At 39.1% G+C, this 72,089-nt stretch overlaps 1 protein-coding gene and 1 pseudogene across 1 annotated transcript; both read right to left on the minus strand.

The window, feature by feature from the left end:
• Positions 1-7,391: 7,391 nt before the first annotated feature.
• LOC148015153 (succinate dehydrogenase [ubiquinone] flavoprotein subunit, mitochondrial-like) lies at positions 7,392-33,484 on the minus strand (annotated as a pseudogene).
• Positions 33,485-54,341: 20,857 nt separating this feature from the next.
• On the minus strand, positions 54,342-58,200 carry LOC148015154 (outer envelope pore protein 24A, chloroplastic-like). Its single transcript, XM_087665770.1, has 3 exons — positions 57,888-58,200; positions 55,566-55,925; positions 54,342-54,818 (listed from the first exon to the last, which is right to left on the minus strand). The coding sequence occupies exons 1-3, from the start codon at positions 58,086-58,088 to the stop codon at positions 54,741-54,743; spliced, it is 639 nt and encodes a 212-aa protein (XP_087521896.1). The 5' UTR covers positions 58,089-58,200; the 3' UTR covers positions 54,342-54,740.
• Positions 58,201-72,089: the final 13,889 nt, after the last annotated feature.

A 72,089-nucleotide genomic window follows, 5' to 3' on the forward strand; every position in this document is an offset into this window, starting at 1 on the left:
TTGGACAGCATGTCCAATCCATACTGCCTCTGCAAGAGCTGTATCCCACTTGGTGATCTAATCACCTCAATGCCCAAGAAATAACGCAGCTCTCCCAAATCCTTCATCTCAAACTTCTGCTTCAATAGCATTTTCACATGAAGGATATCTTCATCACTGTCACCTGTCATAATCAAATCATCAACATAAATGACAAGCAACATAATACCTTTCTCTGTTTTTCTCACATAAAGTGAGAAATCTGCCTTGGAAATCTGAAAGCCAATAGTGACAAGATACTGTCCTATCTTGTCAGACCATGCTCTAGGTGCTTGCTTCAAGCCATACAAGGCTTTCTTCAACCTGCAAACAAACTCAGGATGAACAGCATGCACATAACCTGGTGGCTGCTCCATGTAGACCTCTTCTTGCAAATCACCATGCAAGAAGGCATTCTTTACATCCATCTGATGTAAAGACCATCCCTTTGATGCAGCCATAGCAATGACTGCTCTTACGGTTGCCATCCTTGCAACCGGACTAAATGTTTCTTCATAGTCAATGCCATATGTTTGTGCATACCCCTTGACTACTAATCTTGCCTTGTATCTGTTCACAGAACCATCAGCATTGTGCTTCACCTTATAAACCCACTTACAGCCAATTGCATTCTTACCTTTAGGCAAAGGTACTAACTCCCATGTAGCATTTGCTTCCAAGGCATCCATTTCTTCATCCATGGCTTTCTCCCATTTTTCTTTTCCCATGGCTTGCTCAAAAGATGTGGGTTCTAGTTCCTGTATCACTTTGACCATATATGCATAGTGAATGGCTGTAAATCCATCATATTTCAGCCTATCCACAGGATACCTAGCTCTTGTAGACCTGCGCAAAGTAGGTTCACTCCCAGGTGCTCTCAAAACATCCCTGGTCTTCCTTACTCCAGGTGTAACAATAGAAGGAATACCCAACTCATCATCAATGCTCTGTTCTGAGCCACTGGATTCACCATCCACATAAGAGTGACCTGCATTCACATCAAACATGGGCTGATCAACCTTCTCTTTTCCTTTTCGTGATACCTGCATACCACTATCTGCATTACTTTGAGAAGAATCTCCTGATCTCAACCTGCCTGTCCATGGCGAAGAATGTGAACCAGTGCTAGAGGATGTTCCAGGTCCACTAATGTTTTGTGACTGCTGCTGTGAATTCTGTGCAGCATTACCATTTTGTGCATCTACATCATCAATCACATTTACTGGTTTATACCAGCTACTCATCTCATCAAAAACAACATCTCTGCTCACTGTAAACTTACGAGTAGAAGGGTTATAGCATCTATACCCTTTTTGCTGCAGAGAGTAACCAATAAAGATGCACTTCTCAGCTTTTGGATCCAACTTGGATCTCAACTCATCTGGCACATGTACATAGGCAATGCAACCAAAAATTTTCAAATGAGAAATATCTGGTTTCCTACCAGTATACCTCTCCTCTGGAGTCATTCCATGTATTGCTGCAGTGGGAGTCCTGTTCATTATGTAGACTGCTGTAGCAACTGCTTCAGCCCAATAAAAATCTGGCAAGTCTTTTTCATTGAGCATGGCACGAGATACCTCTCCAATATGCCTGTTTTTCCTTTCTGCAATTCCATTTTGTTGTGGGGTATAACTGCATGAATATTGCTGCTTTATGCCATGCTCCTGCAAGAACTTTGCAAACTCATTTGAGAGGTACTCTCCCCCTCCATCTGACCTTAGGCATTTTATCTGCAAGCCTGTTTCTTTTTCAACCATAGCTTTAAGAGTTTTGAAACGCCCAAAAACTTCACTTTTCTTTTTCATAAAATACACCCAAACTTTTCTGCTATAGTCATCAATAAAACTGACAAAATAATGACAGCCTCCAAGAGATGCAGCTTTAGTTGTCCACACATCAGAGTGAATTAATTCCAATGGCTTCTCACTCTCTTGAACATGTCTAAGAAATGGTTTCCTTGCCTGTTTTCCAAACTGACAGGCTTCACATACCTTATGCATTTCTGCAACCTTGAATTTGGGCAATCCTGCAACAATATTTTGGGCCTGCATTGATTTAAGTCGCTGTACATTAACATGACCAATGCGTTTATGCCAGATATCAATATCTGCAACTACACCGGTCCCATGTGCAAACATTGCTGCACTCAATTCAGACATGTCTGCATCCAATGTAAACATTCTGCCCTTCTTCTTTCCTTTTGCTATCAAGCGACCTTTATTTTTCATATCCTCAACAAAGCATCCATGAGGATTAAATCTGACCTGCAAGCCCTGTTCAACCATTTGACCAACTGAAACCAGATTCTTGGTGATATTCGGGACATGAAATACATCGGACAGGTATTTCTTTTTCCCACCCTGCATAAACAAGGGAATTTTTCCAATCTGCACAATAGGATGTGCAGTATCATCACCAGTCTCCACAAATCCTGGTTTTTCCATTTTCCTTGCATCCTCCATCCATTCTGCATGACCTGTCATGTGGTTTGATGCACCTGAGTCAACATACCATACATCATTGCTTTCTTCTGCACTTGTCATAGAATTGTTCATGTGCTGCACCATGAACAAATGCTCATTTCTGTCATCACCCTGTCTACTAGAAGATGCATAATTCCCTTGTTGCAGTTTTCCATTCATGATGTCATTCTACTTTTTATAGCAGTCTTTAGCCATATGACCCATTTTACCACAGTAGTAGCATTCAACATTACTGTTTGCATTTTGGCCTCTTTGCCATCCACCACGACCTCTTTGGCTCCCCCTGCCTCTAGAGTTACCACGTCCTCCTCCATAGGACTGGTTTTCTTGAGTTTGCTGCATATTCTGATTTCTGCCACGGCCTCCAAATCGGCCTCCTCTACCTCTGCCTCTACCTCTTCCAGCATTTGAGTAGAAGACAGCTTCTTTTGAAGTTCCTCCTGAAGAAGATGCACCACCATTTCTCTGTTCCTCAGAAATTAGAAAAGCAATCAACTCCTCAAAATCAGGAAATCTTTCACGAACTGAAATGGATGTCCGAAACTGTGCATAATCCTTTCCTAGACCATTCAAGGTCACGGAAACTAAATCATCATCTTCCACTGGCGACCCAATGGAAGCAAGTGCATCTGCAATCTTCTTCACCTTCATGTGGTAGTCGTTGATGCTCATACTTTCTCTTTGCACATTATGCAACTCTTGCTTGAGCTGCATTTTCTTGGCTTGCGTATTTGTGCTATACATTTTTGACAAAGTATCCCATGCCTCTTTTGGCGTACTTGCATCCTGAATATGCACAATCATAGAGTCTGAAATACTGATAGACAGCCAATACATAACTTTCCTGGCTCTCTCATGCCATGTTTTAAATGCCTGCATTTGTTGTTGATTGGGAACATCAGGAAGAACTCGTTCTTCTTCATTTCCTGCAACAAATTCCCAATATCCTTTTCCCATAAGGAAATTCGTCATTCTAAACTTCCATGCCTGGAAGTTGTTCTTGTCAAGCTTTTCAGTGACAATCTGTGAAAGAGAATCAGACGCCATTACAGAATACTGCAAGAAATTCTGTCACTGCAAAAAACACAGCTTCACCCTCACAAGGGCAAATCTGCAAAACTGGCGAAAGTGGTATTTGACCACACAGTCACTTCCTAGTGACGATTTTGCATAAACAGGAACCAAGAATGATTCTGAAACTCCCAATGTCTCTGCGCACAAGCATACGATGCAATTTCTACAGTAACTTTTCACCGACCTGTAGAACAGTGGTCACACAGCATAGAACTGAGCCTTTTCTTGAGTGCGTGCAGAAAACTTCCGTCTGCAAAACAGGCCCCGAAATGGCCTCAAATCAAAAAAACAAGGTCGCCAAGGGCTAAAGCCCTGTCCCGCAGCATATACTGCCCTCTTGCTTCACCGCAAAGGGCGTCTCAACCTGAGACAATGCACTCCTGCAATTTTCGGCTGTGCTACCTGCAGAGATCTGCTCCCAAAACAGGAAATGAAAGCAACACTGCTCCTCTTACCAGACCACCGCGAGCTTGGCTTGCTTTCTTGAGCTCCTTACCACGAACAAGGCTCTGATACCATGTCAAGATTGTGGGAGAGAAGGAAGGAGTCTCGCTTGAAGCTTTCTTGCTTGCACAATGGGGGAAGACACACAAGGGTGGAGGCTGAAAACAGTTTTCCTCTTCTTAGTTGTGTAAGCCAAAAAGAACTCTAGTACAAAGAAATAGAAGAACCCTATATATGGGTCTCAAACCAAACTCAACTAACTAAGGTGGCATACTAACTGAGCCACGAACTAGAGTAGATAAGGATAGCTATCATGTAGCTATTATTCATGGGCGGTGTACCAACCGCGTCTGCAACTGACAAGTCGGTGACATAAATATACAACGGTCACCCTGGCGTATCACGAGTGGAGCTCGATATCTCAACACTATTGAGGCCATAAAATAAACTAAAGAAAATAATCATCAATTAAAGAGAAATACAATAGGGAACATTCATACTCATTCCTCAAATGTTACATATATATCATAATATGCATTAATCATGCATGCATGTGTGTGTGTGTGTGTGTGTGTGTGTGTGTGTGCACATGCACGCGTGCATGTGCGTGTGCGTGTGCGTGTGCGTGTGTGAAGTAATATCATGAAGTAGCGATATGTGTCAGCGTACACCCTAGTTATGGGATATCAAGATGTCAAGTAAATTCTATATGCTTATGTACACTTACCCATATATTCAAATATTCTTTCTAGCATAACATCAACATTGATGGTATAGAAAATTTATGAGTATCATTGAGGATCTCTTAGTCTAATAATAAACCAATCTCAACAAAAAGCATCTTAGTAATGTGGTTTTTTTGTCCTAGGTCCATGTATAAAAATTAATGCCATCTATGAAATTTATCAACTTTTATTGTAATGATTGGAAGACATCAAATGCAACAATGTAATACAAGGTTACCATGTTAAAGACAATGTCAAATAGTAAAAATGTTTGTGCCTGTGTGGGTGTGTGTGTGTGTACTATAGTTATAAAATTTGTTCCAATCAATTATACTCATAGTCATAACCTTTGAAGAAAATATCCTATGCTCAATTTAAGGGATTCTTCTTCTATGGCAACACTTTTGGGTTCATTTTGATGAAGTACCATAATGACCATTAGCTAGGGGATCATTTTCTTTTAGTCCTTCCGTTGACTAGTTGGCATGATTACTAATTTGTTATGCCTATAAAGTTAATACAAAAACAAGGAATTACGCATATCACAATTAAATCCCCTACTTGGACATTATGAAGGATATGACCAATTTTAAGCCATCTTAAAGAGTCACCAATGTACGTGGCCCATAATAAAGCACATTGCATACCATTATCAATAAGTCCATTATCGTGCATCTTAAATCTCCTAATTAGACTTTATAAAGTGTATGACCAATTTTTAGCCCTCTTAAGGAGTCGTTGATGTAATGGTACCCATAAAAAAAGCAAAGTGCATACCATTACCATAATCATGGATATGTTATCGTTCCAATATATACACACACAGGTGGACTACATCTTGAGTAGACAAAAGCTATCCATTTGAGTAGACATACATATCCATAAAGCTATCCATTTGAGTATACATCTCTTTCTCTCCCTCTCCCTCTCTCCCTCTCTCATTTCCTCCCCCTCTCTCTCCCTCTCCCTCTCTTTCTCTCTTATTTCCTCTCCCTCTCACAATATATCCTAACACTCTACAAAAGCAAAAGGGAGAGGGAGAGAGAGAATGCACTCTCCCTCCCTCTCCCTCTCCCTCTCCCTCTCCCTCTCCCTCTCTTTCTCTTTCTCTCCCTCTCTCATTTCCTCCCCCTCCCCCTCCCCCTCCCTCTCTTTCTCTTTCTCTCTTTCTCTTTCTTTCCCTCCCTCTCCCTCTCCCTCTCTTTCTCTCTCATTTCCTCTCCTAAACAAGCAAAAGAGAAAGTGATTAAAACCTTAAACAAGCAAAAGAAGGAGAGAGGGAGACTCACCGATGAGATATGGCAACAGTGGGGCGGCTCCTCTTCGCAATGAAGGCTCCTCTTCTCCTTCGTGAACAACGGTGGCGGCGGCGGCAAGCCTTCTTCCTCTCCCTCTCTCATGACAGTTGCTCTCTCTCTCGCTCTCGCTCTCAAAATACAAAATGCAAAAACGCGAAATAAATCGGTTTCGGCCTGTTTTTTTCCTTGTGGAGCGTCGCTATTTGCGTCACTTTTGTAACGCAAATAGCGACATCGGTACCCCATCGCTACCCGTTGTCGATATAGGCTTAAATCCTTGTAGTGCATGTGGATCAATCCTTGCTAAGTAATGGCTAAGTGCAACATCTTTTAGTGAACTAATACCAACTCTTGTCCCTTTACCTTGTCCCAAGAAGTTATCGAAATCTTCAATCTCCAATTGTAAAAAAAGATAAATGTAAAATGAATGTAGAAATAAAACATATTAATGTATATGTTACATAATTTGAGATAATAGTACCAATTGATTTTCATCATTCTCTAGGTTAGTTGAATTCCATATGTTAATTGATGTTTGTGTCTCATTGGTATCTTCCAATTCTTTAACATATTGTAACTCTTCTCTTTCAAAATGGAAAATTTCAAGTTGGTCTTGAAGGCCGTGGAACTCCTCTTCAGTAATCCCATATTATTTCTCAGCATTCTTTATAATTCTTCTTTTGATTCATCTTCAACGTCAATAATGTCATTTCCAACATCAGAAGCCTCTGCAATGATGGCTAAACAATAGTCCTCCCTAAGATTGAAGAGCCTTTGGATGTCTACTAGCAGTATGTGTTCCTTGTCCTTGATAGGAAAAGTTGAAAGTGAAGCAACAGTATAAAAAGAAGAGTCACATATAAGATCTGCATTTGCATGGTTTTCTTAAATAATGGTCTCAGGTTTGAATTGGGCTCAGGTTTGAATTGAGCAACATCTAGTTTGCTAGCAATATATGCTTCTTGCTCAGGTTCCAAACATTCCTCCGCATGCTTGTCATTTTCTACCTCGTCCAAAAGGCAGAAAATGGAACATTTTGGACCCTCTCATACATCAAATTTAACAGGATATTTAACAAGAGTATATGCAATGAATGCAGTTGTTTTAGACATTAGCTTGCATTTCCTAGAATGAGCAGAACAAAACAAATCTGAGGTACAAAACTGGTCAAGAGAATGAGATGTACACTTTCTTGAAATCAAAGCCTCCTCTAAAGGTGAGCTCCCAATTGGTATGTGAACATATTCCTTTGCATCCTTTTCAACTACCAGAAATGCAAGGCTTTCAAACTCAGCAAACTCCTCCATGAAAAACTTCTTGCATTAGTTCAATACATGATCAATATCCTAGCCAAGGTTGAAAATATCCTTTGCAGTTTCGTAATACGATAAATCAATGCCATTCTGAAGAAGAAAGTCTAGAAGCCTTTCTGATGGAGAAACCTCTATGATATGAGACAATCCAGAAACCCTCAATGGTGACTTGCATTTGACTGGAGACTTCTTAGGCATTCCCACACTTGCTGTCTGCTGAACAAGGAGAGGAAGCTGTGGTAATTTCAAGGGAGAAGGTAGCACAACCAGAAGCCCTTATTGACCCTGAAGACAATCTTCTACTTTTCTTAGTAGGGGTTACCTGCTCTTGGGAGCCTGCAACATCCTTAGGTTTCAGACATGAGTTTTCACATGATACAGTGCGAAAGTGTGCACCCGACCTCACAAACAATGCCTCCTCGCTTCATATTTGTGGATCTACGATACGGCGCAAAAGTGGGCAAGCGACCTCAAGAACAATACCTCCTCATTTCGTATCAAGAGGTACACGAAATGGCGCAAATTGACATATGAAACATTGAAAGTGGACCTCAACTCTAGCTAGACTTGATAATTTGTAAAAAAAATCATAAATGTCTAATTACTTATTTATATAGACCGAAAAATATTTGCCATGTGGAAAGCCACATAGACAGTCAGTGGATGGCCCACGCAAATCATAAGCAATAAAACACTACCACGTGTCGTCTGTCCCACATGTATAAAAGATTGATGCAAGCTTACTTGACTCACTTTTCAAATCTACGAGTGCAAATACACAGCAATGTCAAGATCAATGATTTCGCATCGCCTTGTACCAGTCATTGGAAAATACAGTATGAGTAGGTGATTTTTAAACCTGCACTTCACTGCATTCACACCGTTTCGGTCATGTGCAAATATGGCTTAAGTATCTTCATTTCCAACCTCGCTTTACTCCTATTGTGCTGTATCGGTCATCCGTATATCATGCGTAAATACGGCACAAGGAGCTTCATTTTCAACCCGTGCTTTTCTCCTATCACGTTGTATCAGTCATCCATATGTCATCAGCAAATATGGCGCGAGTACCTCATCTCCAACCCACTCTTTTCTTCTATCACACCATATCGGTCAAACCCGTGCTTTTCTCCTATCATGTCGTATTGGTCATCCTTATGTCATCAGCGAATACGGCGCGAGTACCTCATTTCCAACCCATGCTTTACTCCTATCGCGTCGTTATCGGTCGTCCATATGTCATTAGCAAATACTGTGCGAGTACCTCATTTCCAACCCATGCTTTATTCATATCGCACTGTATCGATCATCTATATGTCATCCGCAATTACAGTGTGAGGAGCTTCACTTCAAACTCGCACTTCACTCCTTTCGCACTGTATTTGTTGTTTCTGTTTGGGGTTTAAGGTTTCTTACTTATGATTTTAAAATATTCTAACTTATCTCATTTTCCAGCAGGTTCATGGCTTGGACAAAACAAACAGCAAGGAAGGTGTATATAGACAACAAAGAGAGTGAGGAAGAGACAAGGCCATTAGCTCCTCTCTTTCCCTCTTGAGATCCCACCTACCCCTGGTGCCCTCAGTCTCCTACCATGGAGTCTAAGCAATATAGTGCAGAGACAATGTCTTCTCGTGCCCATAGTAAGCTTCATCATGTACAGTCCTCCCTTACAACTGCCAAGTTTTCAACCTCCCTTAGAGCCCCTATTCAATAGACAGAGCAACCTGGATCCTCTTATGCCCATGGAGAAGAAGACCCTTCCAAGTCCAAGAGAAAGAGAAAGTCTAGATTTTATTATGTTCAAAAAAAATTTAATGAGATAAAGAAGGCATAAAGAGCTACACAGCATGTGATTCCAAAGACAACATTTATCAGAGTTTTCAAAGATATTTCTTATAGATTATCAAGGGTGTCCCCCACTGAAGTTGACATGCAAAAAAAAGTCAGCTTGCAACCATTCTTTGCCTTTAGGAGGCTACTGAAGACTTCGTTATTGATTTTATGAATGATGCTTACATTGCTGCTACCCATGCTCATAGAGTGACTTTGATGAGCAAACACTTTAGTATGGTCAACAAAATCTGACAAGCTATTGAGGCCCTTGCCCACCACTGATAAAAAATCATTTGAGATCCTTAACGTTCCTCCAAAATTGTCTAAGAGAGAGAAACGGCAAGTAATTGAGGAGGTGACACATTTATACCCTAAAAAGACTACCCCCGAACAACATCAAGAATGGCCACAAGAGATTATAGATTCAGAGGATGAAGTTTGCAAGAGGAAAATCATTGTCCTTGGTCCTGTTAATCTAAAGAGAATGGGGGTTACAGGTATACGGGCAAATAGTTGTGAATGTCTCTTGCACTTCTTCATAAGAATACTATCTTAGTATTTCCTCTAAGAACAAATTTATGTTTGTTAAGAAAAATATTCAATTGTCAAATTCAGTAGTCTTTTGTTGCATAAGGTAAGGCTTTTTTACTCAATTTTTTTAAAATGGAATGATAGTGTTGTTCATTGCAACTAACATTCCTTTGTTTTTGCTATCGGTTTTAGGCCGTTGATTGCTTCTCTCATCCAAGAAATCTCTAAAACTATATTTATCATTGATCCACTGTTATCAGTGGAATTGTTTTCAAGATTGCGTTCAAACATAGAATTATTTTTTAGAACATTCAATCCAATTACAAACTACCATATTTTTTTCCTTATATCGAAAGGTATGCAATTTTGCAAAGGGCTTAATGTATACTTCTTTATAGTATGCATTTCTTACTAATATTTTATATTGCAGAGGACATTGGAGCTTAATATATATTGATATTCTCACTAGAGAAATTATCCTTATGAACTCTCTTGGTGGTATCCGTGGTCAAGCAAAAATGTACATTGAATACAAATCCTCACTTTTTGGTTTATTATTTATTTTATGTAATTGTATTTTTTAATAACATGTTTCCATTTATAGTGCTGGTAGGTTGGTGGTTACCTTTTTGGACACCACATATGAGGATCTTGTTGATCCTCAAAAACCATATAGCTTTATCTTACAGGAAGTGCCCTTGCAAAATGATTCGTATTCTTGTGGATGGAGAGTGATTTCAAATGTTTGTAGGACAATAGATTCAAAGATTCTCAAGATAGATGGGGTTAATGTAAGTATCTTTCACATTCTTTTTTGAGCAACATGTCTTTTAGTTTTCACAACTGCTCCATTATCATCAAATTTTATAATCATTCCATTTCTTTGTTTTTACTCCCTACAAGTACAAACTATCACTGCCCTAACAATTTATTACAACTTTCCTTGTAGTGCCAAGATTACCCCGATGCATACACATGGTGGATAAGAGAGAGATGTATTGAGTTAATTTTGGACATGCCAATCACGCTAGTCGACCCTGACTCTCCTCCAGTTAAATCCTTAACTAAGAGTAAGAGTAAGGCAAAAGGCAAGTCATCTGGAAAGACAAGTAAGATCAGCTCCAAAAAGACAAAAATGCCAACACTTTCTTATCCATCTCCTCATTAGCCCCCTGAAGAGAAGAGGCCCCCTTTCCAAGTCAAATTCTTCAACCAACCAAAGAAAAAAGCCACTGCAAGGAGATTAGATGTCGTTTCAGAAAGTGATGAAGAAGTTACAAAGCTGAAAGAAGACGAAGCAAGATCCTTGTATATCTACACTTTAATTCTGTAACTCTTCATTCAATGAAAAGCTTTTTGTCAAATGTAAATCTAATCAATGTTTCCATATTTATGGCTCGAAGCTTACAATTGTGGGAGGCAAGCAACTCATACAAGAGAAAGATTCAGCTCTTTTCCCAACTATTTTACTGTTTACTTTGAACTTATATTCTAGGGATGTACAATCTAGCATCTCCAAGGTATCCCTTACATCTTTAAGATTCCAATTGGATGTGATATTTACCTCCTTTTCTATAACTTGCACCTTAAGATTGAAGGACGTGTAATTTGTATATGAATCCAAGGCAATCCAGATGCCTAGTTTAAGTTTGTATCTCCTATAATCAAAACCCAAAGCAAGAGTTTATCGTGCTATATTATAACACAGAGACAAGGATTGGGGGCATACAATACACCTCATGGTGTTGCCCTTATGGTCAACCTCTCTAGATTTCCAAAGCTTTCCTATAATGTTATCTAGTTCTGCTTCTACAAAATTTTACTTAGCCAAGATACTTTTGTTCTCTGTAAGTTTGCTATTTTGAAGCAACCCACAAAGATACATAAGGGGATAAACCATGACATGCATATTCTTTTGGAGATCCTTCCAGTTGTCATGGACTTTTGAATATCTTGACATATTTTGAATTTAAAACTATGCATGGTTGCCTTATCAGGAACCTCCCAAACAAGAGATGAGAGACTTGGTAGTGAAAATTATAGTCTGGTTGTCTATATGATGGTCTTGCTAGCTCTTGGTAAGGACAAGTTGTAAGGTGTTTTTCATGCTTCAACAAGACTAAGTCACCTAAGTTTGCTCCATGGGACATTATAAATCATTCATTATTTTAGAAGAAACATTCAACTTGGTTAATTGGAAATATGTGATGACTTCTAGTTTGAAACCTTTCCTCTCTAAGAGTACATTCACTACTTGAGAAAAGTTTTTGTAAGTCATGCTGCATATGTCATGGTATATGTGATCATGGACAATCATATGGCTTGGTTGAGGCCCTAACAACGCGTGTCAGTGCCTTTGTCTGCCCTGTTATTGGCTACCTATTTCAGCCCCCAAGAATGTACCTAGAGCAATCAAGTTTTTCTCTTGAAACCCCTTCCACAATGCTCATGCAATGTCAACTTGCATCAAGCATATCAATGCCAAGTAAGACCAATGATTGATCATGAATCTTCAAGAAGAGAAGGATATGTGTTTCTGCCCATACTTTGTTTGGGCTACTCCTCTCTTCAAGCTTCTACAATGGTAGCTTGTAGTTAACTTCCAAGAGCAAGAATAAGCGCCCCCCCCACAATGGGCTACTGCCCTCCTCTTTATACATTTTTACCCTGTTTCACACAGCTAAGAGTGGCCTTCCATTTTCATCATTGCATGGGAAGAGAGGTACTTACATGTCAAGTAGAGTCCTCTTCAGTTGCTTGTGGTTGCATGGCTTGAGCTCCTTTGTGTGGTAGTCTATGAACTTCATTCTCCCCCATCTAGGATGTGCCCTATTCTCAGCCTGAAGAAGCCCGAAAAATGCAGCGTTGTCATGTTGTCCTCTTATTGTTTACTTGACTATTTCATAGGTATCATTAGTCACACAAGTAAGATGCAAAACTATACAATGTCCTATGCTCAAAGACAATAAACTTCATGAACTTTAGTGGTTCTTCTTTATAATGAACCTGTGAGTCGTGTTTTTGGAGTAACTACCAGGATTTCCTTCTTCTCTCCTACTTCTACATGCTTATTGCAAGCTACCTATTGCTTGTTACATGCTTTTGAATATAGGGGTTGTTTTTGCACCTGATCAAAAAATCTTCTTGGAAGGTTGAAGCCATGTATATGGGCTGAAATAGGCAGCCACCAACACAGTGATTTTTGTGGACAACAGGTCCTTTTTCTTCTCTATTTCTTCATACGATGTGATAGACACTTGCATTTGGCTTATCTACGCACTCTGTGATAGGGGAAGCTTATGTTATCTTCAGAGGTGAATCCTGGAAGATATTTGGGCTGATTTGGGGCTGATATCTTCAGCCATAATTAGAGAATTAGCTACATTAGTGCTCTTTTAATTCATTTCTTGCTCTACAGAAGATACCTTGTCAAGATATGCAAGTCTTATGTGCCCCTATGGCAAGGCAATGTTTGTAAATCATTCATAGATGCTTTAAGTTGGATTAAGAGGAGTTTTTTCTCTTTATTTCTTGGTTGTAGTAACCTATCCTTATCAGGAACTCTATTTGAAGCTTTCTTGAAGCAAGTCTCTTTTTCTCTACAAGCTTGGAATTGACTCATAATCTTTTGTCCCTAACAGTCTACATTGAATGTAGTCATGCAAAGTTGATTCATGCTTTGGTATCATGTATGATTGATGGGATGCAGAGTTTTTTATGATACATGACAGCTTATTGTACTTGAATACATATCTTGTGATTGCTCTTACAGTCAATAAAACAAGCTTGAGTTAGATCTTATGAGGTAATACTCTTGCAATCTTTGCTAAGAACATGTAGTTGGAAGCTCTATTAACATATTTGAGAACTTGGCTTGAAACCTTCAACCCTTCTCTTATCTCTACCATCTCCAGAGTCAAAGCTCTTGAACCCGCATATCTTCTTCTCTCTCAAACCCCTGTGATTGACCGTGAAGTTCCTCTTGAACCTTTAAACATTCACTGGAATCTACTTACTTCTTGAAGACACATCTCCATCTATCTTGTCCAATTTTCTTGCCAAATCCCTGTGGTGACCTTCAACCCTACGTGCTCTGACAACAGAACCACATATTGTGCGTAATATATAAAAATTATTCTCCCACTAAAAGAACTGATGGTCTCATCAACATATATAATGTTTGCAAACGCCTTATGAATCGCATTGAAAGTTCCACTCAAACTCTCCACACATTGCCATTCAGTTCTTGTTTTATATTTACAACCAAGAATTCGATATTAATACTTGCTTAAATGAAAAAAAATATCATATATGTTGTCAAATTAAGACTTATAATGTGTCTACTAGCAAACACATTCATTAGGAGACAAATGCATATCCTTGGCCATGTAAACATGTTGCACTTTGACTAACCACCCTTCATCCGTAATTTTGAAAGAAATGATACACCCTTTCTAGTGATGTTTTGAATCCTCTCTTTTTCTTCTTTTGACCTTGTGAGAGCCTTTGCAAGAGGGCAACATGGTCACCCAATCATTTATGCAAAAGGTTTTGGGCTCCCAATTTCCGTCTACTCCTTGGCTATAGACAGTGCAGGAGTTTATTAAACGAGATGGGTGCCTTTTGAATGCCATACTTAGATTGAATTCGCAGAGAAAAGCACTCACTGAGAAAGGAAAATGAGAAAAGAAAGAAGCTCACCGAGAAAGACGAATGAACAAAGAAGAAATACTGAAAAGACTAATGAAAATATATTGGGGGTGCCAAAAGCTCCCCACTTTCAAAAAAGTCATTAATACCAAAACATGTCAAAGTTTGGAGATTTTGGCTAAAAGAGAGGAGAGAATCATGAAGTGGACTCTACTATCTCCAAAAAGGAGGAGACAAGAATACCATATTCTTGTACACATGGAAAACTCTCTCTGGCCCTTTCCTTAATCCCATGATTAACAAAAGTTCATTTTTTGAAGCGTTTTTTGCCCTAATGCTTGTCACATTGACTCTTGCAAAGATTGCTGCTATCTCAGAAATACCTGGAAGTCGCTCTTTCAATACCTCTGGTGGAAGATGGCTAAGATGCAAGTATATGTGATCTTTCAAAGGGCCTACACCTCGTCCTTCATGAATCTCCATAGTCATTTAACGAGAAATGACATCTCGAGATGCAAGATCTTTGGCAATAGGTGCATATCTTTCCATGAAACACTCATCTTCATTGTTGCATAAAATGCCACCTTCACCACAAGACCCTTCTATAATCAAGCATCCGACACCATAAATACCAGTCGGATGGAACTGTATGAACTCCAGATCCTCAAGCAATAGGCCAGCACGTGCAACCATGGCATTGCCATCTCTTGTGCATGTATGGGCTGATGTTGCAGAAAAGTAATCCCTACCATACACTCCAGTAGCCAATATTGTTGATTGAGCCCGAAATCGGTGCAATGTTCCATCCTCCATGTTTAAAGTGATAACCCCTTGACATTCGCCTTCATCATTCATCAGTAGATCAAGGACAAAGTACTCAAAAAAAAAATTGTGTGTTGTGTTTCATAGCTTGCCTATACAAGGTGTGCAAGAAAGCATGACCAATTCGATCGGCAGCACAAGCACACATGTATGCTTGGCCACCTTTACCAAAATTCAAACTATGTCCCCCAAACGCTCGTTGATAAATCTTCCTCTCTTCAGTGCGAGAGAATGGAAGGCCATAGTTCTCAAGCTCAATAATAGCCTTTGGGGCTTCTTTGCACATATACTGGATAGCATCCTGATCACCTAACCAATCACTTTCTTTAACAGTGTCATACATATGCCATCTCCAATCATCTTGTGTCATATTTCCCAAAGCTGCATTTATGCCACCCTAAGCAGCAACTATGTGGGATCGTGTGGGAAACAACTTCGTGATGCAAGAAATATTCAAACCATGCTCAAAGGGACTAATTGCTGCACAAAGTCCAGCTCCACCTACCCCAACCACAATTGCATCATACATATGGTCAACTAGAGGATATGATGTTGTCAATGTCATGTATCGTGGCACCTCTCTTAGATTTGAATAGAAGCTCTGGGGTAAACACCCTACTTGTGATAATTGCCCACCAATTCTTTCACATTTATTAGTCGTTGAAGGGGACAAGCTGTGAGAAGAACAACTCCTCAGGATCCCGCTCAGACATTGCCTTCCCAACTGTGCAATCTCTCTCTCTCTCTCTCTCTCTCTCTCTCTCTCTCTCTATGCTTCCACACAAAAATTTATGAATGCATTGAAAAAATTGTGCCTAGCCTAACTACATGTGCTCATGCAAATGCAAATGCAAACACAAAAGATACACACATGGAAAATAAATTCCTAATGATGCTGACTAATGTGTTCAAATCCTTGGCAAAAAACTATGCCCTCATATTTGCAGTGGTGGACGCGCAGCATCATGACAACGCACGCACGTAGAGAGAGAGAGATATATATAGAGAGAGAAGCTTATTAGTGAGTATTTTACATGTAGTATCTAATGGAGATGATCGGCAAAAGACATTGGCCACAGAGACGTAAGGCATATTTCAAACACTTCCACTAGTATCTCTCTCGTAACTTCTCTTTCCTACAACACAATCTATCTAGGTTGATACAAAGTTTTGCCTCTCCTCTTGGTGCGCAGATCGGTCATTGTATGCTCACGTAGTGAATCCCGGAAGGTCCCCAAGAACAATGAACTCTACCTTTTTGCACTAATTACAATGTAAAAAGCATGAATGACAAGAGCAAGAGACCAATTGGGTTCAATCTCCCTCCATGCCTTGTGTGAGCGCTTCACAAAGCATGTATTTTATGTATATTTCCATCTTCATGCTCAATAATAACCCAATTTACAAAAATATGACAAGCTTTTAGCTTTTGAGTTTGCTTTTACAAAAATAGGAATAAAGCTAATGGACGGTGCCCAAAGAGTCTGGCACGCCCAACACAATGTCCAAATAGAAATAACATATCCGTGCGCATAGGCGCATACAAAATAATAATAAATAATCAATGCCTCAATAGACATGACAAAATATAGGCGTGGTGCCTATCAAAATATAATCCATAGGTCGAATACTCGCTAGACTCCAATGCTTTCCTCCGCCACTGCTGCTATCTCTACACATCAACTGAAGCATTCACAATAGTTAGTAAAATAATACAATTAAACTGGCAAAAGTGAATACCTAGCAGTCTTCAGCTACATAAATAAATCAACTGGTTAGAAATAAATCCTAACCTTAATTTATTACGAGTGCGCACTCTAAACTTATAAACGTTTATTAATTTAATATGTATTTTGCGGAATCACCCGCTATGGAATCACCCATGTACACACTAAATTAATGAAACGCCCGAAAAGGACAGGCGTCCCCATCAACTTCTCGCACAAAGAATCCACTTTGTGTATGAGCCCCGGTCATCAAAGTTTATGGAATCCACTGTAAAACCTCACGGAATCCACCGTGAAATATACCTCCTGGCATCATACCCCCGGGGTGGGATAGCAATTGACCTCAATTGCTATTAGCTCAATGTGGAGCTAACAGAGTGGGGAAAGCATTTAAGTCTCTAGCGTGCATCCATTGTGCTTCCTCTATAGGATGGTTCTTAAATTTTACTAGATATCTAGAATACCTTCGGCCAGTTCTAGTGGTCATAAAATCAGTGTCTATTATAGCTTCTGGTTCAAGTATTTCAGTCTCTTCCTCTAATAATGGTGGGTTTTCATAAACAGGGTGGACAGGTAATTGGCCTCTAAATGGTCTCAATAAACTAATGTGAAATGTATTGTGAATTTTCCAATGAGATGGTAATTCTAACTTGAATGCATTATGATTAATTTTATGAATGATTCTAAATGGTCCATAGAACCTAGGAGCTAGTTTGACAACTGGATGTCTATCTACACTTTGCAGTCTACGTTTTTCTATTCTCAGCCAAACATAATCATCAACTTTGAAATTCATGGCTTGTCTTTTCTTGTTGGCTTGTTTGGTATATGAAATTGCTGGGCTTCAGCAATCATATCTTTGACCTCATCAAATATACTATTATGCATACTAGCAATATCATCATCACTCTGAATTCTATTAGACAAAGATGCAACAGGTGTAGATAATCTATATCCATAAATGACTTCAAACGGTGCTTTCTTTGTAGATGTGTGCGGTGTATTGTTATATGCAAACTGTAATAAATGCAAATGAGTGTCCCATGTCTGAGGTTTAGAGATAGTATATGCACGTAAAAGATCTAGAATGGTGTTGTTTGTGGCTTCTGTTTGTCCATTAGTTTCTGGATGAAATGCAGATGAGAAATCAATCTTTGTGCCTAGATTAGCAAATAGAGTAATCCAAAAATTGTTACAAAATCTAGAATCACGATCTGAAATGATAACTTTTGGCAATCCATGGTTAGTAAAAACAGTTTTCAAAAATAACTGTGCTGCTTGTGATGCTGTTAAAGTTTTCTTACATGGAATGAAATATGCTTGTTTACTAAATCTATCTACAACTGTCCAAATCATATCATGGTTAGATTTAGTATTAGGTAATCCAGTAATGAAATCCATAGAGATTTGTTCCCAAGGTTTAGATGGAATAAACAAAGGCATAAGTAATCCATCCTATTTACCATGATGCCTCTTAACTTTTTGACAAATCAAACATTCAGAAACGAAGTTAGATACATCTGCATCCATATGCGGCCAATAAAAATCTTCAGTTAACATACGTAATGTAGATATGATACCTCTATGACCTTGATATGGGGGACAATGAATTTCATTCAAAACAAAAGATCGGAATGGAATTGTAACACACAATCTCTTTTCATAAAACATAAATCCATCATTATAGGACAATGAATCAACAGGAATGAAATTATTTTGAACTAATTTATTCCAATCAGAATGAAAAGTAATATTCTGGTGATATGTATCTTTCATAGCAATCAAAGAATCAAAAGATATGACAGAAATATTATGAATGGCAGGTCTTCTACTCAATGCATCAGCCACTACATTTTCTTTTCCAGGTTGGTATTGAATGATAGGATGAAAACTTTGAATAAAGGAAGCCCATTTGATATGTCGGTCAGAGATTTGGGGTTGGCTAAGTAAATGTCTAATACTTTGCTGATCGGTCTTTATCATAAATTCTGAACCCATTAAGTAGTGTTTCCACTATCTTAATGCTTGTACAACTACTAATAGTTCTTTGTCATATATGGAGTATTTCAGCTCAGAGGGTTTCAGTTTACAACTAGAATATGCTATAGGATGATTGTCTTGCATAAGTACGGCTCCTATTCCTGATCCACTAGCATCGGTCACTACTAGAAAGAATGGTCTATTAAAGTCAGGCAATTGTAGAACAGGGGCATTGGTTAATGCATGTTTCAGTAAGTCAAAGGATTTCTGTTGATTTTCAGTCCATTGATAAACAATTCCTTTCTTGAGAAGTTTGGTTAATGGTAAAGCAAGTAATGAAAAATTACGTACAAACTTCCTATAGAAACTAGCAAGACCAAGGAATGAGCGTAACTCATGCACGTTTTTAGGAACAGGCCAATTCAATATTGCATCAATTTTCTTAGGATCAACTTTAATTCCATCAGATGATACAATATGACCTAAACACTCAATTTCTGTCTTAAAGAATTCACTCTTTTCAGGATTTGCATACAGTTGATTTTCTTTCAATAATTGAAAAACTAATGACAAATGTTCATAATGTTCTTTCTCATTTTGACTAAACACCAAGATATCATCAAAGAAAACAATTACACAATATTGATATTTCAAAAAGATACGGTTCATCATTCTACTAAAGGTAGCAGGTGCATTGGTCAATCCGAATGGCATGACTAAAAATTCGTAATGACCAAACTGTGTTCTGAATGCAGTCTTGAATATGTCAGATTTATCTAGCCTCACCTGATGATAACCAGACTTAAGGTCAATTTTACTAAATATAGAAGATCCTTGCAATTTGTCCATAAGGTCATCAACTCTAGGAATAGGATACCTATTCTTTACAGTGATCTTATTTAAAGCTCGGTAGTCAATGCACATACGATAGCTATTATTCTTTTTCTTAACTAACAATACAGTTGCACCGAATGGACAACTGCTAGGTCGAATCAAACCTCTATTTAGTAATTCCTCAACTTGACTTTGGATTTCTTTTTGCTCTATCTGGTTGTGCCTATATGGTGCTTTGCAAGGTGGTTGTGTGCCAAGGATCAAATCTATCTTATGGTCTTCTGGATGTGAAGGAGGTAAACCTGGTGGTAGGTCTTCTGCAAAACAGTCCTTAAAATATGCAAGAAATTCCTTGTGCCTAGGGTGCATATGATTTTCCTTTACTTGCAATTCATTCACCCAAATGAGATAGGATTTACTACTCTTGCGTAATGCACGTTTAGCTTGAGTATGCGAAAGCAGTGGAAAAACATTAGATGCATGCATACCATATAATGTAATAGATTTTCCTTGAAAATTAATATTCATTGTGTGTGTAGAATAATCTATATCTGGATTATGCTGGTGTCGCCAAGGCATACCTAGAATAATGTCACTCGACTGTAATGGAACAACTAAGAAATTTCTTCTTTTAGTGTATGAACCAATTTGAATCTCTAAGTCTTGCACTTCTTGTGTACCATTATACCTAGTGCCTAAAAATGCAGCTTTTATGCGATAATGCGTAGGTACAGTCTGTAATTTCAATTCCTTTACCAATTTTGCTGAAATAAAATCATGAGTACTACCGTCATCATGCAAAATAGCCTTTTCCTTTCCATGCACCAAACATTTCATAGTCAATAAAGAATGTGGAGTAGGCATATCTGGTAAAGTATCAGAAGTAGTAGTAGTGTCGTCCTCATCTTCAGTGAAATCAGGCATATCCTCATGTTCGTCTTTGTCCATGGCTCCAAGATAGTTGATATGAGCTGGTGGCTTCTTTGAATGACAATTTGCTATGAGATGTCCAGGCTGGTGACATTTATAGCATACTATTGGCTTGGCTTTGGTTACATTATTTGCAATGGCGGGAAGTCTAGGTACATTTGGATTTGGCTGTGAAATAGGCTTAGGATTTGGATTGACATTGGATGGTAATGCAGGTGGTTTAGCCCAATTCTTGCAGAAAGATGATGAAGAGAAACGACTTGGATTAAATCTTCTAAAATTGGAATTGAATTGTTTAGATCCATAATTAGCATTGGCTTGGAATTGTTGTGGTCGTCTGTCTCTACCGCGTAGCTTATCTTCAGTGTCGTGAGCTAGTGAAATGGCGTCTTCAAGGGTAGCAGGCTTGAACATGTTCACTTCAGCGTAGTAATGCCCAATAAGTCCAGACATATACTTCCGCTTATATGTCGTCTCTGGTACGTCTTCAAGCATGCATAGCTGGAGGAGTGCATTCCAAAAACGCTCTATATACTGAGGAATAGGCTCACGATCCCGTTGTTGGAGTAGATCCCATTGCTTGATAGCCTTCTCATGAAATTATGGTGGAAGGAAATTTTGCATGAACTTCTTGAAATCTTCCCAAGTAGCAGGACATTCTATGCTCTTGCGTACTACAATCCACCAAAGTGATGCTCTATCTACCAAATGATTAGTAACACACTTGATTTTATCTTTTTCTGGATAAGTTTCCTCATGGAAATAGTCATCAAACTGACTAATGAATGCTAGAACGGTCTTTCCTTCTCATATGCCATTGAAAGTACGAAATTTGAAACTTCGTTTACTTATCTTTGATTCCTTGCGAATGGTTTGAGCTTCAAGAGTGGCGTCGATGGTACGTCAAATCAAATCTTGAGCTTGAGGTTCTTCTTTGTCGGTAGACGCTCTTTGTAATTTTGCCAATTGCGCTTGCAATGCTTGCCTAGCCCTTCGTTCATCTTCCAATTGCATCATGATTAAGTCCAGCTTTTGCTCCATCATAGGCTCAGGTAGGTCGTCTTCAGCCATAAGATCATCCATATGTGGTTCCGTCATTCCTGTAAAACTCAAAAGACCTTTCTCACTCAAAATCAGGTTAGCGGGATGAGCGTAGCTCAAATTCGGGGTTAAAAGGCTTATGTGTTTTTGGGTATTTCTTTCTCAATCTTCAGAAAATCTGCGATTTTTCCTTCTTCGTATGCTGAAAATGCTTCAGCAAACCTGCGTATGGGTAGAATACCTTCCCACGAACAACTTTGCAATTCGGAGTTTCTGCGCAAGAACAGCCCTTCTAGGAGTTTTGAGCACAAGTCAGTTCTGACTCCAGTTGACTAGTCTGACTTGCAAAGTTGCAGACTTATGTGACTTGCAGAGTTGCAAACTTGCAGAACTTAGCCAACTTAGTGAACTTGCAGAACTTGATCTCTGAGGTACGGGACCTGGAGTTTGATGACTTGCAGGAGATGACTTGTGTTGCTTGATTGATTTAGCTTAATGGATTAATCTTAAAAAGCTTAATCGACGGATTTCTGGGGGGGGGGGGCCGTTTTTTCCAGGCAGCGAAAAATTCGGCAGCCCCTCTGATACCTTGTTGAAAAAATTGAAGCTTTGAGCTTCCTTAAAGCTTAAACTAAGCTTTTGAAGCTTTAGTGTTTGAAGTTTTGAGATATTTGAATTTTGGGATTTGTTACTTATCTCTCTGTTTGACGACTTGATGATGGAGATGAGGGAGTGGTCCTCCACCTGTATTGCCTGGTCCTTTGCGATCTGATGACAGAAACAGGGGTTCTTGATCACCAGAAGTCTGCCTGTATCGACGGTTCGCGACAAGATTGACTGTAGAGCTCGATCATTCCAGGAGCTCTGCCTTCGCACGAGATGGGTAGCGATTGGAAGCTCTTGATCTCAGCTCCGCTCTGATACCACTGATGCGTAGATCGGTCACTGTATGCTCACGTAGTGAATCCCGGAAGGTCCCCAAGAACAATGAACCTTTTTGCACTAATTACAATGTAAAAAGCATGAACGACAAGAGCAAGAGACCAATTGGGTTCAATCTCCCTCCATGCCTTGTGTGAGCGCTTCACAAAGCATGTATTTTATGTATATTTCCATCTTCATGCTCAATAATAGCCCAATTTACAAAAATATGACAAGCTTTTAGCTTTTGAGTTTGCTTTTACAAAAATAGGAATAAAGCTAATGGACAATGCCCAAAGAGTCTGGCATGCCCAACACAATGTCCAAATAGAAATAACATATCCGTGCGCATAGGCGCATACAAAATAATAATAAATAATCAATGCCTCAATAGACATGACAAAATATAGGCATGGTGCCTATCAAAATATAATCCATAGGTCGAATACTCGCTAGACTCCAATGCTTTCCTCCGCCACTGCTGCTATCTCTACACATCAACTAAAGCATTCACAATCGTTAGTAAAATAATACAATTAAACTGACAAAAGTGAATACCTAGCAGTCTTCAGCTACATAAATAAATCAACTAGTTAGAAATAAATCCTAACCTTAATTTATTACGAGTGCGCACTCTAAACTCATAAACGTTTATTAATTTAATATGTATTTTGCGGAATCACCCGCTATGGAATCACCCATGTACACACTAAATTAATGAAACGCCCGAAAAGGACAGGCGTCCCCATCAACTTCTCGCACAAAGAATCCACTTTGTGTATGAGCCCCGGTCATCAAAGTTTACGGAATCCACCGTAAAACCTCACGGAATCCACCGTGAAATATGCCTCCTGGCATCACCTCTCATGATGTGAATGTCCCTTGTATCATTTTTTCTTCTACAAATCCTTTGATCTCATTTCTAACGAACCAATTCCCTTTTGATCAAGGCTTGCACTAGCCTTGGAAGCCATTACGTTTATCGTTTCCAAAAACATTTCCTCAAAATCAACAACATGAGCCACGAATTCTTACTAGATGAGACTATGGATGTCAATATCCATGGGAGCAATATTTAGGATGTCAATATCTATAGGAACAATATTCTCTAGTAATCAAAGTCATAAATATTGATGTCAATATTTATGACGTCAATATCTATGGGAACAATATTCTCCAACAATCAAAGTCATCCACCATTAATGACCATTTTAGCAAAACACAATTGCAAGATCAACAATTATTATCATAGAAAAGTTCACAAAAGGATAGTCACATCCACCCTTGAAGCTTTTTTTGGCCTATAAATCAAAGATATATTGTCATGGTTAGATCATTTTGAGAATGTAGCTGAATATCATGGATGTGATGGTTTGCAAAAGACAATGAAAATCCATACAATTCCTCAAAGGGCTTGATATGACATGGTATGTGCAATAAGAAGATACAATGAATCATGATTGGGTCTTATTTAAAAAATGGATAATTAGTGACTTCATGCATGAGGATATGGCAAAGAGTGCTTTGCTTTAGTTGAATGAATGGTGGTACTTTAACATGAGACCATATCTCAATTTGCCATCAAATTAAAACAAATTTTACTAAGAATTGTCCCAAAAATGTTGAAAGACATGAAGTTGTACTTCTTATGGCCCTAGTTGTCATGATTTAAGGTGTCTTGTTCAAAATCAAGGCCCATGTAGTTTTTGAAGGTAATAAAAAGCATACAAAGGATCGAGGGAGCTAGAGCAAAACCATATAAAAAGCCTTCAAGCAAACTAGAAGGAGATATTGTTCCCATAGATATTGACATCCAAAAAGCTTAGAGATGATCACTAGAGAGGGATGCTAAATGAAGACCTAGATGCTTTACTTGTAACATTTTTGGGCATGTGACTAGCCAAGCATTGTAGAAAATCAAAGCAATAATAGTACAAAAGACGTCTCCAAAATGTGTAGATTTTTTATAAACATGGTGCTTCTCTAAGAGAAGTGCAAGGAAACACCTAGGCGGGTGTACTCTTGAGGCATGTCACTCACACATTCAGACCTTCGACATTTGCCAAAAAAAGAAATTTGTCACAACACTCTAACTATGAAATTTCGTGATAGATGGATTAAGATTTTGTTAGATTTATACAACTCTTCTTCTTCAATAAGCCAAAAATTTGTTCATCAATACAATATGCCACTACAAAGTGCACCTTCGATAGTCGTGCTATCTGATGATGATTCCAAGGTCTATGAAAGTGATAAAGTAGTTTTAATTACTTTAGATATATTAGGGAAGAAGTTTCAATTTGAACATTATGTATTGCCACAACAATTATTCCCCATAACTATTAGTTGTGATTGGTTTGATACATTCGATGCAAAGTTAGACTTTTGTAATTGTAGGTTGCAAGTACCAACCATTCCACATATCTACTTTCAACGATAAAAAAAGAAGAAGTTTCTTCAACGAATGCAAATAACACCGTCCCTAGAGAAACAAGCTATACTGAAATTGCTACAAGAATTTCCCACAATAATACCAAAAGAGGGAAAATTCTTAGTCACATCAGCCCCAATGAAACATGAGATTCAAACACAAAGAGTTTACCCATCAAAATCACACAAAGATAACATAGCTCAAAGGAAAACAATATTATTCAAGGTGTGGTAGTAGAGATGTTAAGAAAAGGAGTCATTCAGCCCTCATCAAGTCCTTAGGCATTAGAACCTCACCTAGTCAAGAAAAATCCTAGAGAATATCGATTTTGTATTGATTTTAGAGGATTGAACAAAGTTGCAATCCACGACGTGTTCTCCATGTGGCGATTGGATGAACTTTTAGACCAATTAGGAGGATCAACATATTTTACACGGGCAAACTCCTATCCCTCTAGATGATAGGGAGAAGATAACATTTCATACTAGCCAAGAACTAAAATTTTATGTGAAGTATTAAAGATTGTAGCACTTTAATCTCAAGCTTCACATGAAAAAAATGTAAATGGATGCAAAGGCATCTAAAATTCTTCAAATATATTATATCCAAGAACAAAGTATGCATTAGCCCTACAAAGATACAAGCAAGCACAATTATCCATGACCAACCAATGTGAAACTGCTTTAAAGGTTCCTTGGACTTTCAAATTTCTCAGGCAAATTCATAGATCATTTGGCCTTCGTCACTAGCCCACTTAGAGAAATTTTGAAAAAGAAAGTAAAATATAATTGGAGCCGTTAATGCAAAGGAGCTTTCATACAACTCAAGCATATAGTCCACAATTTCGTAATGCTAAAGTTTCTAGACTTTTAAAAACCATTCATCTAGGGAGAGATGCCTCAAATATAGGACTAAGAGCTATATTAATGCAGAGGGATAATGATGGATAACTAGTAGGGTGATAATACCATCTGGACTACAAAAAATATATGTGTCTCATTTTCATGACATCCACTCTATGGACATTTAGGTTTTCATATATGTTTGAATTTGCTAAGGCAAAGATTCTTTTGGCCACAAATGTGAAAAATGGTGCACGGTGTCTTGATGTTATGAGGACACAGTGTGAAAAAGTATGGAATGCATCATCATTCGACTTCTTTATTGATCTAGAGAGTCAATGTGATCTGAGTCATTAGTGTTAGTGTGAGTTGCAGGGATTATCTAAAAATACTAGATTTTTGGATAATTTTAGCCTGTATTTGATATTATTATTGTAAAAATCTGAAAAAGTTAGAAAAAGCTTCTAGATTAGGATGGCATGCAAAAAGCTAGTTGCTTTTTTAGCCAATTAGGAGATTTTTCATAAAAAAGACAGATTAACGAAATCACGTGCGTCGCGATCACTGTAAACAGGCTGAAAACTGCAGATTGAACGGAAAGAAGAAGAAGTGATCTAGGAGATCCGTGAGCAGGTGTCCTGCAGTTTTACCCCCCTTTTGAAGCCAACGTAGCCATCAAATTCGGATTTCGGGCAGTAAAGAAAGAGCTAATTTTTCTAATCCACGTTTTTGGTCTATGAAGGAGCTCTAGGAGAAATAATGCCTGGAGATTGCTTCTGAGTAGTGCAAAGATTCCAAATTCTTTCAATACATATTGATTCAATTAATTGTGATTTGTTTTTTGTGTGTTTACCACTTGGGTATTCTCTATCTTCTCTTCCATCTCCTATCTCTACTTCCTTCTACTTCTGATCCCCGATGGATTCAATCTTTTGACAAAAACCCCTATGACATTGGTGAGCCCAACGTGAAAGGTTGTCACAGAAGAAGGAAAGATAATATGGGAGAACCTTCGAATACAATCTCCAGTGATGTTTTGCAATAGTTGGTGCAAAATATGAATATGCTTATGCAGGTACAACAACAACAATAGGTGATGCAAGCTTCAGTTCAAACAGAAAGTGTTGTGATGAATGCTTTGCAAGCAGTTGAGTGTGAGGTGAAGTTATTCAATGGCAGGTGTGTATCTGCATATGTACATACCTATGCTCAGAAGATGGAATTATTTGGAGTGGCTCAATCTGCATGGAGCCAGTATTTTGTACGTGTTACTGTTCATGAACGGAAAGCATGGATTATTGAATTATACTTGCAGGATGCAGATTGGGTAGCCTTCAGGAAGACACTCGGGGAAGAATTTTACATCGAGAACACCAGTTTGATTACGTGCAAGACTTTTCAAGAGTGGGTTATACAACCCAATAAGGGTCTTGTGGCTAGGAATTTTTAAGAGAATTTGAAAGTCGATTTGAGCAGTTGGATCTTGCAGAGCAACAAGCTCTTGCAAGTCAGAAAATTGAATTGTTTCTACAAGCAGCTGATCCTGAGCTTCAAGAGAAGCTTGATGATTTGCTGGAGGATCACACTACAGAGACAGGTTTGAAAATAGAGTGGAGATATGTCAAGGAAGCTGTTACTACACTTGTGAAGAAGCATAGAAGAAGAGAAAGATTGCATGTCTCTAGCTTGCCCACTGTTACGAGCAAGACAGTTGATGTATCCAGTAAGCCACCTACTTCTATGGCTAACCCTATGGTTGTACCTGCTATTGTTCCCTCTATTAGGGAAGATGTCTCAGATGAATTGGTCAAAGGGATGCGGGATCTTCAATTGAAGGTTGCAAAATTGGATGAAAAAGGACAAGAGGAAAGGGGACTGGTAGCAGCCCCTAAGCCTGGAAAAAGATGTATGTGATGTGACAGTTTGCAGCATGAGAGAAATGATTATTCTGCCTATCAGGAGGCCTTGGCAAGATAGCTTACCTTTTGGAAAGATGGCAAGATCTATGCACAAGAAACGGGATTGCCTCTTGCTTTGAATTTTGGAAAGGGAGGTATGCAGAAGGTGTTGGAAGACTTGGCTATCCGAAATGCTTATGCGGTGGTACACGCTTCTACTTTTGGTTTATAGTTGGATAGAATGCATGGCCAAGTGATGGTTGGTCCAAAGGCTGAAATATAGACACATGCTTTACATGCAGCTGAAAAGAGAAAGGTCACTGATAGTGAAATATCTCATGCAGGGCAAGACATTCGTGGCATAACTGGTTGGGAATCACCAGTAGATGCATATTTAGTGTATGCATATTTAGCAAAGGTACAAAACATGAATGTACTTGTGGAAGAAAAACGAAAAAGAGATGAAGATATTGCATGGACATCTAAAAGAATGACAAGAAGAAGTGTGGATCAACCTAAAGCTGCAAATCAGCCACCTCCCAAGCATGTTATGGAAGAGGTCAGTCAGAAGCAAAAACAGGATAACAAACAAGAGGGCAAAAAGAAGGGCAAGCAGCCAGGATATAAGTTGCAATCTGACATTGAGACAGCCACAGATCTTAAGAAGGTTCTTGAAGAACGGATCTTAAACAGTCGGATGGAATTTACCTTGGGAGAGGTGCTTGGCATTGCCAAGCGAGGATTTCATGATGAGATCATTAACATAATTAAAAGGAAGCGTCAGTTTCTTGGTGATACCACTAGTGCATTGTTGCAATTTGAAGAGGAAACTGGATTGTTGGGTATTCAAGCTGAATATGAGCATGAAGTAAGTACTGGATTATCTATGCAGGATGCTACTAATCAATGGATAGCATGTGGAAAAGAGAAGAAAGTGGCTAAAAATGCATTGTCTTGTAGCAATATGCATGGTGGAGTAAGGAAAATGCAAAAATATGGAGAAGAGACTCTAGGATTTATTCCTTGAAGTCACTACACAAGAAATCATTGGGCTAGAGATACCACTGAAACAGTAGTGAAAATAGGGGAGCGTGAAACTCCTTGTGTTGCTTTACTTGACCATGTTTTGGAGTTGAGGAGGTTTTGATTGTTGGGCATATGTGTGGGCCTTATGGGCGAAGGCCGTCACCAACAAAAATAGATGGGATTGATAGAATGCAAGATGTATGCACGAATGTATCAGAGGTGCATAGATTCTTGGGTGCATGTGTGTTCTATTTGATATGGATTCCTCACTTTGCACATGTAGCCGATGCTCTTTATCAGCTTCTAAGGAAAGGTCAAAAATTTCATTGGGAAAGTAAGAATGAGAAAGCAATGAAAATTTTGAAGAAACTCTTAAAATTAGCTCCTACATTGAGATAGGCTAACTATTCACATGGAAAGCCTATCATTATTACTGTTGATACAAGCCCAATCGAGATTGGATGGGCAATTGGGCAAAATGATGAGGAAGGGGAAAGGTATGCGATATGCTTTGGTGCAAAAGTATTGACTGAACGACAAAGAAGATATCCACAGGTGAAAAGAGAATAATGGGGAATTGTGACAGCCCTTAAATGTGATAAGGAGTATTTTATGGGTACTCATGTAGTCATTGAGACTGATTGTTTGCCGGTATTGGGTATGATTACTAGTTGTGCTACCCCGGACATGGCTATGCTCCGGTGGATTGCATACATCAAATCTTTGAACCCTGAATTTTAGCATATTGTAGGAAGAGATAACCCAGTGTGGCAGACATGTTATCTCGAGCACGCTATGAGAATGAAGATGGGATGATGGATGAGGAGGAAGAAGATGACTTTCTTATGGCTGAAAATGATGTTGCAAGAGTGAATTTAGTAATGCAAGGTGTTGCTACAGCATTAACAGAAGCTTGGACAACAAAGAGAAGACACTTTAGATGTTTTGCATCTTGTGTAGAAGTGTTTCTGGAAGACAAATATGCAAGAGAGTGGCTAAGAATTGGTCAATATCTCAATACATTAATAAAGAGAGATGAATGGTCAAATGAGGAGTTTAAGAAGATCAAGAGGAAAGCCTATGGATTTTTCTTAAAAGATAGATACTTATGGAGTCATGCTAAAAAGAAACAGGGTATGCCATTGCGAGTTTTGGGTGATAGAGCTTCACAAGTAACTGTTATGGAAGAATTTCATGAAAGCTTATGGGCTGGTCATAGAGGTGTTTGGGGTACTTTTACAAAGATCAAAGAAAGATATTGGTGGCAAGGTATACATAAGGATGTTGCTCACTTTGTGGAAACATGTATGACATGTCAAATGTATTCAACTGTGAGACATCGGGATGGATTGCAACCCACATATCCATTGTCTCTTCATTTTAAGTGGGTGGTGGATTTGGTCACAATGCCTACAGGTCTTTGGCAAATGAGGTATCTTGTGCTTGCTCGTGAAGACTTGACTAATCAAGTGGAAGAGAGAGCTCTACATACTAAGACGACAAATGTTGTATGTACTTTTCTCTTAGAAGAGATCTTTTGTCGATATGGCTGTGTGGGAAAACTTACAGCAGATAGAGGTGAGGTGGATGCAAATGAAGCTCATGATTTCTTTGCATGGTTGGGGATAAAGCTTGCTTTAACTTCAGCCTATAACCCTGAAGGAAATGGCAAAAGTGAAAGAGGTCATTCACCTATTGTGAAGGCATTGGCAAAAGCATGTGGAGAGAAGGTAAAAGAGTGGCCACGATTGCTCCCTTATGCTTTTTGGGCTGACAGAACAACTCATAGTCCTGTTACAGGATATATGCCTGCAGAATTGATGTATGGTCAAAAACCTATCATGCCGCTAGAAGAGATGAAAGTCACATGGAGTGTGTTACCTTGGGAGGAGGAGTTGAATCGAGAGGAGTTGTTGGCCTTACGCATTAGACAGTTGGAAAGAAAGTCAGAAGACATAGAGGCAGCAACTGCAAAGTTAAGGGTAGCAAGGATACTGAACAAGAAACGGTTTGACAAAAGGCATAGACTGAGACCAAGAACCATACAAGATGGGATTGGGTATTGGTTTATGATAGCAGTTTAGATAACCAGCATAGTGCCATGCATAAAGTTTCCAAAAGATGGTTTGGATCCTATGTGGTAAGACAGGTGTTTGACAATGCTACTTATGCATTAAATGAGCTGGATGAGACAGCCATAAAACTTTCGATAGCACGGAAAATAATCAAATTATTCAAAAGGCGGGAATCTACTGCCTATGAGTTGCCAGAATTGGAAGAAAATAGTGGCCATGATACAGGGGCTAGCCAGGAAGATATGGAAGATGAAGAAGTAAAGGATATGGTTGCAGAGGATGGTTCGGTGACAACTAGGATTTTGGCACATACCAGAGGATGTGCAGGTTCAAAGGGGGTGGATGTCGTGATGTTATGAGGACACATTGTGAAAAAGTATGGAATGCATCATCATCCGACTTCTTTATTGATCTAGAGAGTCATCTAAGTCATTAGTAATAGTGTGAGTTGCATAGATTATCCAAAAATACTAGATTTTTGGATAAGTTTAGCCTATATTTGATATTATTTATTGTAAAAATCTGAAAAAGTTAGAAAAAGCTTCTAGATTAGGATGGCATGCAAAAAGCTAGTTGCTTTTTCAGCCAATTAGGAGATTTTTCATAAAAAAGACAGATTGACGAAATAGCACGCGTCACGATCGATGTAAACAGGCTGAAAACTGCAGATTGAACGGAAAGAAGGAGTGATCTGGGGGATCCGTGACTAGGTGTCCTACAATTTTACCCCCCTTTCGGAGCCAACGGAGCCATTAGATTCGGGTTCCGTGCAGCAGAGAAAGAGCTGATTTTTCTTATCTACGTTTTTGGTCTACGAAGGAGCTCCAAGAGAACTAATGCCTAGAGATTGCTTCTAAGTAGTACAAAGATTCCAGGTTCTTTCAATACATATTGATTCAATTCATTGTGATTTGTTTTTGTCGTGTTTACCACTTGGGTATTCTCTATCTTCTCTTCCATCTCCTCTCTATTTCCTTCTACTTTTGATCCCCGGTGGACTCAACCTTTCGACAAAAACCTCTCCGACAACAGGGTGCTTCAAGAATGTAGCATGTATGGCCATCAAGCAACTAATATGTAAAGCTTAGGGTTTGTTGGAGGTAATTAAAGTTTTCAAACCTTTTGAATTGGTAGCTTGGGATTTCGTTAGACCTTTGCCCCGATCATAAACATGAAACAAATATATCATTGTCTTGACTGAATATCTCACTAGATGGTACGAGGTTAGAGCAGTTCCCAATGCAACATCTTAGACTGTAGCAAATTCCTTGTTGAATAAGTCATCTTAAGGCACGGTTTCTAAAAAACAATCTTATGTGATCAAGTCTCTAATTTTCAATCACAAATTATGCAAATTGTTACAAATCCATTGGCATAAATCAAATGTTTGCGTCTCCATATCATTCTCAAACAAATGGACTATGTGAGCAGCTCAACGAAACATTGAAATGGACGTTGACAATGTTTATAGACATGTTACGCAGTAACTACGATCATGTATTGCCATATGACACACATATAGATGCACCATCCAAAAGTCAACAAGAGTTAGCCCTTTTCTTGCACTTTATGAAAGAGAAGCAATTTTGTCTCCTGAAGTTCCATTTTGTAGAATTGAGCCCAAAGATAAGGATGCCATTGTGAATGGTATACAAAACTCAAGGGCTATCAGCCACTGTAACTCAAGAGTCGCATTCAAAAAAACATTTGAATCGCTCAATAACTATATAAATGCCTTTACAACTCTAGAAGAGAACATACTGAATATGATGACATTGGGCAAAAAGTCACGCTTTATTTCCAAGACGCTAGCAAGGAAATTCAAAAACCTTTGTCCACACATGGATTGGTCCATAGATGATGTTGCGAAGAAAATACAAAGCTACACCTGTTTACTAACAAGAGATGAAAATAAGAGTTAGGAGAGGAGTTCATACATCCCACATTCGTCCTTTAGTGACAATACCACATAGACATAAGAAGCATGACCTTACAAAAGCTAACCCTTGTCAAACCCCTTATAATAGAAATCGATCGCAAGCTTATAAGTCTCGCGAGACAGAAGCTTCTTAGAAGTGGCACGATAGTCGAGAAACAATGTCATAGGCAATCTTGAAGAAGAGAAAGATAGCCCAGCCTCCTCGGATCATCCTTCATGACACCTCTTCTGATCTTACATTTCACCGGCAACTCCTGTGCAGCCTGATCGACATCCAGGATCTGCATGATTATTTGGCCATCGATTCGATCTTCGCTTGCGAGCGAGTGTTGCCCGATACTTGAATGCATCAACAGTAGCATCATGATCATCATTTGTATGTACGGCGCTGTGCTTAATAATTCTAGTGGTCGATGTGACATGTAGCAAACATCGAATGGCGGCGCAGTCGCACCAATCTGGTCAATGTAGCATGCAATTATTAACGTTGAAGTGGCACGATAGTCGAGAAACAATGTCATTGGCAATCTTGAAGAAGAGAAAGATAACCCAACCTCCTCGGATCATCCTTCATGACACCTCTCCTGATCTTGCATTTCACCGGCGGCTCCTCTGCAGCCTGATCGACATCGAGGATCTGCATGATTATTTGCCCATCGATCCGATCTTCGCTTGCTAGCTAGTGTTGCCCGATACTCGAATGCATCGACAGCAGCATCATGATCATCACTTGCATGTACGGCGTTGTGCTAATTAATAATTCTGGTGGTCGATGTGACATGCAGCAAACATCGAATGGCGGCGTAGTCGCACCAATCTGGTCAATGTAGCATGCAATTATTAACGTTGAATAAGTGGCACGATAGTCGAGAAACAATGTCATTGGCAATCTTGAAGAAGAGAAAGATAGCCCAGCCTCCTCGGATCATCCTTCATGACACCTCTCCTGATCTTGCATTTCACCGGCGGCTCCTGTGCAGCCTGATCGACATCGAGGATCTGCATGATTATTTGCCCATCGATCCGATCTTTGCTTGCTAGCTAGTGTTGCCCGATACTCGAATGCATCGACAGCAGCATCATGATCATCGCTTGCATGTACGGCGATGTGCTAATTAATAATTCTGGTGGTCGATGTGACATGCAGCAAACATCGAATGGCGACACAGTCGCACCATTCTGGTCAATGTAGCATGCAATTATTAACGTTGAAGTGTTGCTGCTCTGAGTTGATCTTCTATTGAGGTAGAATAAATTTATGAGCTTTCAGCCGGCCTTCATGGTTCATGACGATGTATCTGCTATGCACTCGTGTACGTCGCATGGAATTCTTGCATCTGCACGTCATGCTACGTCAACTGCATGCTTGATTGTCCTTCACAAGATGGTTGCATGCACTAGGACCACAAAAAGCATGTGCATCTCCATGCCCTATGTGCTAAGATGGGGGATCATTTTATCTATTTCTTTGCGTGAAAAATAGGAGCACAATACTTAGTATGAATCTGTCCATTTGTGTGAGTGTTTCTCTCGAAACAAAGTACTATAAATCCCTCCATCTGATCATGTCCTATTTGTGTGGAAACAAAGTACTATAAATCCCTACATGTGATCATGTCCTCCAATACTTGAAAATTTTGCACCTAGTTTAACTACGGAGCACTTGAACACCTTTTAAACTTGAGTACACTTCCATGTTTGCAATTCCATGTCAATGAAAGCAAAATCACATTGTATCCTTTTGAGAAGTTCAAAAGATTAGGGTTTTGTGGCTACGTATGCTATAGAAAATGTTGTTGTCATCATGTGTATGCAACCTTGTTGAGCACAAATAGAAAATAACATTTATAAAGCCTATGCTTTTTTTGTTAGTTTTTAGGGTTTGAAATTGTTTTTTTTTTGTTGTGCTTTGATCACGATAATGTTAGCATATGTTTAAAGGGGAAGCTTTGTCATTGTATTTACGCCTGCCTCACAATGACTTGTAAACTTGAGTGTACTAGGATGTTTGACCTGGATTTGTAGAAATGCTCTACTTTTTAGTTCAATGGACTTTAAAACACATTTTAGACTTGATAACACTTCGATGTTTGCGATTCCATGTCAATGAAATCAAAATCACATTGTCTCTGAAAGTTTAGGGTTTTGTGGCTATGTATGCTATAAAAATGGTCATTGTCATCATGTGCATGCAACCCTATTGAGCACAAATAGAAAATAGCACTTATAAAGCCTACACTCTTTTTATTGGGTTTTAGGGTTTGCACTTCCTTTCTTTTTTTTGTTGTGCTTTGATTGTAATAATGCTAGCATATGTTTAAAGGGGAAGCTTTGTCATTGTATTTATGCTCCCCACCCCCCACCCCCCGGCGATCACGTTGTTGCAATAGCGACAACATTAGTACTTTCTTTGTTTATGGTTTAGGGTTTAGGGTTTTCACTTCCATTACTAGAAACATAGACTCATTACTACATTGGCACCTTACATGGGTTTCTCACGAGCGCATGACTTGTGTTTCCAATCCTTTTTATTCGTGTGGCCATGGATTACGCTTTGAATGAAGATTAGGAAGTTTCTTTTGATGGAGAGGGATTCACGGGGGACTTGGATTTCTACCCAATATCGCCTTTTTTGCACAGCATTGTCGGGATTGATTCTCAATTTGAGGACACTAAGAGTTTGTTCCCTCCTTGCACCTTGATGACCAAGGTTTGAATGTGAATGGCTCTTTTGATTTCGAGCTATGAGAATCTACTAATACTGTAGTCAACCCCACCCCTCCTCCACTAGTACACAAAACTATAGCAGCATCCTTACCTCCCATTACTGCTAGAAGTAAGGGCAAGGGTAGGGGTAGGGATAGAGGCAAAAGAGTCATGGAACACAGTGTTGAAGCAGCATGCATTGACAAATCTAGGTGGAAGGAGTGGGAGGTGTTGATTCTCTATGAATGCAAGAAAAAGTATAACATGGTTCATGGTGTGTTAGGTATCAAGGCCAAGGTCAAAGATCAATGGAAAAGGATAGCTTCAATATGTCAAGAACAGAACGTTCGTAGAACAACTACTTAGTGCCAAGACAAGTGGGAAAAGGTGCAAGTAGCATTCAATAAGATATTTGACTATGAGCAATGTCGGGAAGGTGGTAAGCTTGGATTTTTCCAAATGAGCTGCCTATTAATGAGTCTCAAATCTCTTCGTGAGATAGAAACCATAAGCACTCCCTATCATTGATACAAACTTGAGGTTCCTTAATATCTTTGCAATGTGGATAGGAAACAATGCTGACCTTCACATTCTTCACAATTGTTCGTTCTTTGCTCAAGTAAAACTCAATGAAACTTTAAATGGCCCCTCAGTCTCATGACAAGTAACAATCTAGAAATTCCTAAATACATAATTGCCAACGCGGGTTACATTTTCTTACCTTGGATGGTGACACCATTTCTTGCTCTAGAAGATCCTAGAAAATGTGAGTTCAATTTCAAGTTGGCCTCTTGTAGAATCCATGTCGAAAGAGCCTTAGGTAGGCTGAAAGAGACTTTGCCAATATTGTATGGGCCTATTAGGAAAGCAAATAAATTCTTCATCACTAAACTCATTATGGCTTGTTGCAAACTTCATTACATTGGCTTGGATTATGGAGTAGAGGTGAACAATGTGCCTCATGTCCCTAATTTGAACGAGGTTCCCTTGTTGCACATCAACATTGCAACCCCAATCACTGGGAAAAGACTAGGGATGCTTTGCTTCAGTATTTGTGTTAATATGACTAGAATGCATAATGGTGCACATAGGACATTGATTGATGCCATTCTATGCAATAATGCACTTTTCTATTCTCTTTTTCAACATGCTCATCAATATTAATTGAATTGCATAATTTTAAGGACCATGACAGACCATGTTGACCACTTTTTGCAAAGATTGTTCCATCCCATTCCCTTGTTTGTGGCATGGATTGAGTTAGGACTCCATAATTAAGTGGATCCTTACATTTTTGTAGATTTTTCCTTCAATAATTAACATGTTCACATTTATCTATATCTTAGAACGCATTGAGAAAAAATAAAAAATATCTAGGAGAGGGTCGATACACAAAATGCATTTCAATATTAAATGTATCAAAAGAAAACATCTACCATCATCTAAGAGAATCATAGTCTAAATAACATTGCAACTACAAGAAATGAAAAAACTCCAACATGACAAATGAGGCAAGACATGTATCACTAAAGCATATATGATAACATGATGTGCATTATGCAGAACAAAAGTGCTACCAAAGGGAAACTATAGAGTGACAACAATAACAAGAGATCGATTATCACCTAAGTACACAAAACCAGATACACTACGATAGGTATGAAACAACTCATGGTAGGGGGTCACATGAAATGATGCACTTGAATCCAAGAGCCAAAAATGTGCATGCATAGACTGAGCCTCGATCAGCTAAGAGGCATCACATGAAGAGGTTGCTAAGATGTAGTCACCATCGAACTCCTCAGGCGCTGCATGACATTTATCTCCTCAATCTTTATGCTAGACTTTGCAGGTATAATACTGTGATCATTGGATTTCTCCTGCACTTTTTTTCCCCCTTTTCATTGTGCTTGTCATTGCGTATCTTATGGCACTGCAGCCATATGTGTCTTTCTTTCCCACAATAATGGCATGTAAGATTAGACTTACATCCACTGGACTTGCTATGTCTGCGTGACTTAGACCAGGATTTTTGAGAGTCCTTTCCATGACGATCATTATCTTTCTTGCCATTTCTACCACCTCTAACAGATAAAGCATGTGAACTGTGGGAAGCATCATTGTTTTTCCTATTAATTTCTTCAATCAAAAGAGCACTCTCTACATCTTTCAATTTCAGCCCATCAAGTTTGTTAGTATAGATCGCAAAGCGAAATACATCCCAAGACTCATGTAAAGTACCAAGCAAAAACAAAGGAAGCAGATTATCCTAAAACTCAATACCTTGTTAAAGCAGATTCTTCATGATAGAATGAAACTGGCTAAAGTGAGTGAACAATGGGTTTCCTCCTTCATGTGGAGATCCATCAAGTATTTAAGCCAATACATCTGTGAAGCAAGGCTTTGCTTTGCATAAAGTTCCTGAATCTTTTCCCATAGATTCCATGCACTCTGATCTTCATCTTCAACAACATTATTGTGGTCCTCTTCAGAGAGTGATAAAATGATAGTAGACTTGCATAGTGCATCTAAATCAACCCAATCATCATCATCCATGTTCTCAACTTTAATACTCTTGTTTTTTAGTGGCTTGATTTGCAATTTCTACACCAAAACCTGCTATATTTGAGACTTCCAATAGCCATAGTTGGTGCCATCCAACTTGGCAATGTTAAACAAAGTTATATCTTTGAGATAACCAGCCATAATGAGTCAAACAACAAAGGTAGACTATGCAAAAAATATCCTACTATAATTAGCAATAAGACATGCCAAAACCACTACCAAAACAAGTTGAAAATAAGAGAAATCGCTAAAATGACCAGTTATCCACCAAATAGTGCCAAAACAACAAAATGATATGATTAAGCTCAGTAAATACATTACATTCCGCATAAAACAACTTGTTGTAATCACAATAGTGAGAAAAAGAGTGCAAACAATGAGCTAACAGTGATCCAAAGTCAAGCATGACTACTAGGTCAGATCTTGCATCAAGCGGACATGTAACAAACATTGTAGCAACCAAGAACCTGTTAGAATATCAAGTTCCCGTTACTCTTCAGTTAGTCTACCTTTATGTGTGTGACCGATATTAGATGGATACAGTTGTACACATGTGTGGCATTCAATAAGTCGGTGTAGTCAGTGACTTAACCACAGTTAGTCTTGGTTATTCATACCTATGTGTGTAAGTCTCTTTCAGTTAGTATGATGGAAGAAGAACAATAATAAGTCGAGGCTCATCTTCTGCTCCACTCTATCTCTCTCCCTCTCTTCCAACATGATATCAGAGCATGAACACCTAAATCCTGGAGACTTAGCAATGGCCATTTGACATCAAGACATCAGATCTAAAGAAAACATCATCATAGGAGACTGTGCCTGCATCTAATTTTTTTGCAGAAGCTATATCTTTCTATAAAAATGGTTTTTGGAGAAACGGCTTGTAGATCCTAACCATTTCGACATGATCTACAACTTTGCAGAAGAAATTTTTTTCAAATTCCTCACAGATTTTGAGATATTTAGTACAGACTTGTGCAGACTAGTTGTTTACTGCAATAAATAGCAGGTGATAGCATCATTGCTTGACTGAGAGCTTGACTAAGAGCTCATATGGGAGGTTGAAGAACTGATTACATATCTAAAATAACAATGGTCTGATGTATACAGACAAGCTACAACATGTATGCACCTCTGACATAAGCTTGGAGCTCTCAAACTTGTTCAAGAGTACCATTGAAGCATAAATATATGCTGGGAAGTCATATGGACTTGATGTCATGCATTGGAGCTGGGATTTTATGCTAAAAAATATTCAGATCTGGAATTTTTTAATGGCTAGAAATTGTCACTAAATGTAGACAACAAGCATTGTCTCTTACTGAAGCATCACATGTCATTTTGGAGCTCCTGTCATTTGTATGACCTAACATATGTATGTTGAATGCTTGGAAGCCTAAAGAGAACATTGGATGCAATTGAGGATTGAAATGTGGAGATGAAACAAATGCCTTGACATATACTTGGCTAATCATTTACAGTAGATGTAGTATATGACATTGCCTCTCTACAGTCCTAAAGAAAATAGCATGATTTATCACTCATGATCTCAAAGGAGTTGATTTCCTAAATGTCAAGAAGGTGCATGAATGTCAAGTTGCAAGTTTTAGACTACATATTCTCTTCACTACAGTAAGAATACATGAGACAGAGATACAGCATTTGCAAAGTCTATGTATTTAGTAAAATACCTATGGGTTATCCCACATGCTTGTGGATGTTTCTGAGGTTGTAAAGGGCTGAAATACCCTATTTCTTTGGTGAAAAACATGATTACAGGAAACTGGTCAAATTGTCCTCAATTGCAGGAAACTGGTCAAACTATCCTGAATTGCATGAAACTGTCCTGAATTGCAAGAAACTTGTCAAACTGTCCTGAATTGCAGGAAACTATCATGAACTGTGGAAACTGTCCTGAATTGCAGGAAACTGTCCTAAATTGCAGGAAACTGCCCTGAATTGTAGAAAACTATCCTGAATTGCAGGAAACTATCCTGAATAGCAGGAAATTGGTCCTAAACTATAGGAAAAGGAGTCAGATACTTAAAGGTTGTATACATCAATGAATACCGAAGCTGCAACTTGGCAAATGAACAAGGCACTGATAATATCACTCAAATTGTGGGAGAAAAGTTGGACAACAAAAATTTTGCTTCATGGAAATTCTGTATGAAGAATTTTTTGGTTGGCAAAGGTTATTGGGACTTATGTACAGGTGATGAGGCTGAACCTAAAATGCTTGAAAGGAATCCGACAAATGATCAGAAAAGGGCTCATAAGCTATGGACTGAGAGAGCATGCAAGGTGTTACATTGGTTTTTCGTATGTATATCAGATGATATGGCTATACAAATTACTGGATGCAGTTCCCTAAAGAATTATCAAAATGTAACACATGCAAGAAAGATTCAGCTGAAGCAATAGTTCAATAGCATGTTTAGGAATAGCAGAAGCATTCAGGCCTACACCATAGAGATCAAGAACATAGTGGATCAGCTTGCCACCATTGGTTCTTCAGTGTGTGAGGATGATATGATTGTAGTGAAATTGAATGGACTTGGCAAAGAGTTTAAAGCATTTTATACGTCTATTTTTGTGAGAGATGAATCCCCTGATTGGGATGAGCTAATTGATTTGCTGTTGCATGAGAAAGTTAAGCTTGGACTGAATACAAGTTCTAGTACATCTCAAACCAGGACACTATTCTTTACTCTAGCCAGCGTGGTAGAGGTGATAGACAATATGGCTCTTTTCGAGGTCGAGGAGACACTCACACTTATGGACAGCAACAACAAAATGCCTAGCATGGCACGAATACATAGGACCACTGTGGATCTGGTAGTCTTTGAGGCAGGTGGAGATTCCCTAGAGGCAGAGAATGATCCTAGCAGTCAAATGATCAGTCCAACAGAGACAATGACTGTCATTATTGTGGTAGCTATGGGCATATAGCCAAAGATTGTCATAAGAAGCAGCTGACATGAAAGCCAAGGGTAGACAACATGGAAATTATGCTTCATCTAGCAGAGTTCCTGATGATCAAGGTGACAGGTTGTTTGCCATACAGCATGTGTCTAAGAATGCATCTAGGCAGAACAAAGATGAGAGATGGTACATTGATTCAAGGGCTTCAAATCATATGACACCCCATGGAGAATGGTTTGATGAGATGGTTGCAGGTTCGCATGGACATGTTTGTACTGGGGATGACACCCATCATACTATTCAGTATAAAGGAGTTGTACTTTTGTTGATGCCTGATAGCAAGAAAAAGAGCCTGCATGATGTACTACATGTACCTACAATAACCAAGAATCTTTTGTCAGTTGGACAGATGGCAGAACAGAATCTTCATGTGAGTTTTAATAGAGATGGATAATTTGTTGAAGAATATGGTAAAGGCTGCAAATTGATTGCTAGAGGCCAAAGAGATGGCAAAATGTTTACTCTTGATGCATCAATTCTAGAATTGAAAGCAGCCATGTTTGCACATGATGGTGGTGCTATATGGGATGTTGGGATATGGCATAAGCGGATTGGCCATGTGAATGTACAAGAGCTGAAACCTTTGTAGCAGAAGGAGATTGTGCTTGGACTGCCTAAGTTCAAGTATCATAACTTTGGACATGTATGTGATGCATGTCAGTTTGGAAAGCAAATACAGTTTCCATTTATGAGACATATACATAATAGCTCACAATCCTTGCAGTTGGTACACTCATATGTATGGGGTCTGTCTCATAATGCTTTGTTTGATGCTCCTCGTTACTATGTATCCTTCATTGATGATTTCAGCAACAGGTACACTTGGCTTTACATACTAAAGCATAAGAATGATGTGTTTGATGCATTCAATGACTTCGAGAAGCATGCTGAAAATGAGTTGAGCTCTAAAATTTCATGTCTTAGATCATATGGAGGTGGAGAATATGTCTCTAATTACTTTGACAGGTACCTTGCTAAATATGGGATCAGAAGATAGCTAACTTGTAGCTATACACCATAGCAAAATGGTGTAGCAAAAAGGAAAAATAGGATACTGATGGAATCAACAAGAGCTATGCTGAATGAGAAGAGTTTGCCAAATGGTTATTGGGCTGAAGTAGTAGTAACTGCTATCTATGTGCTGAATAGAACCCCTACAACAAGGATTCATGGTATAACTCCATATGAGAGGTTGTATGGTCATAAACTTGATATTTCACACTTGAAGGTATTTGGTAGCATTGCATATGTGCATGTTCGTGATGAAAAGAGGAAGAAATTGGATCCTAAAGCTATCAAGAGTGTGTTCCTTGGTTATGCACAAGACTGGAAAGCTTACAAGTGTTATGTACCGTCTACACATGAGATATTGATTAGCAGAGATGTTTTTTATGAGCTGGCATTGTGGTATGGTAATTCTGTTGCAATAGCTATACTGATGGATCCACCAGCACTAGTAATGCTAAAAACACACCTAGAGTGAGTACATCTATATGAGTGGTCCTACAGGTGATGGGTCACCTATAGTAAGTCCTTGGTCGGGACGCTTGCAAAGTCGTACTACTATGTCCACTAACACGGATATGTCAGTGAGGGGGAGATTGGATAAGTGAAAAGAAAAGATGATTGAGGATGTGACAGGTCCACTTATAGCAGGTTATGAGTTATCCAACAATGACAGCTTGGATAATGAGTTGGGCATTCCTTTTGTTATGATGCCTGGAGCAAGGCAGAGCCATTATATACCACCTCATGAGAGGCAAGAGTCACAATTACGGAGATCTGAGTCAAAAAACTAGTTGATAGGTTTACATACACTAGTTATTCAATCGGCCATTATGCATACATGGCTAGTGTGACAGGTTACAAAGAAGCTACAAAGTTTGATGATGCAATTACAGATGATAACTGGTGTGTTTCCCATGGATGAGGAGTATGCAGCCCTGGCTAAAAATGAGACATGGGAATTGGTTGAGCTGCTTGAAGGAAAAGTCCCCATTGGTTGCAAATGGGTGTACAAGGTTAAGTGCAAGTCAAATGGTTTGGTAGAACGCTATAAGGCCAGGTTGGTTGCAAAAGGGTATGCGTAGCAATATGGCCCTGACTATGAGGAAACTTTCAGTCTGGTGGCTAAAATGGCAACTGTCAGAACTGTGGTAGCATACAAAGGCTAGAAATTATGGCAAATGGACGTCAAGAATGCTTTCTTGAACAGTGATTTGGTTGAGGAAGTATATATGGAGCAACCTGAAGGCTATGTTCACCCGGACTTTCCTACACATGTATATAAGTTGAAAAAGGCTTTATATGGGCTAAAAAAGGCACCTAGAGCATGGAATGCTTGAATCAATAGTTATTTATAGCAACATGGATTTAGATTGGGTGGTGCAAATCATAGTTTGTTCACAAAGAAGACAGATCATGGATATGTGTTTCTAGTGGTTTATGTAGATGATATTATCATCATTGGAGATGATGAAGAGGGCATTGCTGAAATTAAATCATGTTTACAGGCTGAATTCAGAGTCAAAGACCTTGGCGAGCTGACACAGATATGTCAGTGAGGGGAATATTGGATAAGTGAAAAGAAAATATGCTTGAGGATGTGACATGTCCACTTATAGCAAGTTATGAGTTATCCAACAACAACAGTTTGGATAGTGAGTTGGGCATTCCTTATGTTATGATGCCTGGAGCAAGGCAGAGTCATTATGTACCACCTCATGAGAGGCAAGAGCCAGAAGTACACAGATCTGAGAGAGTCAAAAAACTAGTTGATAGGTTTACATACACACTCGTTATTCAGCCAGCCATTATGCATATATGGCTAGTGTGACAGGTTACAAAGAACCTACAAAGTTTGATGATGCAATTACAAATGATAACTGGTGTGTTTCCCATGGATGAGGAGTATGCAGCCCTGGCTAAAAATGAGACATGGGAATTGGTTGAGCTGCTTGAAGGCAAAGTCCCCATTGGTTGCAAATGGGTGTACAAGGTTAAGTGCAAGTCAGATGGTTCGGTAGAACGCTATAAGGCCAGGTTGGTTGCAAAAGGGTATGCGTAGCAGTATGGCCTTGACTATGAGGAAACTTTCAATCCGGTGGCTAAAATGGCAACTGTCAGAACTATGGTAGCATACAAAGGCTAGAAATTATGGCAAATGGACGTCAAGAATGCTTTCTTGAACGGTGATTTGGTTGAGGAAGTATATATGGTACAACCTGAAGGCTATGTTCACCCGGACTTTCCTACATATGTATATAAGTTGAAAAAGGCTTTATAAGGCTAAAAAAGGCACCTAGAGCATGGAATGCTCGGATCAATAGTTATTTACAGCAACATGGATTTAGGTTGGGTGATGCAGATCACAGTTTGTTCATGAAGAAGACAAATCATGGATATGTGTTTCTAGTGGTTTATGTAGATGATCTTATCATCATTGGAGATGATGAAGAGGGAATTGCTGAAACTAAATCATGTTTACAAGTTGAATTCAGAGTCAAAAACCTTGGTGAGCTGAAGTATTTTCTTGGGATTGAGGTAGTCTCTATGCCTCAAGTTATATGGCTGCTACAAAAGTAGTATGCTCATGACATGTTACAGAAGTATGGTATGGCTGAATGCAAGCCTATGGAGACACCCCTTGATCAGAATGTCAAGCTATAGATTGATGTTGGGAATGACACAAAGAATGTAACAATGTATTGACAAATGGTGGGCAACTTGATATACTTGACTATTACCCGTCGTCCTGACTTATGTTATGCAGTGGTGCTCATTAGTCAGTTCATGCAGAAGCCTCAAAAACCACATTTAGATGCAGTTAGGAGGATCATGAGATATGTAAAGAGTACTATAGATTATGGGTTGTTTTATGCATATGGAAAATCCCTTGACTTGACAAGGTTTATTGATCCTGATTGGGCTGGTTGTGCCTATGACAAGAGGTCAACCAGTGGTTATACATTTGGATTGGGTAGCAGTATGATCAGTTGGCAGAGTAAGAAAACTACTAAAAGACTTGGGAATATAGCTGGAAAGGAGAGTGAGATTGCATTGTGATAATCTCAGCAATGTTATGTTGGCTAACAATCCTGTCTACCATGCTACGTCCAAACATATTGAGGTTTACTACCATTTCATCAGAGAAATGGTTCTTACAGGACAGATTGACTTGATTCATGTGAAGACTAAAGACCAGGTAGCTAATATATTTACCAAGTCTCTTTGTAAAGAAAAGTTCATATACTTCAGACATCTACTTGGAGTTTATCAGATGGTTTGAGCTTGAGGGGGAGTGTTAGAATATCAAGCTCCCATTACTCTTCAGTCAGTATCTCTTTATGTGTGTGACAGACATTAGCTGGATACAGCTGTACATGTGTGTGGCATTCAATAAGTCGATGTAGTCAGTGACTTAACCACAGTTAGTCTTGGTTAGTCATACCTACGTGTGTAAGTCTCTTTCAATTAGTATGATGGAAGAATAATAGGAGAAGAACAACAATGAACTTAGGCTCATCTTATGCTCCACTCTATCTCTCTCCCTCTCTTCCAATAGAACCATGAGCCAAACACCCGAATGTGTCAGAGCAATCGATGTTAGTATAGGAGGATACAACCCTTGGGATAAAGAACTTAGACAGTAAGCCAAGCTGGGTGTATGCCTAATTGACAGGTCTTGACAAAGATGGGTGTATGCTCAAAGAGAATACGGATCGCATAAGCCCAAAAGCATCCAGTGTAGACAAGTATCTATCAAGAGCATAGACATGTAAGAGATCCCAGTCTCATATACTTAAGAAGCTCAACTACATAACCCACAAGCTCTGCAATATCTAGAGATAGGATGAATCTCCCACTAGCAGAAATATCAATGTCAATCGAGAAAACAAGCTCAAAGATAGCATGTGAATACATAATACATCATGGAGCCAAGACCGTATATCAAGGGAGCATCCAATGCAAGGGATCATTGGTTGAGCATCAACACCTATAGCATCCAGTACATCATGTAATAGTCAATCCCAAATCTATGACAACCCAAATAAGCATCCAAGAGCTCCAAAGTATGCAAATGAAAGCCCAACTAAAGCTCCAAGTGGCAATCAAACACAGACAATGTAAGGATCGTGCATTTCTGACATATGCCTCAAAGCATGTATTGAAGGGTCAAGCATAGACCATAGGCATAATGGCTGTCACAAAGCATGCCACTGTAGACCAATGTCAATCAAATGCCAACCAAGATGGAGCTCAATCAAAGCTCAAAAGGCATTCTATAGCAATACAAAACATGTGCCAACCTCCGTATACATCCGTGTAGTCATATGAATCACCCAGGAAGGAAGCACCTGTGACCAATAGGCAAAGCATGAAGTGACCAAATAAGCTTCAGCCCTGGTATATTATAGCACTAAAATGACTACTAAATTGAGATAAAACCGGGCCCAATTTAGTTCCCAATCATTCCCATAACATATGCATGGCATTCCTTGACATTTGGGCATCAATTGGGTACCAAATGACATTAACAACTAGTGTTGTAAATGCTGATGTAATATTGCATGTGAACTGCATGTGGAATCTTATAATAGTCATGGAACTAATGTATATCAACCCAAACCCAATGCTAATGGTCAAAGCCTTCAATGCCAAGCTCTAGGCATGTTTGTATGCATTAGATGAACTCTTTTCGAGTGCCCAAAGCCTGGAAGAGCTGCTCTGGACAAAGGTAAAGCTGAAACGTGACTTGTGAGTAGCCATGCTAATGGCATCTTCAATCCTAGAGGGGCTAGGGAGCTTCAACAAATCTTTGGCTAGGTGTGGGGGGTCCCCAAGGACCCAAGGAAGCTTCCTCTTGAAGGGTAAATGCAACGAGAAAGTGCATGCTTCACAAGAAGCAAAGAGGCATGGCTGCCCTATTGTTTATACCCTATGAACTGAAGTAAAGAAACTAAGGAGAGCTCCAATACGTTCAAATGAATGCCATGAGGGTTCCCAAGAAGCCCCAATGCGAGCCCAAGAAGGATGATACCAACCAGAAGCTCGAAGGTGCAGCTATATGACTGCCAAGAGTGAAGACCAAGATGTAGGTATTCGAATGAATGTTGAATGTGTGCCGAACCAATCTTGAGCTCACGAAGAAGAAGGCTCTAATACTGATTAAAGGGAGGTGGGCCCTGAAGTGGAAGCACGAGCAGGAGCAAGAGCTATGGTGGAAGGAGCAAGAGAGAGACACACACACAATGTGGGAACTCCGACAGTTACAATGTGTGACTGGCCTTCCCTTTATTCAAATGTCACTAAAAGAATAAAGAATGAAGTGACAATGATGGGTGCCTGTCACTTGCAGTGTGCAAGCGTGAGTCCTGTCAATGTAGTAATATACGTGTGATTAGGCAGAGGTGCCTTTATCCCCAACACCATCTTCTTGAGTGCCTTCATCACGAAAGAGTATAGTAAGTAAACCATTGAGCCATTAAAAATAGATAGAACTTAAACATTGCATGATTGAGTCTACATTTGATATTGCCAGTATCAATGGTGAAGGAGTCAGGAGTTGTGGAGCTCTTGCCTGCAAACAAGGCTACCATCTTACCATAAACATCCTTGGAAAAGGAGTTAGGACCAAAGTGATGGGCAATGCCTCACTAGAGAGTGTTCAATTTCAATGTGGCAATTATCAAGTGCACCACAACAATTGGGGAAACCTTGGAGAGCTTCAATCCCATCTTTTATTTCTTGAAGTTCTTGGGCAGTCCACAACCAACCACGGCCAATAAATGAAGCGATGCATATGGGTGACAAGTGCATCCACAAATTGATGCAGGATCCTAGATATGGTGGGTGGGGCAACATCACAGCTCAAAGATATCTGATAGCTGCATATTGGACCCAATGCATTGAAGAGAAATTGCGACCTTCATCTCAATATGTATGACGCATGTTGGTAGTGTTCAATCCCTATGGTATGGGCTTTTTTTGCAATCAGGGTTGGAGCATGTCACAAATAAAAATATAAAGGTCTCGAGGTATTTTGATATTTTCCTCAAACCTCAAATCCTCCTCCTCCACATAATGTAAAAATGTGTGCCAATGATGTAGCGACCTTGGTTTTATATATCACATACCAAATGCAAATGGCTTGTGCAAGTCAATTATGCACACCATGTAGTGTAAGGTGGACAGGAGAAGCATAAGACAACAATGATCCAGGTTGTCATCATCATCACTGACAGAGGAATGGGGGGATGACTCTTTCGATGATTGGAAAGGCATGGAATGATAGAAGGGGGAGCGGAAGGGAACCATGTAGCATCAAGGAAACAATGTCATTGTCCATTTCCTCGTCCTCCAAAAATTGCCACAATGCTATGGCTATGCTCATCGTAATCATCTAACAGTATTGGACGCCCTATATGCCAAACCAACTCTCCAAGGAGAGGGAAACCCACCACAGCTCAAGGTATAGATAATGAGACCCAACCATAGTAGCATCATGAAGGTGATGCTAAGCAACAAATGAATGTTGAGGAAGACATAGCATCATGAACTTGACATGTCTTCCTCAAAAGCCAAAGCTTAAATATTTATAATGGAGTGAGTTTGCATTGTAATGCCCTCAGGGAGACCACAACAACACGAAAAGAGTTCCATCTTCTTATTCCCAAGGCTCCATTTTTTAGGTATGTTATAAGGACATTTATGACAAGTATGGAATGAGTGTAAGATGGTAGTCAAGTGACCTTGCATGCCTTCAAGAGGACTTCCTTGTATATTTCCTACAAGACAGTGTGTTGCACATGCTCATAGAATAACTATGATGGACAAGGACATGCATATTGTAAGCTACTAAGGAATAGATTTGACAAGATGCTAATCCCAACTCACACAACTGATAGGAAGGCCTACAAGATTTGAAATGTTCAAAGAACATCAAAAGGCGAATATTTCAAAATAATTTTTATTTCATACCAAATAAAAATAAAAATAAATTACTATTAAGTTTATGCAACTTATTATAGCATATCAATCGTACACTAGTATATGAAAAAAAGTATCAATTAAAAATTTAAAAATGTATAGCACCTTAGTACACTAGTATATCAATCGTACACTAGTATATGAAAAAAAAGTATCAATTAAAAATTTAAAAATGTATAGCACTTTGGTGCAATGCATTCTATATTATTAAAGTGCTTAGGATTTTAAAAAAACACCATTAAAAATAAGTGAGGGTCATCACAATGTATTTAATTTAGTTTCAGCCTAGACTATGTCCAATCACCTTAAGAAGAAGCCTACACTAAGAAGAGGACCAATCATGGGTGCATAAAGAGCATAGGATGCCCAAAAGTGATGGAAACCCTAATTTACAAGGGGGACTAATCCTAATCCTAACCCTATTTTACAAGGGGGACTAACCCTAATTTTTTTTTAATATAAGGCTTGAAAATGAATGGAACAAGTGTGCAAACTTTAGCTACTACTCTTCTTGTTTTCCAATTTTGTTGTGCAACCTTATTGAGAGTGAAGGAGAGAGTGAGATTGAGAATGTATGCAAGAGTGAGGGACTTGGTGAGGTAAAGTTGTTCTCCATTGCTTGCTTTTCTTCTCTCCATCACATATTGGTAAGAGGTAGAGTTGAGGATGCATGTAAGCAATGCTTCTCTCAATGGTGGCGTGCAAGAGCCATATGCAAAGGAGTTTTGTGGCTTTTGGAGCAAACACTTGGATCATGGAGCCTTTAAGTATTGGACTACAATGTGGGAAGGTAAAACGATAAGTCCATTATATCCCAATACTAGTCTTGTATCCTTTACTTTTGAGGGTTGGAAGAAGTGATACACTGTTAGTTTTGAGTGGAGCACGAGAGGGGTATGTGAGAGGTAGTCGACTAAGGAGGTTGAAACTCTTGAAATAATAAGACTCCCTCCAATGTCGTGACCATTATGTGTGTAGCCCAACAGATACTTATAGTCACCCATCAACCCTTTGTGAAATGGAGAATCAACTTCAAAGGATTCGCTAATCTTATAACTCACTACTCTGAAGCAAGGTATTTAATAATTGTTGTCAAGACTATCTTATGAAATGGGTTGTGGCAAGGGTAGCATGAAAAAATGATGCTAGAACCACATCTAAGTTCTCATGGGAGCAAAGTCATCTCGAGATTTTGCTATCCCATTGAGATTGTAACTAGGGGACTTACTCCCCTAGACTACTTCTATCTCTAGAAGTGGCTCAAATAATAAACTCATGCTATGGGCCTATCCAATAACTTACAAGACTACATTAGGCTAGAATCCATTTAGATTAACTATGGCACTAATACCATTATACTTATTGAATGAGTCTTTAATTCCTAGTCTATGGGTAGCAACATGAGAATGATAGGAAGGCAATAGAGCTTGAACCAAGCATCTCATAGAGCTAGAATGATTACTGAAAACGTGCTTATTGGCCATGCATGCATTAATCTACGAAAAGGCATGTCAAAAGGCATGGTTTATGTCATAACTCTATAGAAACAGAATTTGTATCCTTTTTCATTAATTTGTCTATATAATGATTTATTAAATTTATTTCCTTTGCACTAATTAGATATAAAGAAAAGTGCATTGGAGCTGGCCACTGATGAGTGGTCACAGGTTATGGTGGACCCACACGGTGGGTTAGAGAAAAGATAGTTCACACTTCCACCTATATGACCCGATTGGGCGCCTGTGACTAGAACTCACGCATATCAGGGTTAGACTCGCACACAGAAAGGATTGATGCCTTGAAGTGTGGGCTAGATCCACCAGAACAGACAGTTACAATCAACAAGATGGCATGATCATGAAATGCTTGTATAATGTGCATGTGTGGGCTGAAAGCTTGAAATGCACATTTCTTTGCATAGGAAAGTCACATGAAGATTCGAATACCATTTTTGCGATGTACACGGAAAAAGCTTTCATATGATACCCATATTGGGGGGTCCCTAAATTCTAGGAGATCCCTAAATTTTAGGAGGTCCCTAAATTTTAGGAGCCTCGAATTAGCCTAAAAATACTAGTCCTAAAAAATAGGGATGTCATTCTAAAAATAGTAAGTTCTGTACTCTGACTGTGCTTACTAAATTTGGTTGTTTCTATTCTTGACAGTATTCAACCCAAAAAGGAAGGCCATAGAGAAGAGACAAGTGTCAAGACACTTGTCACACAAGTTTCCAAGTGTCCCACCACTTGTCACATCTCATGACATGTGGCTGGACACTTGTCTTGTGCTACTCCACTTTCCCCTTTTGTACTAGCTCTCCCCTCTCCTATAAATAAGAGCTCGTTTTTCTTCATTCAACATCATTTTTCTTCGCTGTAAACTCATGTACAGCACCCACAGATAGCCAGAAACTGGCCCCATCATCATTCCCCACTTCTTCATTATCAAATTCCTCCATATTCCCTCTTCTATCATTGCTATTTACAGGACAGAAAGCCTGTAAATTCATCACAACACCTCCTTCTCGAGCTTTTTCTTCCATTTTAGCTACAAGAAGCAAGCCCTATCCATGTACTGCTGATCAACGATGGAGAAAGGCTGAATTTCCCTTTTTCTTCTCTCATACTGTAAAGAAATCAGTTCTTATCATTGCATAATAGATAATGCATGTGTGTTTGTACATCTCTGCATGATCTTGTGAGAGTGAGAATTACTTCTTCTCACTCTCAGGTTGATTGTAACTGAGCTCTTCCCTAAGGGACTTGGGTTGAGCAGAAATGCATTCCTTCGGGGGGGGTTGCCCATCTTCAACCCTCAATCTTGTCTCCGTTACTTTTACATTTTCATGGCTGTAATTTTGTGAGTAATTTTCATTTTCAACTTTAAGTGTTCATTCTCTTTTATATTAAATCTCGAAAACAAGCGAATATCATAATTGTTAAGCATACTACGTTGTTCGGGGCGTTTACAGTTTAACAAACTTGTCAAATGATGGGACCTCAAGAAACGTGACATTATTTTGCTTTATTCAATCGAAGGACATAGACAAAAATTGAATTGAGACCCTTTCATATATGCTCAATTAGCAAAATGAGCAATGTTGAGCTAGAAATGCTTGGAGGTAAGGTGATTGTCTACTTCAAAGATCCATGGTATGAGCCACCAATGCTACTACCAAACATTACTATTCAAGTTGTAAACATTATAGAAATAGACCTTGAAGAAACTCAAGATGTAAAAATCCTTAATCTTGATCATATTTCTTATCATGCTAATTATATTATCTAGATTCTAGAGCATTGATTATTTGATGTTCAATAGAGAGCTTGCACACATGTCAATGCATAAACTGTATCCACAAGTACATGACACACCATTAATCATCTTAGGTTCCAATCCAACTTCACTTTGGACCATATTAAGCGTATTGAATTCAACAAGACTAAAACACAACCATAACCATAACCACAATAAGTAACAATTTAAAAATACCTATCTACGTATTTTGATCATTGAGCAAATCATTTTACGTAGCAAAACTAAAGACACAAAGATAAGAATAATGTTTGGCACTAATGGTGGATCATACTCGCTGGCCTAAACCATCCTGAGCTCACTTCTTCCTTGCTTCGCTTATCACCCCCCCTCTTCAACTATAGGTTCTAGCCATGGCTAACTTAAAACCCCATCCACATATATCAATCTCTAGTCTGAGACATACAATAATGAGTTTTTGATTGCTTTCTTCATGCCACACATCAATCTATACTATAATTTAATTTGCAATATCACACTAAACACCCATGTCAACAAGCCAACAACCCTATTCTCCAACAACCTAGCATAGCTAACTAGTATTGTAGCACAAGGTGTGCTAATTAGCAATTTATGAACGTGAATTATCATGGCATACTAAAGGACTAACATGCACACAATGGATGATAATTAGGAACATTAGGTTGCTAGCTCACTATCAAAGCACTATATCACATCTAGATTGAAGAGTGTTATCAATGTGCTACTTAGTACCATAGCAATTTCGCTTGTGAATGAACCCCTTCTTTGAGAGTATCATGTGTGTTGCAAATGATGCAATACATGCATGCACACCAAGCTTGTGTGATCCTGACATGTTTAAAGGGGGTATAATCTTACCTCATGTTCGTCTTCTGAGTGCCTTCTTGCAAAGGTATGTCCTACTATTTGCTCATGCATGCACACTTCTAAGTGTATATGTTTTCCTCTTATCGTTACTTGGCTTCATAGTCACACTTTCCAAGAGGACTAGTTTCTCACAAAGTGTGGTTAATTGTGATGGATTGGCCCCTTGCAAAGGTGTGGATTTTTTGTCCACTTGCACATGCACGAGTAGCCTCTTATAGAGTTGTGGGCTATTCTCTACTTGTGCTTGCACACATTTCAAGACAAATGGCCAATCACCGCAGTTTTGCTTGGGTCAAGGCGATACATGATGAAAACAAAATATGACAAACCAAAACATTTGCAACGAAATTTATTGATATAAATCAAATAATATTTCGAACATTGAAATGATGCTAGAACTTTGGTAATTAGCTATTGTAATTTAGCACAAAAAATGATCCATTCATATTCTCAATGTCACTCCACAGCTCGCTTGACTCCTTGCTCAAAAATAATTGCCATTTGTGTATGAAAATCCCCTTCATACCATGACCCAGCCCTCAGAATCCCAAGCAAGTGCCAACCCAAGACTCTGCTCTAAATCTAGGAGGCATAGTGTAGGCATAATAGAGCTAGGCCTCCCCATAATGCCACTAGCCTCATGGTCTCTATCATCTATTGCTCTCTGATGGTGATCACCTCTATTCATAAAATTAGTATAGGAGGTCACTAGGTTCCATACATTGCCATGCCCCCAGACTATGTTGTGCCTACCCTCAGGGTCTCCCTCTCTCCACCTCTGCAAGTTGGCATGTTAAAACTTGAATCAGGAAGGCAAGTGTTTGTTGATGAACCACTTAGATCTTGGCACTTGTATTAGACTAGTAAATAAAAGTATGTAATAGACCAGCAGACAATGTAACCACTCTTGTATATAGTTGACAGTCCCAACAATGACTGATCTATAGGTGTTCCATGACAAAACTTAAAGATTCCATTATTATGCTTCACTTCCTAGATAAAATCACACGAGGCAGGCAGGAAAATGCTACTTACTGCAACTTGCACACAGAAGACAAGTTTGCAAACAATGAACCCCACCATAACGCTACTGTTAACTAGCCAGTATACAGGCTGAGGAACATGTTCAATAGTCAGTATACAGAGTTGAAGATGTAATAGAAAACAAATAATTGGGACCATTTTACGATGTGATTCTTTTGATACACAAAAAGGAAAGAATCAAATTTCTAGTCTCATTTCAGGTGGGGTGTCCAGTGTGAAAGAATTTCAGAACCAGGCAAGTGAATCTGCAGTACAGACCAGTACACTGCAGTGTCAAAATGGTTTCAATCCAATAGGAGTGTAATTATTTTACTGGATAAGTGTCTAGTGTCCCCCAGATGCACCACCAGAGATCAGGCACTGATGGTATAAATTACTCATTTGGAATACACCATTATCTGGTGCAAAAAACCTCCAGAATCCTCATATTGGTGAAAAATAAACCTCTAGAACTCCAGATTCCACGTCCTTTCAAAAGAAAGCTTGGGGTTCTTCATCTCTTTAGCTTGAACTGTGCAGGATACCTGCATCATTTATGCACAACATATCAGGATAACCAATTGGTTTAAGCTCAGATGCTAAAAAAACTGAAAAGCCATAGATTGTTCAATGAAACATTTACATGTTTCCTAACAGACGCATCAGCAAAGGTACTTGACATGACAATATGCAACAAAAATCCACACTAAGTATTCATGCACGAGCACTTAATTGGCTGCCAGAATCAAGGACTTGCCAATTCACCAATCCTAAATATATCACCAATGTTACAGCCCCTGACCATTGGCTGGTATCTAATTTCATATTGAGTATCCCTGCACAGACATCATTCTTGCAACACTGAACCTATACCTCACACCATTCATCACGTGTTTGTATCAACGGCTTTCCTTAAACCTCTCAGAAACCCACCCGATCTACGAAATACTGAAACAAGAAGTTTTACATAGTACATGCCTGCCCCACTGTAAAAATGCCATCAAACAAGTGCATTCCTACTCATTGTCATCTCAGAGTTAAACTGTTGAAGCAGAAAAACAAAACACAAAAAAAGAAATACACAAAGTAGCTCACAGGATTGCTCTGTGTCATTCCAGATGGTCAACTAAATTGATTGCAGTTACTCCTTCTGAACAATTTGACTCTACGCACCCACTAAGTACCCTAAAAAGAGAAGACACTAAGTCTTCATTGGCATTATCTCCCGAAAACTATCAGCATATTCCAAACCAACAAAGTCTCATAACAATGCATGATAGTTAGAAGATCACCTTGAAAGAACCAGACTCTTTAGATTCTCGTGTCCACTCCAACCCCAGCGTACTCTTCGATGTCTCATACGTTGTTTTCACTGTGTTCTCTCCTGCAATCTTCTGTGATGCAGCAAAGCTCCAAGCTTCTGATTGAAAATCGTAAGAAGGCTCGAAAGTAGCACCTGAACTGTGCACATATGAATATTTCAAGGATCCCTTTCCAGAATGGAAGCTGTACTTGCCAGTCAGCTTGTTTGCAGAATCAAATGCTAAGGTGCTCTCTAGCACAGTAGCATTGGCTTTCTGTGGATGTATGTAGGTTAACTTCAATTGTTTACCATAAATCTTAGCTGAATTCATGAATTGGAACCTGGCTGCCTGCATATATGATGGTCCCAGTCAATGAAAGGTTCAAACGAATTTGTTAATTTCAAATCCACAGTACGTGCCGTATGCTAGTCAAGCAGTTCCTACTTGTTCCATTCAAATGATCTTACCATCTTTATAATTATTCTCATAATGAAGGCCATGGATGAAATGAAAGTTTGAATCTTTGGTGAAGACTGCAAAAGGTTTACCTTCTTCACATCCATACTGTAGTTGCAGTAGCAAATGGCAAACAATATCGTAGAAACTTAAAATTCTAAGAACATACTCCAACTAAGCAACCATGTGTCCATGTTCATATCACTTGTAATGCTAGCACAATTCCTGTATACATACATACACCTCTGCAAGAAACTACAACGGCCTGAACTAATACATCTGTCCAATCCCTATTTAGTAAAGCTGCTATTAAACATACATTAGCACAATTAGTAGTATGGTCAAGTATCATAGAAATAATGATTAACCTCCTTAGTAAAGCGCCAAAGGCAAAGCAACTAGGTATGATCAGACTGTAAACCTCAAAACATGAGCTCTTATACCATGGGTGGAGATGAAGCACAGAAGATATGAGTGGGACGTTCAATTCAATTTGAATTCAGAAGTTTGCCAATGCTGCAAACAATCTCAGAGTGGTGTTGCAGGACCATTGTGGACATGGCTTGAAGTTTCGAAGGCCCAAAAGAAAAATTTGGATGAAAGTCCAAGTTAGCTGTGCACTGGTTTCAACTGAATGACCAAGGGATATTGTCTGATCTGGATAAAGATGAGGTGATAACATGATGATGTATTTTTTGAGAACACTCCTCCCCAGTTCTCATTTGTCTAGTTTCATACCTTTCAACAAGCAATGTTTCTGGTTAGGTACAGCCTCTTCCCCTACATTTGCCAAAAAGCAAGTGGCACTAGAATTTTGTGATATACATAAAGTGCTGAATGAAATGAAGTCATAACCTCATCCAGCATGTTAAGCTTGGCATTCTGCATTGTGTAGTTGAAGCCAAAGGAACAAAAGGTAGTCTTCCTGCAGAATGCCTAAGAAGAGAATAATCACAGAAGGGGCCTTCACTTGTAGCACTATCCTTCATCTCAGCAGATTGCTCTGGCAACTGCTGCATGTAAGGTATCACCATGTCCTCTGTGCCAGTAGCAACATGGAAAGGCATAATGGGAAGCAGAAAAAATAGGTCCTTGGATCTAGCCTCTGGCACCAATTGTGACACTTACATCAATGTTTAAAAAAATAGTTAAACAATCGAGAGTTGCTGCATAGCCATGTTCAAAATGTGATTAACCGCACAAGAAAAGATGCATGCTGCAAACTGATTTCTGAAATCAGTGCTAGCACAATGCATACCCTAGAGCCAAAGCATGCCCATTTATCCAAGAGCTGGGAAAGGTCCTGATGTGAACACAGGAGAAAAGAAAAAAGCCACAATTTGCTATACCTGCAGTAGACAAAGCCGCAATTTGTCTATACCGAAGTTTGATCTGATATTCACTATGTGATCTCGAAGCACTAGGATAGGATTGTTCAAAAGCTTTCTATTTGCTTAGAATAGAGTAGCCTTTGATGTGCGTCTAAAGCATAAAGGAGCTGGAACTCTCTCTGCAACTAAGGAAATGTTAAATTTTTTCTTCTGTACCTTCCAAACTTAATTCCTGTTAGACATAAACCTATAATTCTCCCACGAATTGATGGCTTAACACTTGAATAAATAGGCAGATTTCGTGACAAAGCTGTGTTTCCTTCTGTAGAGGTGCAATTATTTACCTAAACCAATACGAGGTCCATGAACGCAATTCAGATCGGGGCCGCTCCAGCAAGTAAAAATGAAGAATCCGCGGAGCAAAATAAGAACCAGAGATGTCCTGAGCACACACTGCCTCCCTCCCTCCCTCTTTCCCTCTCCGTGCGTGAAGAGACAAAGCAGGGGAAAGAAAAGAATGTACCTTCCTGGGAAGGTCGTAGTCCATGATGAAGAGGCCGGGCTTCTCGATGCCGAGGGAGACGCCAGAGAGGGAGGGGCCATCCTCGAAGGTGCGATCGGTGCAGGAGGCCTTGAGCTTGAGGTCGCCCACTCCGACAGACAGGGAGGCTGCGGCCGTCTGAGAAGAGGGCTCGTACCTCGCCTTTAGGGACGCCTTCGTCATATCGACGCCAGAAACCAGGGGCCACACAAAATTACACAGAAGCAGAGAGAGAGAGAGAGAGAGAGGGAGGGAGAGAGAGGGTGTGTGTGTGTGTGTATGTGTAGAGATTGATGAGAGCAAATTGTGTTTTTGGGGCCAATTAAGAGATAATTATTTATACGTGTATCTATTTTTCAGCCCTCCTATAACACACAAAAAGTTTGGTACGCTGTGGTCCAAAATTGTAGATTCTCTCCCATCTCTCCTTGCCCACCACCAACCCAAATGAAGAGCTTTATAGAGAGGCCAATTGAAGAGCAGTCACCGGCGATGAAACAATTTGAAGACACAAGTGAGAGGGCCGATAACAAAACAATTCAAATTGATACAGTAAATGCTTGGATAGTGAAAGTGGTCATGCAATATATCAATGCAGCACAAGAGCATTGCCCTTTTTTAGAGAGAGAGAGAGAGAGAGAGAGAGAGTATAGATTTTTTTTGTAAATTTCTCAAATAAACTCTTCTTTTTTCTTTCTCAAAAAGCAAGATATTCATGCATTTCAAGGCTAAATGGATCACTTAACTGAAGTTAGAAGTGGGTAAATTTTTTGGGACTAGCACCACCTTGTCACCACACCATTGTAAAAGTATATGCCCTAGAGGGCAATGCTAACAAAAATAGACATATTCTATTTTTCTTTGTGTTTGGCCAAGTAATTAAGTTAAGTTGTACATATAAGAAAAAGAGGGTAGCAGAGCGTTCTTGCTCACCCACTAACAAAACATGCACACCATTGTCCTCAAATGCAATAATGTTATGCTTATAACTATGTTTTAATGTCATACTTAAACTATGTAACCACTCTTGGCCTAACTACCCTAGTCACGTTCATAACTTGGAAATTCAATTTTATAATATGCCCTTGCACCTCTAATGAAATATCATGTGCTTCTATATCCCATTCATCCTTATCACTCCCATTCATAAAAGATATGACACAAGTACAAATGATGGGCATAGCAAACATAGCTTCTTAACTAGAGTATAGTTAAAAAGGTTGAGTTAATCCACCATCCTTTAGAATATGGACTTGTCATTTGTTGATCATACCCTATGTGTGGACCAAGTCATTCGAACCAAATGTGGATTACCATGGGAAGGCAATCAAATAACATTGGGGACTAAATGTCGATTCCCATGGGGAGGCAATTAAACATCACTTGTGCTCATCAGTTTGATAGCTAACTTGTGTAGGTTTATACTTAGAACAAGCTTCCAAATGAAGCACCTACACCATGTGTATTGCTTTTTTTATGCTCTTGTGTTTATTAGGCTTGTTGCCCTTGAGTTGTGGATAATCCTTTCATTCATGATGAGGACCTAAGCAATCGAAGCATAACGTTGCTTTACGTGCTCTCGCAAGCTCTTTGCTTGGCGATAGCCCTCTAGCCCCTTTGGGCTTCTTAGCATTATCATCTTTTAGTATAGCATTGGACTTTCTCTTCCCTACTAATGTCGATGTAGACTTTGAACATGTAAATACACATATTGGTATTTTCCTATCTAAGATATCACAAAAAATCTATGCACTCTTCATGGCCTCTTCTAGCATTTTAGGAAATTGGGTTTTCACTTTAGCCTTCTACTCATTGTCTAAGCCTTGCCTTCACTGAGCAGAAAAAGTTAGGAAAGGCTCAATTCACAACCCCACCGCTCAAGTTAATTTAGCACCACACTAGTATCTTTAGGTAAACCCATGGATTCTATATTTAAATTAACCTTAGTAAGTCTATTTACATTGATTGTCTATCATTTGACCCTTTGGTCCATACACCCTTGTTGTTGAGATGGCAAGCTCAAAACATAAGGACGTTGATGATGGACCGCCTAGCTAGATGGGTTCACACATCTACACTTAGTATGTCTGTGGTTATTATGATTCTCACATGGCCACTAACTTATCACTTATTATATTTAGTTTATTGCACCTACCCACAGCTAACATAGTTATAGCACCAATTGATTAGTATAGTTAGTTATGCACTGTTTGACTTAGTAGGCCACTTTCCTTTATGTTGTATCTTATCGTTACTTTGTGTACATTGTATTCTGCATGGAAGAAGAAGAATAAACTAGTAAGAAAATTTTTTTGCCTCCATCTCTCTTCTTGTGTCCTTGAGTGAGCTTCCTCTTGTGTGTGGTATGTGTTTGGCATAGCAGCTCAAGCAAGTTCCCCTACCACACGATTTTTAACATGATATTAGAGCGGCACCACTAAGAGAGGTTGGTTTTGAAGGCTGAAGTGAAGGAGAAAAAGCAAGAATTCGAGCAAGCAAATTATGGGTAAAAAGCTATCCTATTTTTCCACTCTTTCTCTTAAATAGTGCCTGTGGAGGCATCGGAAGCACAGCAAAGCAAAATCTTAGATTGATGTGAGATTTTGTGTGTGAGTAGAGCATTGTATATTCTGCAAATTAGCACTTTAGGGCTGCCCCATTGCTTTTTTGGGTATCTGAGGCCATTTTGGGCCTCGTTTTGGAACCTCAAGGTTATGGACAACAATTTCAAGGTATACTATGATTTTGGCCATGTCAATTGAAAGTGGATGCACAGATTGCAAATTTCAAATCTTCAAATTTTGAGGTGTTTGCAAGGAATCAAACATAAGTTTTATATGCAAACATATTATAGATTACATGTACTGTTGAGCAGTCAATGAAAAAGGTTACTTGTTGTATTGTTGTGCATTTGTTGTGAAAAGTTATAGAAGACTTACTTGTTGTTTTGTATCATTTTTGTGAAAATGGCAGAGAACAGTGGAAATCCCATCATTGAGAAGCTAGACAAGAATAACTATCCATCATGGAAGTTCCATATGATAAACTTACTTATTGGAAATGTCCTTTATGAGTTAATTTTAGGTGAAGAAAAGAAGCTACAGCAGAGTAACCCTGTGACTGCAAATAAATTAAAGGCATGGAAAGAATGGAATGCAAAGGGCAAACATGTGATATATTGGCTATCTGTAGTCATTGATAATACTATGCTAGGACATATCAGGAATGCAGCAACTTCACGTACAACTTGGATAAATTTTAAGAACATGTTTTCAGTAAATACAAAGGCATGGAAGATTCAACTCAAGTAAGAGTTGAATACCTTGAAGAAAGAAAATGTCTCGTAATAAGTATGAAGGAAAAATATCTATTAATGAGTATGTATTGAAGGTAAGGAGCATTACAGATGCTTTAGCAGGGATTGATGCAATGCCTAATGATGATGATTTGGTTTCATATACTTTGGGTGGTCTTAATAATGAGAAGGCTTGAAAATCATTTATCACTTCTGTATGTATATGGAAGCCATTTCCAGGTATTGATGAGTCGGCCTCTCTCATGATTACTGATGAAGAGATCAATATGCAAGGTGATTCATTTGAAAGAAATGTAAACAGGTTCAAGCATTTTACTTAAGTTCAAGAAGGAGACATGGCACATCCTCTTTGAGAGGTTGTGGCATGGGACGTGCTAGTGATAACTAGTAAAACATGTTAAATCAACAATTCAATGAAATGTAGGTTTAGAAGGCTGTGGAAACTTTAGAGGCAGGGGGAGCTCTAGAGGGAGAGGTGGATGGTAGAATAAAGGTTCTGGCAATTGTGGTATTGTTTGTCATTATTGTGGCAAGACTAGTTATATTGCAATCCATTGCTATGCTAAGAAGGATGATATCCGTAGTGGTAAATTGTAGCAAGAAAACCATGTATTGTCTTCATGATAGAATGAAGACAAAAATGAGTGTCTGTTTGTTATGTAGCATATAATGAATGCTATTATAGAAAAGGGGACACATGATGATGTATGGTATGTCGATTCAAGTACATCTAATTATATGATCAGTCATATTGAATGGTTTGGAGAAATGTAAGATTTACAAAATCTAAGTTATATGCAGATGGGTGATGCTTGCTGCCACCCAATCTCACACATTGGAAAGGTTCCCTTGTCCTTGCATGATGGCCAGACAAAGAGTCTATTAGATGTATTACATATGCCATCAATCACAAATAATTTAAAGCATGTTAGCCAAATGGTAGAGTAAGGGTTGTAGGTTCGATTTAATGCAAAAGGTTATTTTGTAGAAGACTTTAATGATAAGTGTAGGTTGGTCGCAAAAGGAAGTAGAGTTGGCCATATGTTTACTTTAGATGTTAGAATTCTTGTAATGAATGCTACTATGTATGCTAAAGGAAAAGGAGTGGTTGCAGACATTGAAATATGGCATAAATGTATTGGATATACAAATGTGCAAAGACCGAAATTAATGCAGTCCAAAGGATCGGTTACAAGGTTGTTTGCTTTTAGAATTGCAAAATTTCATAAAGTGTGTCAAGCATGCCAATTTGGTAAGCACGAAAGACAACCCTTTTTGCATGATAGAGATGTAAGTAAAAACATCATTAATGTTATACATATAGATGTTTGGAGGCCTACATAGAATATATCTCTTGGTGGAAATAAATATTTTGTTACATTCATTGATGATTGTTCAAGGAAGTTGTGGGTATATTTCATGAAGGAAAAAAGTGATGTATTTAAACACTTTAAATATTTCAAGGCTTTTGTTGAAACATAAACATGCTTGAAAGTTAAGTACTTGAGATCATATGGAGGGGGAGAGTACCTCTCTAATGAGTCTAGTGGCTTATTGAGGTCTCATGGGATAAAGAAATAGTTTACTTGCAGGTATACCCCACGGAAAAATGGATCCACAGAAAGAAAATATAGGAATATTGTAGAAGTTACACGGGTATTGATGGGACTGAAAAGAATATGCCAAAATATTTTTGGTCTAAATCTATCCATATTGCTATCTATATTATGATCAGAACTCCCATAGCTACAGTTAATGGGATGATCCCCAAAGAATGCTTTATAAGCAAGAAGCCCAATGTGTCACACTTGAAAGTGTTTTGTTGTATTACATATGTTCATGTGCTAGATGAGCTATGAAAGAAGCTTGATCCAAAGGTTGATAAATATATTTTTATTAGATACTCTTTAGAGTAGAAATGGTATCATTGTTATAACCCTATCATAGGTGAGTTCAGAGTGAGCATAGATGTTATTTTTAATGAAATGAGCAGTTGATATGCATCTAGTGGTGATGTATTAGATGATGATGATAGCTATGTGCAAAAAGAAAAGCAAGAATTATGGAGCCTTAGTGGACCATAAACATCATCTGGTACTACATCTATAGTTAGCCCTTGCAGGGAGACTAAGGAGTAGCCCCACATCTTTAGGTGGATATACAAGTATTGCAAGTAAAAACAAAGAAAGGAAGAAAGTGTTGGGTGGTAATGATGCATCTACTAGTCATTTTGGATTTGATGGAGATTCTAGTGGTTTAGAGAGTTTGGATGATGAGCTTGGTATTCTTTCAATCCAAGACACTAGGTGTATAGAGAACACATAGTAATGTGAAAGCTCCACTGAGTGATCCCTCCGTATGTAGGTCTACCAGGGTCAGATATTCTGTTAAAAGATTTGATGTTGAAGGTTATGCAACTCACTATTATGCTTATATGGTGAAGGTAGTTGAGGATGTTGAGCCCATTTGTTTTGAGGATGTTGTTGGTCATGCTCATTGGGATGTAGCAATGGATGAGGAGATGGTTGCATTAAAAACCAATAAGACTTGGGATTTGGTACCCTTGCCTAAGGGTAAGAAAGCTATTTGTTTATAAGTGGGTTTTCAAAATCAAGCATAATGTAGATGGTTTGGTTAGTAGGTATAAGGCTAGGTTGATTGTAAAAGGCTATGCTCAAATATATGGTATAGATTATGAAGGGACATTCATCCCAGTTGCTAGGATGGTAACTATTAGATATGTGTTTGCTTTGGCAATAGCCAAAGGTTGGAATTTGCAGCAAATGGATATCAAGAATGCAGTTTTGCATAGTTAATTGCAAGAAGAGTTGTATATGGAGCAGCCGATAAGTTATGAGGATTTAGAGCATCCCACATATGTGTGTAGGTTAAAGAAAGTGCTATGTGGATTGAAGCAAGCACCTAGAGTATGGTTTGACAAGATTGGAGAGTATCTTATCACATTGGCTTTTATGTTTTTGATGTTGAACACTTATTTTATGTGAGAAAGGGAGATGTAGGTTTGGTCATCATAGTCATCTATGTTATTATAGATGATAGTGACAATGGGATTTTTGAAGTTAAGGACTTTTTGAAGAAGAAGTTTGAGATGAAGGATTTGGGTGAGCTGAGGTACTTTCTTAGTATTGAGGTGATCAGATGTGATGATGGTATATGGTTGTACCAAAGGTAATATGGCTTGGATATGTTATCCAAGTATGACATGACAGCATGTAAACCTCTTTATGTACCATTAGAGCAAAATGTGAAGTTAAGTGCTAATGTTGGGGATGAGATAGAAGACCCTACTATGTTCATGAGGATAGTAGGGAGTTTGATTTACATGACAATCACAAGGCCAGACTTGAGCTATGCTATTGGCCTTGTTAGTTAGTTTATATAGGTGCTTAAAAAGGCACATTTGGATACAATTAGATGTGTATTGAAGTATGTGAAGTCCACTTTACATTATGGACTTTTTTATGAGGCAAATAAGGATGTATAGGTATTTGGATACATAGATGCAAATTGGACTAGTAGCATATTAGACAGAAGATCTACCAGTGGATTCATGTTTTTCTTGGTAGTGCAACAGTTACATGGAGCAACAAAATGAAACCTACAGTTGCTTTATTGAGTATAGAGGTGCTGGTATGGTAGCATGTGAGGTGGTATAGCTGTAAAATTTATTGGGTGATTTGGATGTGTAGGGAGATGGTGTAGTTGTCATCCACTGTAACAACATGAGTAGCGTACAACTAGCTAGGAGCCCAATGTTCCATGGTAGGACAAAACACATTGAGGTGCACTACCAATTTATGAGAGAGAAGGTAATTGTAGGAGAGATCAACTTGGTATATGTCAGTACATAGGATCATATAGCTAACATTTTCACAAAGGCATTGGGTGCAGAGAAGCTTTGAAAGTTTTGAAGCTTACTTAGAGTCGTAGGGATACAGTTGAGCTTGATGGTGAGTGTTGAGATGGCAAGCTCAATACATGCGGACATTGATGATAGACCACCTAGCTAGATGGATCCACATCTCTACACTTAGCATGTTGGTGGTTATTATGATCCTCACATGGCCACCAACTTATCACTTATTATATTTAGTTTATTGCGCCTACCTACAACTGGCATAGTTATAGTGTCAATCGATTAGTATAGTTAGTTATGCACTATTTGACTTAATAGGCCACTTTCCTTTATGTTATATCTTATCTATACTTTGTGTACATTATATTGTGTATGGAAGAAGAAAAAGAAACTAGTAAGAAGACGTTTTGTCCTCCAGCTCTCTTCCTATGTTCTTGAGTGAGCTTCCTCTTGTGTGTATGGTGCGTATTTGGCATAACAGCTCAAGCAAGTCCTCCCATCATGTGATTCTTAACCCTAAATAGGCTGCCCTAAATAGGCTATCCCTTGATCCCTTAACCCCATCAATACCTTAGCATACCAACTTGTTGCCTATTATTAGCATTATAGTCAGGCTATCCTACAAATTGTGTACATTGAGGACCCTTGTCCTAATAGGACGCATACAAAAATCTTACTAGTGTGTCCACTCAAGACCCTTGTCCTAATAGGACACATGCAAAAATTCTACTATTGGGATAATGCATATTGGGAGTAAGAAAGCAAGCTCATCACACCTAAGATATTCTTTTTTAAACTTAAAATAAAAATAAATTTATTATAATTTAAATCTCAAAAAATCCTCACATATCCATTGTCAGTGGGCCTTAAGACCATATGAATTTTTATATCCCAAAATTTGAAATTTTGTGAAAGCGAGACCCACGATTCAAGAATTGGTGAGACATGAATCCTTCACTCTCATTTGTCTAATTGTGATGTTGAGATTGACTATAACTACATTGAGATCCAAGTGAATAGTTGAGGACTCACTCCCCCTACTATTGGGTGCAACCCCACCAATCTCTATTAGTAGCAACTCCATCATATGTTCTACTCCAGTTGTACATAAACAACCTCACAAGATCTTGTCATGTAATACATTTGTAAAGTTATAGAGATTTGCATGGTAATGGAGAAGCAATACTAGATCCAATCATTTGTGTTGTGTGTGTGCAATATCACTTGGTAGTGGCTTACTATGGAGTCTCAAGTTAACAACTTGGCATTTTTTCTTTTTAAAAATCTTACAGGCAAGTTGGTATGGTAGAGTGAATTAGTAATAACACTCCCCACTCCCAAATAAATGGTCATCGATAAAAATTTTTTAAGTTTGTAAAGCTTTACAAAGTGTAAATGTAACCTTTGTTTTAAATCTTTGATTCTCCTACCTGTTGCAAAAAATTAGGTGCATGATGAAATGTCGATAGCCATCGAATGACAGTGATGAATATTTGTTGGGATTGGTAGTAACGAAGGTGGTTTTGGGAACACCTCAGCAACTAATTCAAATATGTGATAAACTAATTTTTCTCTCTCTTCCTCTTGCAAAAACCACTTTTACTTCCTAAAACCACCAATAGAGTAGTTTTATATCTATTTCGTGTGGTTTTTTAGACAATTATGTAGAAATGGAACCTTTAGAAGAGTTCCTTTTACCAAAAAATTGACGAGAAGGACAAGATAGATAGTAAATGCAAGCTTTGAACCCAAACTAACTATCCAAAGCCCTTGTCCAATTGTTAGAAGGTTGATGTTTGAGGTTCTAGATGATGTTGCTTGCAAGAATTGATGTATGCCTCCTTTGTGATGTTGATGTGCATACTAGTCACCTTGCTTTAATACCAATGTTGTAGTTCTTCACCATGCAATAATTGAAAATGACACGAAATTGAGAGAACTCACAAATTACAAGAAGAGAGAAAATAGAGAAAGATTGCATGACACAATCATTGGGTATAATCTACCCTTATGCATGGGTGAGCACCTTGCCTTATCCCGTGTATGTATTTATGGATTGGCATTATCTTTTTGTGCTCAAAATACATTGAAAAAACATCATTTTTAGGCTTCTTACTTTCTTTACTTGAATATCACACTTTTTACCTAACATGTTTTAACTCCTATTGAACAAGTCTATTCTAAGGTTTACAAAAATAATAATCTAGCCCTTTAGGCATTACACAAAGGTTATAACCGAATAAAAAAATTATCTGTGCACACATATAAAGAAATTGTGTGCACACATGTAATAACTAAGTGCTAGAGAGCACTCAAAAATGCAATAATTTCATGCTAATGAAGTATCCAAAAATAATTAATACTTGCATATTAAATTATGATCCACTCCAAATAATTAATATGTATACCTCTGTCTAATAATATGCTCAGCACAACACAAAACACATTAGTTTCCTACCATCTATCTACCAAGTACAATGTGATCAATGTCAGATGAATGCTATGTGTGTAACAAGTTACTATCATATAACAAATAGAAAAAATAAAATCCATAAAAATAAATAAACAAAAATCATCTTCTTTTCATAGTAATTATCATAATACTCTCTGTTTCTATAACACTTTTGTGCTCAATTGGCTCAATTCTTGTAGACCTATTCCTAAGCTATCAATGAGGAATAGGTGGGTTGTTTGTTTTTTCTTTACATGATAGGGGACACTTCACATACTCTTATTTTCTTCTTTGTCAATGAACTTTGGACTTCCACTAGTATTTCTCTCCTTAGGTGGAGTATATTCCAATGAGCTCTGTTGGCTAATGGCCAATAGTTGGGAAAGAACCCCTTGTATAAGTACGTATTAGATAGTCATATTGAGAGCTAGATTTTGGGACCTGTTTTGAGTTTTTCTAAGTAGATTTCGACGCCAGGAATCCAACCCAAGTCTCCATTCGTCGATCGGAGGTCGTTCGTGTTGGGGGTAAAGGCGCCTCCGCCTAGCCGCCTGTGTATTACTACACTGACAGTCACTGCCATTGCACACTACAGGTGGCGGGCGCCCTTCTTCTAGTGCTTCACAAATGACAGAGATACACTCTATGCATGCACAATGTTGGCTCTTGGACTCAGGTGCGTCCTTTCATGTGACACCTTGCCGAGAGTGGTTTCATTCATATTGTACTGTTTCGGGTTCTGCGCGCTTGGGTGATGATAGCTCTTTTGATATTGTGGGCATTGGTGATGTTAGGCTATAGTTTCCTACTGGCAACAGTTTTGTTATGCAGGATGTACGTCATGTACCTGCTTTGACATGCAGTCTCCTGTTAGCTGGACAACTTGATGACACAGGTTATCATGTATCTTTTGGAGACTCTGCATGGAAGATCACTCATGGCAGACTTGTGATTGCGAGAGGTGCCTAGGCTGGCAGCCTCTATCCCTTGATTGTAATCACTTCTTCCCTTGATCATGTTTTGTCTATGGGTTCTATCCCCCATGTATCTCTTGCATGCCCGTTTGGGCCATATGTCTTTGAAGGGAATGAAAGTGCTTTCTAGTTTGTAGTACTTACCACCCCTTGATTATGCATGTTATGATTCATGTGAGCATTGTCTTTATGGCACGCAAACTAGCTCTACGCATAAGAAGTATGGTAGGCTACGCATGAGTGAGCCCTTGGCATTGGTACATTCGGATGTCTGTGGGCCCATGCCTTGTCAGTCTATGGGTGGTGCAAAGTATTTTGTTACATTCATAGATGATTTTTCATGAAAATTTTGGGCTTATCCCATTAAGCTGAAATCCGATGTCTTGGTTGTGTTTCAGAGATGACTTGCATTGGTTGAGAACCACTCTGGGTATATGCTAAAATACCTAAGAACAGATAATGGGGGTGAGTATGTCTCACATGCTCGTGAGCAATTATGTGATGAGAGGGGTATTAAGCGTCAATTGACTGCCCCCTACACCCCCCCAGAATGGTTTGGTTGAGCGGATGAATAGAACCATCCAGGAGTGTGTATGCAGTATGCTTAGCCATGTAGGCCTATGACAGAGCTTTTGGGTTGGTATGGAGTGGAAAACCTCCCTCTTATGCGCATCTCCGTGTCTTTGGATGTGAGGCATTTTGCCATGTGCCCAGGGACAAGAGAAGTAAGCTGGATCCTAAGAGTGTTAAATGCATTTTCCTTGGTTATGGGGATGCAGGCGAGATGGGTTACCGTCTCTGGGATCTGCAGGCATGGAAAGTCATCCACAGTCATGATGTAGTCTTCCATGAAGACAAGATGCATCGGCAGCTTGAGAGAGTTTTTGAGATCTGTAGGGTCATATTTCAGGAGGAGCTGAGAGCTCTCGCACATCCAATTGGACAACCTACAACTGCAGCAGATGCTCATGGTCAGGGTGTTGGATAGGCAGCTGGGCAGGCAGTAGAGCCTACCGTGAGACGGTCTACTAGAGACAGACATCCACTTGATAGATTTCAGCCCTCGATGCACTATGTCTTGGTTACAGATGCAGGAGAGCCTTTCACTTATGATGAGGCTATGCGCAGGGGTGACAGTCACTCTTGGGAGAGGGCTATGCAGTCTGAGATAGACTCCTTGCATAAGAATGAGACTTGGGATTTGGTTTCCTTACCTGAGGGCAAGAAGGCTTTGCCATGCAAGTGGGTGTACAAGTTGAAAAGTACCCCTGGACACCCCAAGCCGGCATACAAGGCTAAACTGGTAGCAAAGGGTTTTAAGCAGGAGCACAGTGTGGACTTTGATGAGGTCTTTTCTCCTATGGTTAAGATGACCACCCTGCGCTTAGTCTTGGCTTTGGTTGCTCAGCATGACTTGGATTTACACCAGATGGATGCCAAGATGGCTTTCTTACATGGGGACTTGCATGATGAGATTTATATGGAGCAGCCTAAGGGCTTTGCAGAACCTAGCAGAGAGCACCTAGTGTGCAAATTGAAGAAAAGTCTTTATGGCTTGAAGCAGGCACCTAGGGAGTGGTATCATAAGTTTGATACCTTTATGCAGTCACAAGGCTACAATAGGAGTGCTATGGATCCGTGTCTTTACACGAAGAAAGCCCGTGATGGTTCTTTATTGATTTTGGTACTCTATGTGGATGATATGATGATAGTAGGGAAAGCTCATGATGAGTTAGATGCTCTTAAGGCTCAACTCAAGAAGAGCTTTGAGATAAAAGATCTGGGACAGGCCGCTCACATACTTGCTATGCACATTAGACGTGATAGGCATCAGGGACTTCTCTACTTGTCATAGAGGGAGTACATCCATAAAGTCCTTTGAGCACTTCCGCATGCAGGATGTAAAGCCTATTGGTTGTCCATTGCCTTCTTATGTGAAGGTATCACAGGCTGATTGTCCGCAGACAGATGAGCAGAGGGCCGAGATGGCCAAGATTCCCTATGCATCCGCAGTGGGCAGTCTTATGTATGCCATGTTCGCCACTTGTCCAAATATTGCCTTTGCAGTTGGTGTTGTGGTACGCTATATGGCTACACCTGGCAAGAAGCATTGGGATGTCGTGAAGGGTATCATGAGGTACCTGAAGGGCACTGCAGATATGTGTATATGCTATGGCAGCTAGGATACAGGAGTTGTGGGGTACACTGACTCTGATTATGCAGGACATGCAGATAGTAGGAAGTCCACTTCTGGCTATGTATTCACCTATGCTGGAGGTGCTGTTTCTTGGATGTCCAGGGTGCAGAAATGCACGGGCCTTTCTACTACAGAGGCCGAGTATGTTACAGCCACCACTGAGGCTTTCAAGGAGGCCATTTGGTTGGGTCGTTTGGTTGCTGACCTTGGTATTGATGCTATCTCTATACTGCATTCGGATTCTATGAGTGCTATTCAGTTAGCCAAGAATCCGGTCTTCCATGCGAAGACGAAACACATTGAGGTGAGGTATCACTTCATACGTGGGGTCATTGAGGACAAGTTTGTTGATCTTGTCAAAATCTCGACTGACCAGAATCCTGTAGATCTGCTCACGAAAAGCCTCTCTACAGAGCACTTTGCCTTCCTCAGTAGGTTGATGGGCATGGGATGAGATGACATCTTTCTTCATCCTGTTGTACATATGTACATGTTGTACTGTCTTTTTTTTCTTTTTCTTTTCACTTCTCACTAGGGCATATTTGTCTTTAAGTGGGAGGTTGTTGGGGGTAAAGGCGCCTCCGTCTAGCCACCTGTGTATTACTACACTGACAGTCACCGCCACTGCACACTGCAAGTGGCGGGCGCCCGTCTCACCATCACTTTATTCTTTATTCTTTTAGTGACAGTTTGAATAAGGGAAGGCCCAGTCACACATTGTGACTGTTGGAGTTCCCATTTCTTGTCTCTCTCTTTCTTGCTCTTGTTCTCTCGCCATAGCTCTCGGGTGCAAGCTTCGATCCTTCTTACCTTTCAGTTTGACACCCCATTTAATTCATGCAATGTTTAGCACTCTCAAGCAACTATGTGATTTGGGAGCCACAAAGTGCACGATGGGGTTAAGGTTTATAGATTTCGATGTCCTCGTCCAGTCGGATCGCAATTCTGAGTCCGTTTGCTCATCGCAATTCTGAGTCCGTTTGCTCCTCTAAACAAGCTGAAAACCCTCATGAAGAAGTGTGACAGTGGTTTTTTCAAAGTGGACATTTAATAAATGACATGAAATGAGATGTAAATGAAAAAAAAAATGCAAATTCTTGCTTGATAGGAGGAGAGAACATTTTTTGTTTTGCGCCCTATTTTTGGATGGATTTGTGCCTTCAATACACCGCGATATGAGAGAGAGATGGACCTACATGCCAAGAGTAATATTTTAACTGTAAGCATGTGAAATATGATCAAGGAAATGAAATTCTGATTTCTTAGTATCTCTCTCTTCTCTCTCCTCTTGTTGCCCGTTCATATGCTTGTTGATTCTATGAGAGAAGGGGGTGGGGTTTGATGAAAGATGCTGATGGAGTGATGGTG

Source organism: Lygodium microphyllum, chromosome 24 (genome assembly GCF_053477565.2).
Source record: "Lygodium microphyllum isolate KBCC chromosome 24, Lygodium_microphyllum_v1.1.10, whole genome shotgun sequence".
In the NCBI taxonomy this organism is placed as follows: domain Eukaryota; kingdom Viridiplantae; phylum Streptophyta; class Polypodiopsida; order Schizaeales; family Lygodiaceae; genus Lygodium; species Lygodium microphyllum.

Excerpts from the sequence above, each read along its gene's own strand:
- LOC148015154 (XM_087665770.1), bottom strand. The coding sequence starts at position 58,088 with ATGACGAAGGCGTCCCTAAAGGCGAGGTACGAGCCCTCTTCTCAGACG. Across the intron at positions 55,926-57,887 it reads ACTACGACCTTCCCAGGAAG|GCAGCCAGGTTCCAATTCAT; the intron begins GTACATTCTTTT and ends TCATATATGCAG. Across the intron at positions 54,819-55,565 it reads AAGAGTCTGGTTCTTTCAAG|GTATCCTGCACAGTTCAAGC; the intron begins GTGATCTTCTAA and ends TAAATGATGCAG.